Here is a 72,089-nt window from a genome sequence, read left to right as displayed (position 1 = left end):
TATTAACAAATAAAGCCAAAATGTATTAGTTAGTTTGCACTTTTGAGCCAATTAAGCCTTAACGTACATTCATTTATCACCCCGTTTAACACAAAATTTACAAGGAAAGAATACCTCTCAAAAATTACTTTGACCATTCCTCACACACCCTTTTGGTTTTGGCAGTGTTGTATTGTCTTTTCAGACTAATATATTGATTCAGAGAAGCAAATCTTCCAGTCTAATGAGTGGAATATTGAGAAAATGGTCTTTGAGAAATATTTGAACCCTAACCCTAACTAGCAAAACCCGAAGCTAGGGTTAGGGTTTTATTCCCATACAATGTAGACAGTTTTTGATGGCATGGCTGTGTTTTAGGGCTGAAAGGATTCTTAGGAATACAGTTCTTTCAATGTTTTCTAAACATTTTTTTCTGACCTATATGACTGTATACAATGCTTTGCGCCAAAAAGGAACGGTGTCTGAATTGCCCGACAAGCAACAGTTCGAAAGAACCTGATTTAACTTTCAAACTCTTGCCATGGGCTTTAAAATCACAGGCATATTAACAAATAAAGCCAAAATGTATTAGTTGTTTCGGACTTTTGGGCCAATTAAGCCTTAACGTACATGCATTTAGCACTCCGTTTAACACAAAATTTCCAAGGAAAGAATACCACTCAAAAATTACTTTGACCATTCTTCCCACACCCTTTTGGTTTTGGCAGTGTTGTATTGTCTTTTCAGACTAATATTTTGATTCAGAGAAGCAAATCTTCCAGTCTAATGAGTGGAATATTGAGAAAATGGTCTTTGAGAAATATTTGAACCCTAACCCTAACTAGCAAAACCCGAAGCTAGGGTTAGGGTTTTATTCCCATACAATGTAGACAGTTTTTGATGGCATGGCTGTGTTTTAGGGCTGAAAGGATTCTTAGGAATATAGTTCTTTCAATATTTTCTAAACATTTTTTTCTGACCTATATGGCTGTATACAGTGCTTTGCCCTAATAAGGAATGGTGTCTGAATTGCGCGACAAGCAACAGCTCAAAAGAACCTGATTTAACTTTCAAACTCTTGCCATGGGCTTTAAAATCACAGGCATATTAACAAATAAAGCCAAAATGTATTAGTTGTTTCGGACTTTTGGGCCAATTAAGCCTTAACGTACATTCATTTAGCACTCCGTTTAACACAAAATTTCCAAGGACAGAATACCACTCAAAAATTACATTGACCATTCTTCCCACACCCTTTTGGTTTTGGCAGTGTTGTATTGTCTTTTCAGACTAATATTTTGATTCAGAGAAGCAAATCTTCCAGTCTAATGAGTGGAATATTGAGAAAATGGTCTTTGAGAAATATTTGAACCCTAACCCTAACTAGCAAAACCCGAAGCTAGGGTTAGGGTTTTATTCCCATACAATGTAGACAGTTTTTGATGGCATGGCTGTGTTTTAGGGCTGAAAGGATTCTTAGGAATATAGTTCCTTCAATGTTTTCTAAACATTTTTTTCTGACCTATATGGCTGTATACAGTGCTTTGCCCTAATAAGGAATGGTGTCTGAATTGCCCGACAAGCAACAGTTCGAAAGAACCTGATTTAACATTCAAACTCTTGCCATGGGCTTTAAAATCACAGGCATATTAACAAATAAAGCCAAAATGTATTGGTTGTTTCGGACTTTTGGGCCAATTAAGCCTTAACGTACATTCATTTAGCACTCCGTTTAACACAAAATTTACAAGGAAACAAAACCTTTCAAAAATTAATATGACCACTCTTGACACACCCTTTTGGTTTTGGCAGTGTTGTATTGTCTTTTCAGATTAATATTTTGATTCAGAGAAGCAAATCTTCCAGTCTAATGAGTGGAATATTGAGAAAATGGTCTTTGAGAAATGTTTGAACCCTAACCCTAACTAGCAAAACCCGATGCTAGGGTTAGGGTTTTATTCCCATACAATGTAGACAGTTTTTGATGGCATGGCTGTGTTTTAGGGCTGAAAGGATTCTTAGGAATATAATTCTTTCAGTGTTTTCTAAACATTTTTTTCTGACCTATATGGCTGTATTCAGTGCTTTGCCCTAATAAGGAATGGTGTCTGAATTGCCCGACAAGCAACAGTTCGAAAGAACCTGATTTAACTTTCAAACTCTTGCCATGGGCTTTAAAATCACAGGCATATTAACAAATAAAGCCAAAATGTATTAGTTGTTTCGGACTTTTGGGCCAATTAAGCCTTAACGTACATTCATTTAGCACTCCGTTTAACACAAAATTTCCAAGGACAGAATACCACTCAAAAATTACATTGACCATTCTTCCCACACCCTTTTGGTTTTGGCAGTGTTGTATTGTCTTTTCAGACTAATATTTTGATTCAGAGAAGCAAATCTTCCAGTCTAATGAGTGGAATATTGAGAAAATGGTCTTTGAGAAATATTTGAACCCTAACCCTAACTAGCAAAACCCGAAGCTAGGGTTAGGGTTTTATTCCCATACAATGTAGACAGTTTTTGATGGTATGGCTGTGTTTTAGGGCTGAAAGGATTCTTAGGAATATAGTTCTTTCAATGTTTTCTAAACATTTTTTTCTGACCTATATGGCTGTATACAGTGCTTTGCCCTAATAAGGAATGGTGTCTGAATTGCCCGACAAGCAACAGTTCGAAAGAACCTGATTTAACTTTCAAACTCTTGCCATGGGCTTTAAAATCACAGGCATATTAACAAATAAAGCCAAAATGTATTAGTTGGTTTGCACTTTTGAGCCAATTAAGCCTTAACGTACATTCATTTATCACTCCGTTTAACACAAAATTTCCAAGGAAAGAATACCTCTCAAAAATTACTTTGACCATTCCTCACACACCCTTTTGGTTTTGGCAGTGTTGTATTGTCTTTTCAGACAAATATTTTGATTCAGAGAAGCAAATCTTCCAGTCTAATGAGTGGAATATTGAGAAAATGGTCTTTGAGAAATATTTGAACCCTAACCCTAACTAGGAAAACCCGAAGCTAGGGTTAGGGTTTTATTCCCATACAATGTAGACAGTTTTTGATGGCATAGCTGTGTTTTAGGGCTGAAAGGATTCTTAGAAATATAGTTCTTTCAATGTTTTCTAAACATTTTTTTCTGACCTATATGGCTGTATTCAGTGCTTTGCCCTAATAAGGAATGGTGTCTGATTTGCCCGACAAGCAACAGTTCGAAAGAACCTGATTTAACTTTCAAACTCTTGCCATGGGCTTTAAAATCACAGGCATATTAACAAATAAAGCCAAAATGTATTAGTTGTTTCGGACTTTTAGGCCAATTAAGCCTTAACGTACATTCATTTAGCACTCCGTTTAACACAAAATTTCCAAGGACAGAATACCTCTCAAAAATTACTTTGACCATTCCTCACACACCCTTTTGGTTTTGGCAGTGTTGTATTGTCTTTTCAGACAAATATATTGAATCAGAGAAGCAAATCTTCCTGTCTAATGAGTGGAATATTAAGAAAATGGTCTTTGAGAAATATTTGAACCCTAACTAGCAAAACCCGAAGCTAGGGTTAGGGTTTTTATCCCATACAATGTAGACAGTTTTTGATGGCATGGCTGTGTTTTAGGGCTGAAAGGATTCTTAGGAATACAGTTCTTTCAATGTTTTCTAAACATTTTTTTCTGACCTATATGACTGTATACAATGCTTTGTGCCAAAAAGGAACGGTGTCTGAATTGCCCGACAAGCAACAGTTCGAAAGAACCTGATTTAACTTTCAAACTCTTGCCATGGGCTTTAAAATCACAGGCATATTAACAAATAAAGCCAAAATGTATTAGTTGTTTCGGACTTTTGGGCCAATTAAGCCTTAACGTACATTCATTTAGCACTCCGTTTAACACAAAATTTCCAAGGACAGAATACCACTCAAAAATTACTTTGACCATTCTTCCCACACCCTTTTGGTTTTGGCAGTGTTGTATTGTCTTTTCAGACAAATATTTTGATTCAGAGAAGCAAATCTTCCAGTCTAATGAGTGGAATATTTAGAAAATGGTCTTTGAGAAATATTTGAACCCTAACCCTAACTAGCAAAACCCGAAGCTAGGGTTAGGGTTTTATTCCCATACAATGTAGACAGTTTTTGATGGCATGGCTGTGTTTTAGGGCTGAAAGGATTCTTAGGAATATAGTTCTTTCAATGTTTTCTAAACATTTTTTTTCTGACCTATATGGCTGTATTCAGTGCTTTACCCTAATAAGGAATGGTGTCTGAATTGCCCGACAAGCAACAGTTCGAAAGAACCTGATTTAACTTTCAAACTCTTGCCATGGGCTTTAAAATCACAGGCATATTAACAAATAAAGCCAAAATGTATTAGTTGGTTTGCACTTTTGAGCCAATTAATCCTTAACGTACATTCATTTATCACTCCGTTTAACACAAAATTTCCAAGGAAAGAATACCTCTCAAAAATTACTTTGACCATTCCTCACACACCCTTTTGGTTTTGGCAGTGTTGTATTGTCTTTTCAGACTAATATTTTGATTCAGAGAAGCAAATCTTCCAGTCTAATGAGTGGAATATTGAGAAAATGGTCTTTGAGAAATATTTGAACCCTAACCCTAACTAGCAAAACCCGAAGCTAGGGTTAGGGTTTTATTCCCATACAATGTAGACAGTTTTTGATGGCATGGCTGTATTTTAGGGCTGAAAGGATTCTTAGGAATACAGTTCTTTCAATGTTTTCTACACATTTTTTTCTGACCTATATGACTGTATACAATGCTTTGCGCCAAAAAGGAACGGTGTCTGAATTGCCCGACAAGCAACAGTTCGAAAGAACCTGATTTAACTTTCAAACTCTTGCCATGGGCTTTAAAATCACAGGCATATTAACAAATAAAGCCAAAATGTATTAGTTGTTTCGGAGTTTTGGGCCAATTAAGCCTTAACGTACATTCATTTAGCACTCCGTTTAACACAAAATTTCCAAGGACAGAATACCACTCAAAAATTACATTGACCATTCTTCCCACACCCTTTTGGTTTTGGCAGTGTTGTATTGTCTTTTCAGACTAATATTTTGATTCAGAGAAGCAAATCTTCCAGTCTAATGAGTGGAATATTGAGAAAATGGTCTTTGAGAAATATTTGAACCCTAACCCTAACTAGCAAAACCCGAAGCTAGGGTTAGGGTTTTATTCCCATACAATGTAGACAGTTTTTGATGGCATGGCTGTGTTTTAGGGCTGAAAGGATTCTTAGGAATACAGTTCTTTCAATGTTTTCTAAACATTTTTTTCTGACCTATATGACTGTATACAATGCTTTGCACCAAAAAGGAACGGTGTCTGAATTGCCCGACAAGCAACAGTTCGAAAGAACCTGATTTAACTTTCAAACTCTTGCCATGGGCTTTAAAATCACAGGCATATTAACAAATAAAGCCAAAATGTATTAGTTGGTTTGCACTTTTGAGCCAATTAAGCCTTAACGTACATTCATTTATCACTCCGTTTAACACAAAATTTCCAAGGAAAGAATACCTCTCAAAAATTACTTTGACCATTCCTCACACACCCTTGTGGTTTTGGCAGTGTTGTATTGTCTTTTCAGACTAATATTTTGATTCAGAGAAGCAAATCTTCCAGTCTAATGAGTGGAATATTGAGAAAATGGTCTTTGAGAAATATTTGAACCCTAACCCTAACTAGCAAAACCCGAAGCTAGGGTTAGGGTTTTATTCCCATACAATGTAGACAGTTTTTGATGGCATGGCTGTATTTTAGGGCTGAAAGGATTCTTAGGAATACAGTTCTTTCAATGTTTTCTACACATTTTTTTCTGACCTATATGACTGTATACAATGCTTTGCGCCAAAAAGGAACGGTGTCTGAATTGCCCGACAAGCAACAGTTCGAAAGAACCTGATTTAACTTTCAAACTCTTGCCATGGGCTTTAAAATCACAGGCATATTAACAAATAAAGCCAAAATGTATTAGTTGTTTCGGACTTTTGGGCCAATTAAGCCTTAACGTACATTCATTTAGCACTCCGTTTAACACAAAATTTCCAAGGACAGAATACCACTCAAAAATTACATTGACCATTCTTCCCACACCCTTTTGGTTTTGGCAGTGTTGTATTGTCTTTTCAGACTAATATTTTGATTCAGAGAAGCAAATCTTCCAGTCTAATGAGTGGAATATTGAGAAAATGGTCTTTGAGAAATATTTGAACCCTAACCCTAACTAGCAAAACCCGAAGCTAGGGTTAGGGTTTTATTCCCATACAATGTAGACATTTTTTGATGGCATGGCTGTGTTTTAGGGCTGAAAGGATTCTTAGGAATATAGTTCTTTCAATGTTTTCTAAACATTTTTTTCTGACCTATATGGCTGTATACAGTGCTTTGCCCTAATATGGAATGGTGTCTGAATTGCCCGACAAGCAACAGTTCGAAAGAACCTGATTTAACTTTCAAACTCTTCCATGGGCTTTAAAATCACAGGCATATTAACAAATAAAGCCAAAATGTATTAGTTGTTTCGGACTTTTGGGCCAATTAAGCCTTAACGTACATTCATTTAGCACTCCGTTTAACACATAATTTCCAAGGAAAGAATACTACTCAAAAATTACTTTGACCATTCTTCCCACACCCTTTTGGTTTTGGCAGTGTTGTATTGTCTTTTCAGACTAATATTTTGATTCAGAGAAGCAAATCTTCCAGTCTAATGAGTGGAATATTGAGAAAATGGTCTTTGAGAAATATTTGAACCCTAACTAGCAAAACCCGAAGCTAGGGTTAGGGTTTTATTCCCATACAATGTAGACAGTTTTTGATGGCATGGCTGTGTTTTAGGGCTGAAAGGATTCTTAGGAATACAGTTCTTTCAATGTTTTCTAAACATTTTTTTCTGACCTATATGACTGTATACAATGCTTTGCGCCAAAAAGGAACGGTGTCTGAATTGCCCGACAAGCAACAGGTCGAAAGAACCTGATTTAACTTTCAAACTCTTGCCATGGGCTTTAAAATCACAGGCATATTAACAAATAAAGCCAAAATGTATTAGTTGTTTCGGACTTTTGGGCCAATTAAGCCTTAACGTACATTCATTTAGCACTCCGTTTAACACAAAATTTCCAAGGACAGAATACCACTCAAAAATTACTTTGACCATTCTTCCCACACCCTTTTGGTTTTGGCAGTGTTGTATTGTCTTTTCAGACTAATATTTTGATTCAGAGAAGCAAATCTTCCAGTCTAATGAGTGGAATATTGAGAAAATGGTCTTTGAGAAATATTTGAACCCTAACCCTAATTACCAAAACCCGAAGCTAGGGTTAGGGTTTTATTCCCATACATTGTAGACAGTTTTTGATGGCATGGCTGTGTTTTAGGGCTGAAAGGATTCTTAGGAATATAGTTCTTTCAATGTTTTCTAAACATTTTTTTTCTGACCTATATGACTGTATTCAGTGCTTTGCCCTAATAAGGAATGGTGTCTGAATTGCCCGACAAGCAACTGTTCGAAAGAACCTGATTTCACATTCAAACTCTTGCCATGGGCTTTAAAATCACAGGCATATTATCAAATAAAGCCAAAATATATTAGTTGTTTCGGACTTTTGGGCCAATTAAGCCTTAACGTACATTCATTTAGCACTCCGTTTAACACAAAATTTCCAAGGACAGAATACCACTCAAAAATTAATTTGACCATTCTTCCCACACCCTTTTGGTTTTGGCAGTGTTGTATTGTCTTTTCAGACTAATATTTTGATTCAGAGAAGCAAATCTTCCAGTCTAATGAGTGGAATATTGAGAAAATGGTCTTTGAGAAATATTTGAACCCTAACCCTAACTAGCAAAACCCGAAGCTAGGGTTAGGGTTTTATTCCCATACAATGTAGACAGTTTTTGATGGCATAGCTGTGTTTTAGGGCTGAAAGGATTCTTAGGAATATAGTTCTTTCAATGTTTTCTAAACATTTTTTTCTGACCTATATGGCTGTATTCAGTGCTTTGCCCTAATAAGGAATGGTGTCTGAATTGCCCGACAAGCAACAGTTCGAAAGAACCTGATTTAACTTTCAAACTCTTGCCATGGGCTTTAAAATCACAGGCATATTAACAAATAAAGCCAAAATGTATTAGTTGGTTTGCACTTTTGAGCCAATTAAGCCTTAACGTACATTCATTTATCACTCCGTTTAACACAAAATTTCCAAGGAAAGAATACCTCTCAAAAATTACTTTGACCATTCGTCACACACCCTTTTGGTTTTGGCAGTGTTGTATTGTCTTTTCAGACAAATATTTTGATTCAGAGAAGCAAATCTTCCAGTCTAATGAGTGGAATATTGAGAAAATGGTCTTTGAGATATATTTGAACCCTAACTAGCAAAACCCGAAGCTAGGGTTAGGGTTTTATTCCCATACAATGTAGACAGTTTTTGATGGCATAGCTGTGTTTTAGGGCTGAAAGGATTCTTAGGAATATAGTTCTTTCAATGTTTTCTAAACATTTTTTTCTGACCTATATGACTGTATTCAGTGCTTTGCCCTAATAAGGAATGGTGTCTAAATTGCCCGACAAGCAACAGTTCGAAAGAACCTGATTTAACTTTCAAACTCTTGCCATGGGCTTTAAAATCACAGGCATATTAACAAATAAAGCCAAAATGTATTAGTTGTTTCGGACTTTTGGGCCAATTAAGCCTTAACGTACATTCATTTAGCACTCCGTTTAACACAAAATTTCCAAGGACAGAATACCACTCAAAAATTACATTGACCATTCTTCCCACACCCTTTTGGTTTTGGCAGTGTTGTATTGTCTTTTCAGACTAATATTTTGATTCAGAGAAGCAAATCTTCCAGTCTAATGAGTGGAATATTGAGAAAATGGTCTTTGAGAAATATTTGAACCCTAACCCTAACTAGCAAAACCCGAAGCTAGGGTTAGGGTTTTATTCCCATACAATGTAGACATTTTTTGATGGCATGGCTGTGTTTTAGGGCTGAAAGGATTCTTAGGAATATAGTTCTTTCAATGTTTTCTAAACATTTTTTTCTGACCTATATGGCTGTATACAGTGCTTTGCCCTAATATGGAATGGTGTCTGAATTGCCCGACAAGCAACAGTTCGAAAGAACCTGATTTAACTTTCAAACTCTTGCCATGGGCTTTAAAATCACAGGCATATTAACAAATAAAGCCAAAATGTATTAGTTGTTTCGGACTTTTGGGCCAATTAAGCCTTAACGTACATTCATTTAGCACTCCGTTTAACACAAAATTTCCAAGGACAGAATACCACTCAAAAATTACTTTGACCATTCTTCCCACACCCTTTTGGTTTTGGCAGTGTTGTATTGTCTTTTCAGACTAATATTTTGATTCAGAGAAGCAAATCTTCCAGTCTAATGAGTGGAATATTGAGAAAATGGTCTTTGAGAAATATTTGAACCCTAACCCTAATTACCAAAACCCGAAGCTAGGGTTAGGGTTTTATTCCCATACATTGTAGACAGTTTTTGATGGCATGGCTGTGTTTTAGGGCTGAAAGGATTCTTAGGAATATAGTTCTTTCAATGTTTTCTAAACATTTTTTTTCTGACCTATATGACTGTATTCAGTGCTTTGCCCTAATAAGGAATGGTGTCTGAATTGCCCGACAAGCAACAGTTCGAAAGAACCTGATTTCACTTTCAAACTCTTGCCATGGGCTTTAAAATCACAGGCATATTATCAAATAAATCCAAAATATATTAGTTGTTTCGGACTTTTGGGCCAATTAAGCCTTAACGTACATTCATTTAGCACTCCGTTTAACACAAAATTTCCAAGGACAGAATACCACTCAAAAATTACATTGACCATTCGTCACACACCCTTTTGGTTTTGGCAGTGTTGTATTGTCTTTTCAGACAAATATTTTGATTCAGAGAAGCAAATCTTCCAGTCTAATGAGTGGAATATTGAGAAAATGGTCTTTGAGATATATTTGAACCCTAACTAGCAAAACCCGAAGCTAGGGTTAGGGTTTTATTCCCATACAATGTAGACAGTTTTTGATGGCATAGCTGTGTTTTAGGGCTGAAAGGATTCTTAGGAATATAGTTCTTTCAATGTTTTCTAAACATTTTTTTCTGACCTATATGGCTGTATTCAGTGCTTTGCCCTAATAAGGAATGGTGTCTGAATTGCCCGACAAGCAACAGTTCGAAAGAACCTGATTTAACTTTCAAACTCTTGCCATGGGCTTTAAAATCACAGGCATATTAACAAATAAAGCCAAAATGTATTAGTTGGTTTGCACTTTTGAGCCAATTAAGCCTTAACGTACATTCATTTATCACTCCGTTTAACACAAAATTTCCAAGGAAAGAATACCTCTCAAAAATTACTTTGACCATTCGTCACACACCCTTTTGGTTCTGGCAGTGTTGTATTGTCTTTTCAGACAAATATTTTGATTCAGAGAAGCAAATCTTCCAGTCTAATGAGTGGAATATTGAGAAAATGGTCTTTGAGATATATTTGAACCCTAACTAGCAAAACCCGAAGCTAGGGTTAGGGTTTTATTCCCATACAATGTAGACAGTTTTTGATGGCATAGCTGTGTTTTAGGGCTGAAAGGATTCTTAGGAATATAGTTCTTTCAATGTTTTCTAAACATTTTTTTCTGACCTATATGACTGTATTCAGTGCTTTGCCCTAATAAGGAATGGTGTCTAAATTGCCCGACAAGCAACAGTTCGAAAGAACCTGATTTAACTTTCAAACTCTTGCCATGGGCTTTAAAATCACAGGCATATTAACAAATAAAGCCAAAATGTATTAGTTGTTTCGGACTTTTGGGCCAATTAAGCCTTAACGTACATTCATTTAGCACTCCGTTTAACACAAAATTTCCAAGGACAGAATACCACTCAAAAATTACATTGACCATTCTTCCCACACCCTTTTGGTTTTGGCAGTGTTGTATTGTCTTTTCAGACTAATATTTTGATTCAGAGAAGCAAATCTTCCAGTCTAATGAGTGGAATATTGAGAAAATGATCTTTGAGAAATATTTGAACCCTAACCCTAACTAGCAAAACCCGAAGCTAGGGTTAGGGTTTTATTCCCATACAATGTAGACAGTTTTTGATGGCATGGCTGTGTTTTAGGGCTGAAAGGATTCTTAGGAATATAGTTCTTTCAATGTTTTCTAAACATTTTTTTCTGACCTATATGGCTGTATACAGTGCTTTGCCCTAATATGGAATGGTGTCTGAATTGCCCGACAAGCAACAGTTCGAAAGAACCTGATTTAACTTTCAAACTCTTGCCATGGGCTTTAAAATCACAGGCATATTAACAAATAAAGCCAAAATGTATTAGTTGTTTCGGACTTTTGGGCCAATTAAGCCTTAACGTACATTCATTTAGCACTCCGTTTAACACATAATTTCCAAGGACAGAATACCACTCAAAAATTACTTTGACCATTCTTCCCACACCCTTTTGGTTTTGGCAGTGTTGTATTGTCTTTTCAGACTAATATTTTGATCCAGAGAAGGAAATCTTCCAGTCTAATGAGTGGAATATTGAGAAAATGGTCTTTGAAAAATATTTGAACCCTAACCCTAACTAGCAAAACCCGAAGCTAGGGTTAGGGTTTTATTCCCATACAATGTAGACAGTTTTTGATGGCATGGCTGTGTTTTAGGGCTGAAAGGATTCTTAGGAATATAGTTCTTTCAATGTTTTCTAAACATTTTTTTCTGACCTATATGACTGTATACAATGCTTTGCGCCAAAAAGGAACGGTGTCTGAATTGCCCGACAAGCAACAGTTCGAAAGAACCTGATTTAAATTTCAAACTCTTGCCATGGGCTTTAAAATCACAGGCATATTAACAAATAAAGCCAAAATGTATTAGTTGGTTTGCACTTTTGAGCCAATTAAGCCTTAACGTACATTCATTTATCACTCCGTTTAACACAAAATTTCCAAGGAAAGAATACCTCTCAAAAATTACTTTGACCATTCCTCACACACCCTTTTGGTTTTGGCAGTGTTGTATTGTCTTTTCAGACAAATATTTTGATTCAGAGAAGCAAATCGTCCAGTCTAATGAGTGGAATATTGAGAAAATGGTCTTTGAGAAATATTTGAACCCTAACCCTAACTAGCAAAACCCGAAGCTAGGGTTAGGGTTTTATTCCCATACAATGTAGACAGTTTTTGATGGCATAGCTGTGTTTTATGGCTGAAAGGATTCTTAGGAATATAGTTCTTTCAATGTTTTCTAAACATTTTTTTCTGACCTATATGGCTGTATTCAGTGCTTTGCCCTAATATGGAATGGTGTCTGAACTGCCCGACAAGCAACAGTTCGAAAGAACCTGATTTAACTTTCAAACTCTTGCCATGGGCTTTAAAATCACAGGCATATTAACAAATAAAGCCAAAATGTATTAGTTGTTTCGGACTTTTAGGCCAATTAAGCCTTAACGTACATTCATTTAGCACTCCGTTTAACACAAAATTTCCAAGGAAAGAATACTTCTCAAAAATTACTTTGACCATTCCTCACACACCCTTTTGGTTTTGGCAGTGTTGTATTGTCTTTTCAGACAAATATTTTGATTCAGAGAAGCAAATCTTCCAGTCTAATGAGTGGAATATTGAGAAAATGGTCTTTGAGAAATATTTGAACCCTAACCCTAACTAGCAAAACCCAAAGCTAGGGTTAGGGTTTTATTCCCATACAATGTAGACAGTTTTTGATGGCATAGCTGTGTTTTAGGGCTGAAAGGATTCTTAGGAATATAGTTCTTTCAATGTTTTCTAAACATTTTTTTCTGACCTATATGGCTGTATTCAGTGATTTGCCCTAATAAGGAATGGTGTCTGAATTGCCCGACAAGCAACAGTTCGAAAGAACCTGATTTAACTTTCAAACTCTTGCCATGGGCTTTAAAATCACAGGCATATTAACAAATAAAGCCAAAATGTATTAATTTTTCGGACTTTTAGGCCAATTAAGCCTTAACGTACATTCATTTAGCACTCCGTTTAACACAAAATTTCCAAGGACAGAATACCACTCAAAAATTACTTGGACCATTCTTCCCACACCCTTTTGGTTTTGGCAGTGTTGTATTGTCTTTTCAGACTAATATTTTGATTCAGAGAAGCAAATCTTCCAGTCTAATGAGTGGAATATTAAGAAAATGGTCTTTGAGAAATATTTGAACCCTAACCCTAACTAGCAAAACCCGAAGCTAGGGTTAGGGTTTTATTCCCATACAATGTAGACAGTTTTTGATGGCATGGCTGTGTTTTAGGGCTGAAAGGATTATTAGGAATATAGTTCTTTCAATGTTTTCTAAACATTTTTTTCTGACCTATATGGCTGTATACAGTGCTTTGCCCTAATAAGGAATGGTGTCTGAATTGCCCGACAAGCAACAGTTCGAAAGAACCTGATTTAACTTTCAAACTCTTGCCATGGGCTTTAAAATCACAGGCATATTAACAAATAAAGCCGAAATGTATTGGTTGTTTCGGACATTTGGGCCAATTAAGCCTTAACGTACATTCATTTAGCACTCCGTTTAACACAAAATTTACAAGGAAACAAAACCTTTCAAAAATTAATATGACCACTCTTGACACACCCTTTTGGTTTTGGCAGTGTTGTATTGTCTTTTCAGATTAATATTTTGATTCAGAGAAGCAAATCTTCCAGTCTAATGAGTGGAATATTGAGAAAATGGTCTTTGAGAAATGTTTGAACCCTAACCCTAACTAGCAAAACCCGATGCTAGGGTTAGGGTTTTATTCCCATACAATGTAGACAGTTTTTGATGGCATGGCTGTGTTTTAGGGCTGAAAGGATTCTTAGGAATACAGTTCTTTCAATGTTTTCTAAACATTTTTTTCTGACCTATATGACTGTGTACAATGCTTTGCGCCAAAAAGGAACGGTGTCTGAATTGCCCGACAAGCAACAGTTCGAAAGAACCTGATTTAACTTTCAAACTCTTGCCATGGGCTTTAAAATCACAGGCATATTAACAGATAAAGCCAAAATGTATTAGTTGTTTCGGACTTTTGGGCCAATTAAGCCTTAACGTACATTCATTTAGCACTCCGTTTAACACAAAATTTCCAAGGACAGAATACCACTCAAAAATTACTTGGACCAGTCCTCACACACCCTTTTGGTTTTGGCAGTGTTGTATTGTCTTTTCAGACTAATATTTTGATTCAGAGAAGCAAATCTTCCAGTCTAATGAGTGGAATATTGAGAAAATGGTCTTTGAGAAATATTTGAACCCTAACCCTAATTACCAAAACCCGAAGCTAGGGTTAGGGTTTTATTCCCATACAATGTAGACAGTTTTTGATGGCATGGCTGTGTTTTAGGGCTGAAAGGATTCTTAGGAATATAGTTCTTTCAATGTTTTCTAAACATTTTTTTCTGACCTATATGGCTGTATACAGTGCTTTGCCCTAATAAGGAATGGTGTCTGAATTGCCCGACAAGCAACAGTTCGAAAGAACCTGAGTTAACTTTCAAACTCTTGCCATGGGCTTTAAAATCACAGGCATATTAACAAATAAAGCCAAAATGTATTAGTTGTTTCGGACTTTTGGGCCAATTAAGCCTTAACGTACATTCATTTAGCACTCCGTTTAACACAAAATTTCCAAGGAAAGAATACCACTCAAAAATTACTTGGACCAGTCCTCACACACCCTTTCGGTTTTGGCAGTGTTGTATTGTCTTTTCAGACTAATATTTTGATTCAGAGAAGCAAATCTTCCAGTCTAATGAGTGGAATATTGAGAAAATGGTCTTTGAGAAATATTTGAACGCTAACCCTAATTACCAAAACCCGAAGCTAGGGTTAGGGTTTTATTCCCATACAATGTAGACAGTTTTTGATGGCATGGCTGTGTTTTAGGGCTGAAAGGATTCTTAGGAATATAGTTCTTTCAATGTTTTCTAAACATTTTTTTCTGACCTATATGGCTGTATACAGTGCTTTGCCCTAATAAGGAATGGTGTCTGAATTGCCCGACAAGCTACAGTTCGAAAGAACCTGATTTAACTTTCAAACTCTTGCCATGGGCTTTAAAATCACAGGCATATTAACAAATAAAGCCAAAATGTATTAGTTGGTTTGCACTTTTGAGCCAATTAAGCCTGAACGTACATTCATTTAGCACTCCGTTTAACACAAAATTTCCAAGGACAGAATACCACTCAAAAATTACTTTGACCATTCTTCCCACACCCTTTTGGTTTTGGCAGTGTTGTATTGTCTTTTCAGACTAATATTTTGATTCAGAGAAGCAAATCTTCCAGTCTAATGAGTGGAATATTGAGAAAATGGTCTTTGAGAAATATTTGAACCCTAATTCTAACTAGCAAAACCAGAAGCAAGGGTTAGGGTTTTATTCCCAAACAATGTAGAAAGTTTTTGATGGCATGGCTGTGTTTTAGGGCTGAAAGGATTCTTAGGAATATAGTTCTTTCAATGTTTTCTAAACATTTTTTTCTGACCTATATGGCTGTATACAGTGCTTTGCACCAAAAAGGAACAGTGTCTGAATTGCCCGACAAGCAACAGTTCGAAAGAACCTGATTTAACTTTCAAACTCTTGCCATGGGCTTTAAAATCACAGGCATATTAACAAATAAAGCCAAAATGTATTAGTTGGTTTGCACTTTTGAGCCAATTAAGCCTTAATGTACATTCATTTATCACTCCGTTTAACACAAAATTTCCAAGGAAAGAATACCTCTCAAAAATTACTTTGACCATTCCTCACACACCCTTTTAGTTTTGGCAGTGTTGTATTGTCTTTTCAGACTAATATTTTGATTCAGAGAAGCAAATCTTCCAGTCTAATGAGTGGAATATTGAGAAAATGGTCTTTGAGAAATATTTGAACCCTAACCCTAACTAGCAAAACCCGAAGCTAGGGTTAGGGTTTTATTCCCATACAATGTAGACAGTTTTTGATGGCATGGCTGTGTTTTAGGGCTCAAAGGATTCTTAGGAATACAGTTCTTTCAATGTTTTCTAAACATTTTTTTCTGACCTATATGGCTGTATTCAGTGCTTTGCCCTAATAAGGAATAGTGTCTGAATTGCCTGACAAGCAACAGTTCGAAAGAACCTGATTTAACTTTCAAACTCTTGCCATGGGCTTTAAAATCACAGGCATATTAACAAATAAAGCCAAAATGTATTAGTTGTTTCGGACTTTTAGGCCAATTAAGCCTTAACGTACATTCATTTAGCACTCCGTTTAACACAAAATTTCCAAGGACAGAATACCACTCAAAAATTACATTGACCATTCTTCCCACACACTTTTGGTTTTGGCAGTGTTGTATTGTCTTTTCAGACTAATATTTTGATTCAGAGAAGCAAATCTTCCAGTCTAATGAGTTGAATATTGAGAAAATGGTCTTTGAGAAATATTTGAACCCTAACCCTAACTAGTAAAACCCGAAGCTAGGGTTAGGGTTTTATTCCCATACAATGTAGACAGTTTTTGATGGCATGGCTGTGTTTTAGGGCTGAAAGGATTCTTAGGAATATAGTTCTTTCAATGTTTTCTAAACATTTTTTTCTGACCTATATGGCTGTATACAGTGCTTTGCCCTAATAAGGAATGGTGTCTGAATTGCCCGACAAGCAACAGTTTGAAAGAACCTGATTTAACTTTCAAACTCTTGCCATGGGCTTTAAAATCACAGGCATATTAACAAATAAAGCCAAAATGTATTAGTTGGTTTGCACTTTTGAGCCAATTAAGCCTTAACGTACATTCATTTAGCATTCCGTTTAACACAAAATTTCCAAGGAAAGAATACCTCTCAAAAATTACTTTGACCATTCCTCACACACCCTTTTGGTTTTGGCAGTGTTGTATTGTCTTTTCAGACAAATATATTGAATCAGAGAAGCAAATCTTCCAGTCTAATGAGTGGAATATTGAGAAAATGGTCTTTGAGAAATATTTGAACCCTAACCCTAACTAGCAAAACCCGAAGCTAGGGTTAGGGTTTTATTCCCATACAATGTAGACAGTTTTTGATGGCATGGCTGTGTTTTAGGGCTGAAAGGATTCTTAGGAATACAGTTCTTTCAATGTTCTCTAAACATTTTTTTCTGACCTATATGACTGTATACAATGCTTTGCGCCAAAAAGGAACGGTGTCTGAATTGCCCGACAAGCAACAGTTCGAAAGAACCTGATTTAACTTTCAAACTCTTGCCATGGGCCTTAAAATCACAGGCATATTAACAAATAAAGCCAAAATGTATTAGTTGTTTCGGACTTTTGGGCCAATTAAACCTTAACGTACATTCATTTAGCACTCCGTTTAACACAAAATTTCCAAGGACAGAATACCACTCAAAAATTACTTTGACCATTCTTCCCACACCCTTTTGGTTTTGGCAGTGTTGTATTGTCTTTTCAGACTAATATTTTGATTCAGAGAAGCAAATCTTCCAGTCTAATGAGTGGAATATTTAGAAAATGGTCTTTGAGAAATATTTGAACCCTAACCCTAACTAGCAAAACCCGAAGCTAGGGTTAGGGTTTTATTCCCATACAATGTAGACAGTTTTTGATGGCATGGCTGTGTTTTAGGGCTGAAAGGATTCTTAGGAATATAGTTCTTTCAATGTTTTCTAAACATTTTTTTCTGACCTATATGGCTGCATACAGTGCTTTGCCCTAATAAGGAATGGTGTCTGAATTGCCCGACAAGCAACAGTTCGAAAGAACCTGATTTAACTTTCAAACTCTTGCCATGGGCTTTAAAATCACAGGCATATTAACAAATAAAGCCAAAATGTATTAGTTGTTTCGGACTTTTAGGCCAATTAAGCCTTAACGTACATTCATTTAGCACTCCGTTTAACACAAAATTTCCAAGGACAGAATACCACTCAAAAATTACATTGACCATTCTTCCCACACCCTTTTGGTTTTGGCAGTGTTGTATTGTCTTTTCAGACTAATATTTTGATTCAGAGAAGCAAATCTTCCAGTCTAATGAGTTGAATATTGAGAAAATGGTCTTTGAGAAATATTTGAACCCTAACCCTAACTAGTAAAACCCGAAGCTAGGGTTAGGGTTTTATTCCCATACAATGTAGACAGTTTTTGATGGCATGGCTGTGTTTTAGGGCTGAAAGGATTCTTAGGAATATAGTTCTTTCAATGTTTTCTAAACATTTTTTTCTGACCTATATGACTGTATACAATGCTTTGCGCCAAAAAGGAACGGTGTCTGAATTGCCCGACAAGCAACAGTTCGAAAGAACCTGATTTAACTTTCAAACTCTTGCCATGGGCCTTAAAATCACAGGCATATTAACAAATAAAGCCAAAATGTATTAGTTGTTTCGGACTTTTGGGCCAATTAAGCCTTAACGTACATTCATTTAGCACTCCGTTTAACACAAAATTTCCAAGGACAGAATACCACTCAAAAATTACTTTGACCATTCTTCCCACACCCTTTTGGTTTTGGCAGTGTTGTATTGTCTTTTCAGACTAATATTTTGATTCAGAGAAGCAAATCTTCCAGTCTAATGAGTGGAATATTTAGAAAATGGTCTTTGAGAAATATTTGAACCCTAACCCTAACTAGCAAAACCCGAAGCTAGGGTTAGGGTTTTATTCCCATACAATGTAGACAGTTTTTGATGGCATGGCTGTGTTTTAGGGCTGAAAGGATTCTTAGGAATATAGTTCTTTCAATGTTTTCTAAACATTTTTTTCTGACCTATATGGCTGCATACAGTGCTTTGCCCTAATAAGGAATGGTGTCTGAATTGCCCGACAAGCAACAGTTCGAAAGAACCAGATTTAACTTTCAAACTCTTGCCATGGGCTTTAAAATCACAGGCATATTAACAAATAAAGCCAAAATGTATTAGTTGGTTTGCACTTTTGAGCCAATTAAGCCTTAACGTACATTCATTTAGCACTCCGTTTAACACAAAATTTACAAGGAAAGAAAACCTTTCAAAAATTACTTTGACCATTCCTCACACACCCTTTTGGTTTTGGCAGTGTTGTATTGTCTTTTCAGTCTAATATTTTGATTCAGAGAAGCAAATCTTCCAGTCTAATGAGTGGAATATTGAGAAAATGGTCTTTGAGAAATATTTGAACCCTAACCCTAACTAACAAAACCCGAAGCAAGGGTTAGGGTTTTATTCCCAAACAATGTAGAAAGTTTTTAATGGCATGGCTGTGTTTTAGGGCTGAAAGGATTCTTAGGAATACAGTTCTTTCAATGTTTTCTAAACATTTTTTTCTGACCTATATGGCTGTATTCAGTGCTTTGCCCTAATAAGGAATGGTGTCTGAATTGCCTGACAAGCAACAGTTCGAAAGAACCTGATTTAACTTTCAAACTCTTGCCATGGGCTTTAAAATCACAGGCATATTAACAAATAAAGCCAAAATGTATTAGTTGGTTTGCACTTTTGAGCCAATTAAGCCTTAACGTACATTCATTTAGCACTCCGTTTAACACAAAATTTCCAAGGACAGAATACCACTCAAAAATTACTTTGACCATTCTTCCCACACCCTTTTGGTTTTGGCATTGTTGTATTGTCTTTTCAGACTAATATTTTGATTCAGAGAAGCAAATCATCCAGTCTAATGAGTGGAATATTGAGAAAATGGTCTTTGAGAAATATTTGAACCCTTACCCTAACTAGCAAAACCCGAAGCTAGGGTTAGGGTTTTATTCCCATACAATGTAGACAGTTTTTGATGGCATGGCTGTGTTTTAGGGCTGAAAGGATTCTTAGGAATATAGTTCTTTCAATGTTTTCTAAACATTTTTTTCTGACCTATATGGCTGTATACAGTGCTTTGCCCTAATAAGGAATGGTGTCTGAATTCCCCGACAAGCAACAGTTCGAAAGAACCTGATTTAACTTTCAAACTCTTGCCATGGGCTTTAAAATCACAGGCATATTAACAAATAAAGCCAAAATGTATTAGTTGGTTTGCACTTTTGAGCCAATTAAGCCTTAACGTACATTCATTTAGCACTCCGTTTAACACAAAATTTACAAGGAAAGAAAACCTTTCAAAAATTACTTTGACCATTCCTCACACACCCTTTTGGTTTTGGCAGTGTTGTATTGTCTTTTCAGTCTAATATTTTGATTCAGAGAAGCAAATCTTCCAGTCTAATGAGTGGAATATTGAGAAAATGGTCTTTGAGAAATATTTGAACCCTAACCCTAACTAGCAAAACCCGAAGCAAGGGTTAGGGTTTTATTCCCAAACAACGTAGAAAGTTTTTGATGGCATGGCTGTGTTTTAGGGCTGAAAGGATTCTTAGGAATATAGTTCTTTCAATGTTTTCTAAACATTTTTTTCTGACCTATATGGCTGTATACAGTGCTTTGCCCTAATAAGGAATGGTGTCTGAATTGCCCGACAAGCAACAGTTCAAAAGAACCTGATTTAACTTTCAAACTCTTGCCATGGGCTTTAAAATCACAGGCATATTAACAAATAAAGCCAAAATGTATTAGTTGGTTTGCACTTTTGAGCCAATTAAGCCTTAACGTACATTCATTTATCACTCCGTTTAACACAAAATTTCCAAGGAAAGAATACCTCTCAAAAATTACTTTGACCATTCCTCACACACCCTTTTGGTTTTGGCAGTGTTGTATTGTCTTTTCAGACAAATATTTTGATTCAGAGAAGCAAATCTTCCAGTCTAATGAGTGGAATATTGAGAAAATGGTCTTTGAGAAATATTTGAACCCTAACCCTAACTAGCAAAACCCGAAGCTAGGGTTAGGGTTTTATTCCCATACAATGTAGACAGTTTTTGATGGCATGGCTGTGTTTTAGGGCTCAAAGGATTCTTAGGAATACAGTTCTTTCAATGTTTTCTAAACATTTTTTTCTGACCTATATGGCTGTATTCAGTGCTTTGCCCTAATAAGGAATAGTGTCTGAATTGCCTGACAAGCAACAGTTCGAAAGAACCTGATTTAACTTTCAAACTCTTGCCATGGGCTTTAAAATCACAGGCATATTAACAAATAAAGCCAAAATGTATTAGTTGTTTCGGACTTTTAGGCCAATTAAGCCTTAACGTACATTCATTTAGCACTCCGTTTAACACAAAATTTCCAAGGACAGAATACCACTCAAAAATTACATTGACCATTCTTCCCACACCCTTTTGGTTTTGGCAGTGTTGTATTGTCTTTTCAGACTAATATTTTGATTCAGAGAAGCAAATCTTCCAGTCTAATGAGTTGAATATTGAGAAAATGGTCTTTGAGAAATATTTGAACCCTAACCCTAACTAGTAAAACCCGAAGCTAGGGTTAGGGTTTTATTCCCATACAATGTAGACAGTTTTTGATGGCATGGCTGTGTTTTAGGGCTGAAAGGATTCTTAGGAATATCGTTCTTCCAATGTTTTCTAAACATTTTTTTCTGACCTATATGGCTGTATACAGTGCTTTGCCCTAATAAGGAATGGTGTCTGAATTGCCCGACAAGCAACAGTTTGAAAGAACCTGATTTAACTTTCAAACTCTTGCCATGGGCTTTAAAATCACAGGCATATTAACAAATAAAGCCAAAATGTATTAGTTGGTTTGCACTTTTGAGCCAATTAAGCCTTAACGTACATTCATTTAGCATTCCGTTTAACACAAAATTTCCAAGGAAAGAATACCTCTCAAAAATTACTTTGACCATTCCTCACACACCCTTTTGGTTTTGGCAGTGTTGTATTGTCTTTTCAGACAAATATATTGAATCAGAGAAGCAAATCTTCCAGTCTAATGAGTGGAATATTGAGAAAATGGTCTTTGAGAAATATTTGAACCCTAACCCTAACTAGCAAAACCCGAAGCTAGGGTTAGGGTTTTATTCCCATACAATGTAGACAGTTTTTGATGGCATGGCTGTGTTTTAGGGCTGAAAGGATTCTTAGGAATACAGTTCTTTCAATGTTCTCTAAACATTTTTTTCTGACCTATATGACTGTATACAATGCTTTGCGCCAAAAAGGAACGGTGTCTGAATTGCCCGACAAGCAACAGTTCGAAAGAACCTGATTTAACTTTCAAACTCTTGCCATGGGCCTTAAAATCACAGGCATATTAACAAATAAAGCCAAAATGTATTAGTTGTTTCGGACTTTTGGGCCAATTAAGCCTTAACGTACATTCATTTAGCACTCCGTTTAACACAAAATTTCCAAGGACAGAATACCACTCAAAAATTACTTTGACCATTCTTCCCACACCCTTTTGGTTTTGGCAGTGTTGTATTGTCTTTTCAGACTAATATTTTGATTCAGAGAAGCAAATCTTCCAGTCTAATGAGTGGAATATTAAGAAAATGGTCTTTGAGAAATATTTGAACCCTAACCCTAACTAGCAAAACCCGAAGCTAGGGTTAGGGTTTTATTCCCATACAATGTAGACAGTTTTTGATGGCATGGCTGTGTTTTAGGGCTGAAAGGATTCTTAGGAATATAGTTCTTTCAATGTTTTCTAAACATTTTTTTCTGACCTATATGGCTGCATACAGTGCTTTGCCCTAATAAGGAATGGTGTCTGAATTGCCCGACAAGCAACAGTTCGAAAGAACCAGATTTAACTTTCAAACTCTTGCCATGGGCTTTAAAATCACAGGCATATTAACAAATAAAGCCAAAATGTATTAGTTGGTTTGCACTTTTGAGCCAATTAAGCCTTAACGTACATTCATTTAGCACTCCGTTTAACACAAAATTTACAAGGAAAGAAAACCTTTCAAAAATTACTTTGACCATTCCTCACACACCCTTTTGGTTTTGGCAGTGTTGTATTGTCTTTTCAGTCTAATATTTTGATTCAGAGAAGCAAATCTTCCAGTCTAATGAGTGGAATATTGAGAAAATGGTCTTTGAGAAATATTTGAACCCTAACCCTAACTAGCAAAACCCGAAGCAAGGGTTAGGGTTTTATTCCCAAACAATGTAGAAAGTTTTTAATGGCATGGCTGTGTTTTAGGGCTGAAAGGATTCTTAGGAATACAGTTCTTTCAATGTTTTCTAAACATTTTTTTCTGACCTATATGGCTGTATTCAGTGCTTTGCCCTAATAAGGAATGGTGTCTGAATTGCCTGACAAGCAACAGTTCGAAAGAACCTGATTTAACTTTCAAACTCTTGCCATGGGCTTTAAAATCACAGGCATATTATCAAATAAAGCCAAAATGTATTAGTTGGTTTGCACTTTTGAGCCAATTAAGCCTTAACGTACATTCATTTAGCACTCCGTTTAACACAAAATTTCCAAGGACAGAATACCACTCAAAAATTACTTTGACCATTCTTCCCACACCCTTTTGGTTTTGGCAGTGTTGTATTGTCTTTTCAGACTAATATTTTGATTCAGAGAAGCAAATCATCCAGTCTAATGAGTGGAATATTGAGAAAATGGTCTTTGAGAAATATTTGAACCCTTACCCTAACTAGCAAAACCCGAAGCTAGGGTTAGGGTTTTATTCCCATACAATGTAGACAGTTTTTGATGGCATGGCTGTGTTTTAGGGCTGAAAGGATTCTTAGGAATACAGTTCTTTCAATGTTTTCTAAACATTTTTTTCTGACCTATATGGCTGTATACAGTGCTTTGCCCTAATAAGGAATGGTGTCTGAATTCCCCGACAAGCAACAGTTCGAAAGAACCTGATTTAACTTTCAAACTCTTGCCATGGGCCTTAAAATCACAGGCATATTAACAAATAAAGCCAAAATGTATTAGTTGTTTCGGACTTTTGGGCCAATTAAGCCTTAACGTACATTCATTTAGCACTCCGTTTAACACAAAATTTCCAAGGACAGAATACCACTCAAAAATTACTTTGACCATTCTTCCCACACCCTTTTGGTTTTGGCAGTGTTGTATTGTCTTTTCAGACTAATATTTTGATTCAGAGAAGCAAATCTTCCAGTCTAATGAGTGGAATATTTAGAAAATGGTCTTTGAGAAATATTTGAACCCTATCCCTAACTAGCAAAACCCGAAGCTAGGGTTAGGGTTTTATTCCCATACAATGTAGACAGTTTTTGATGGCATGGCTGTGTTTTAGGGCTGAAAGGATTCTTAGGAATATAGTTCTTTCAATGTTTTCTAAACATTTTTTTCTGACCTATATGGCTGTATACAGTGCTTTGCCCTAATAAGGAATGGTGTCTGAATTGCCCGACAAGCAACAGTTCAAAAGAACCTGATTTAACTTTCAAACTCTTGCCATGGGCTTTAAAATCACAGGCATATTAACAAATAAAGCCAAAATGTATTAGTTGGTTTGCACTTTTGAGCCAATTAAGCCTTAACGTACATTCATTTATCACTCCGTTTAACACAAAATTTCCAAGGAAAGAATACCTCTCAAAAATTACTTTGACCATTCCTCACACACCCTTTTGGTTTTGGCAGTGTTGTATTGTCTTTTCAGACAAATATTTTGATTCAGAGAAGCAAATCTTCCAGTCTAATGAGTGGAATATTGAGAAAATGGTCTTTGAGAAATATTTGAACCCTAACCCTAACTAGCAAAACCCGAAGCTAGGGTTAGGGTTTTATTCCCATACAATGTAGACAGTTTTTGATGGCATGGCTGTGTTTTAGGGCTCAAAGGATTCTTAGGAATACAGTTCTTTCAATGTTTTCTAAACATTTTTTTCTGACCTATATGGCTGTATTCAGTGCTTTGCCCTAATAAGGAATAGTGTCTGAATTGCCTGACAAGCAACAGTTCGAAAGAACCTGATTTAACTTTCAAACTCTTGCCATGGGCTTTAAAATCACAGGCATATTAACAAATAAAGCCAAAATGTATTAGTTGTTTCGGACTTTTAGGCCAATTAAGCCTTAACGTACATTCATTTAGCACTCCGTTTAACACAAAATTTCCAAGGACAGAATACCACTCAAAAATTACATTGACCATTCTTCCCACACCCTTTTGGTTTTGGCAGTGTTGTATTGTCTTTTCAGACTAATATTTTGATTCAGAGAAGCAAATCTTCCAGTCTAATGAGTTGAATATTGAGAAAATGGTCTTTGAGAAATATTTGAACCCTAACCCTAACTAGTAATACCCGAAGCTAGGGTTAGGGTTTTATTCCCATACAATGTAGACAGTTTTTGATGGCATGGCTGTGTTTTAGGGCTGAAAGGATTCTTAGGAATATAGTTCTTTCAATGTTTTCTAAACATTTTTTTCTGACCTATATGGCTGTATACAGTGCTTTGCCCTAATAAGGAATGGTGTCTGAATTGCCCGACAAGCAACAGTTTGAAAGAACCTGATTTAACTTTCAAACTCTTGCCATGGGCTTTAAAATCACAGGCATATTAACAAATAAAGCCAAAATGTATTAGTTGGTTTGCACTTTTGAGCCAATTAAGCCTTAACGTACATTCATTTAGCATTCCGTTTAACACAAAATTTCCAAGGAAAGAATACCTCTCAAAAATTACTTTGACCATTCCTCACACACCCTTTTGGTTTTGGCAGTGTTGTATTGTCTTTTCAGACAAATATTTTGATTCAGAGAAGCAAATCTTCCAGTCTAATGAGTGGAATATTGAGAAAATGGTCTTTGAGAAATATTTGAACCCTAACCCTAACTAGCAAAACCCGAAGCTAGGGTTAGGGTTTTATTCCCATACAATGTAGACAGTTTTTGATGGCATGGCTGTGTTTTAGGGCTCAAAGGATTCTTAGGAATACAGTTCTTTCAATGTTTTCTAAACATTTTTTTCTGACCTATATGGCTGTATTCAGTGCTTTGCCCTAATAAGGAATAGTGTCTGAATTGCCTGACAAGCAACAGTTCGAAAGAACCTGATTTAACTTTCAAACTCTTGCCATGGGCTTTAAAATCACAGGCATATTAACAAATAAAGCCAAAATGTATTAGTTGTTTCGGACTTTTAGGCCAATTAAGCCTTAACGTACATTCATTTAGCACTCCGTTTAACACAAAATTTCCAAGGACAGAATACCACTCAAAAATTACATTGACCATTCTTCCCACACCCTTTTGGTTTTGGCAGTGTTGTATTGTCTTTTCAGACTAATATTTTGATTCAGAGAAGCAAATCTTCCAGTCTAATGAGTTGAATATTGAGAAAATGGTCTTTGAGAAATATTTGAACCCTAACCCTAACTAGTAAAACCCGAAGCTAGGGTTAGGGTTTTATTCCCATACAATGTAGACAGTTTTTGATGGCATGGCTGTGTTTTAGGGCTGAAAGGATTCTTAGGAATATCGTTCTTTCAATGTTTTCTAAACATTTTTTTCTGACCTATATGGCTGTATACAGTGCTTTGCCCTAATAAGGAATGGTGTCTGAATTGCCCGACATGCAACAGTTTGAAAGAACCTGATTTAACTTTCAAACTCTTGCCATGGGCTTTAAAATCACAGGCATATTAACAAATAAAGCCAAAATGTATTAGTTGGTTTGCACTTTTGAGCCAATTAAGCCTTAACGTACATTCATTTAGCATTCCGTTTAACAAAAAATTTCCAAGGAAAGAATACCTCTCAAAAATTACTTTGACCATTCCTCACACACCCTTTTGGTTTTGGCAGTGTTGTATTGTCTTTTCAGACAAATATATTGAATCAGAGAAGCAAATCTTCCAGTCTAATGAGTGGAATATTGAGAAAATGGTCTTTGAGAAATATTTGAACCCTAACCCTAACTAGCAAAACCCGAAGCTAGGGTTAGGGTTTTATTCCCATACAATGTAGACAGTTTTTGATGGCATGGCTGTGTTTTAGGGCTGAAAGGATTCTTAGGAATACAGTTCTTTCAATGTTCTCTAAACATTTTTTTCTGACCTATATGACTGTATACAATGCTTTGCGCCAAAAAGGAACGGTGTCTGAATTGCCCGACAAGCAACAGTTCGAAAGAACCTGATTTAACTTTCAAACTCTTGCCATGGGCCTTAAAATCACAGGCATATTAACAAATAAAGCCAAAATGTATTAGTTGTTTCGGACTTTTGGGCCAATTAAGCCTTAACGTACATTCATTTAGCACTCCGTTTAACACAAAATTTCCAAGGACAGAATACCACTCAAAAATTACTTTGACCATTCTTCCCACACCCTTTTGGTTTTGGCAGTGTTGTATTGTCTTTTCAGACTAATATTTTGATTCAGAGAAGCAAATCTTCCAGTCTAATGAGTGGAATATTAAGAAAATGGTCTTTGAGAAATATTTGAACCCTAACCCTAACTAGCAAAACCCGAAGCTAGGGTTAGGGTTTTATTCCCATACAATGTAGACAGTTTTTGATGGCATGGCTGTGTTTTAGGGCTGAAAGGATTCTTAGGAATATAGTTCTTTCAATGTTTTCTAAACATTTTTTTCTGACCTATATGGCTGCATACAGTGCTTTGCCCTAATAAGGAATGGTGTCTGAATTGCCCGACAAGCAACAGTTCGAAAGAACCAGATTTAACTTTCAAACTCTTGCCATGGGCTTTAAAATCACAGGCATATTAACAAATAAAGCCAAAATGTATTAGTTGGTTTGCACTTTTGAGCCAATTAAGCCTTAACGTACATTCATTTAGCACTCCGTTTAACACAAAATTTACAAGGAAAGAAAACCTTTCAAAAATTACTTTGACCATTCCTCACACACCCTTTTGGTTTTGGCAGTGTTGTATTGTCTTTTCAGTCTAATATTTTGATTCAGAGAAGCAAATCTTCCAGTCTAATGAGTGGAATATTGAGAAAATGGTCTTTGAGAAATATTTGAACCCTAACCCTAACTAGCAAAACCCGAAGCAAGGGTTAGGGTTTTATTCCCAAACAATGTAGAAAGTTTTTAATGGCATGGCTGTGTTTTAGGACTGAAAGGATTCTTAGGAATACAGTTCTTTCAATGTTTTCTAAACATTTTTTTCTGACCTATATGGCTGTATTCAGTGCTTTGCCCTAATAAGGAATGGTGTCTGAATTGCCTGACAAGCAACAGTTCGAAAGAACCTGATTTAACTTTCAAACTCTTGCCATGGGCTTTAAAATCACAGGCATATTAACAAATAAAGCCAAAATGTATTAGTTGGTTTGCACTTTTGAGCCAATTAAGCCTTAACGTACATTCATTTAGCACTCCGTTTAACACAAAATTTCCAAGGACAGAATACCACTCAAAAATTACTTTGACCATTCTTCCCACACCCTTTTGGTTTTGGCAGTGTTGTATTGTCTTTTCAGACTAATATTTTGATTCAGAGAAGCAAATCATCCAGTCTAATGAGTGGAATATTGAGAAAATGGTCTTTGAGAAATATTTGAACCCTTACCCTAACTAGCAAAACCCGAAGCTAGGGTTAGGGTTTTATTCCCATACAATGTAGACAGTTTTTGATGGCATGGCTGTGTTTTAGGGCTGAAAGGATTCTTAGGAATACAGTTCTTTCAATGTTTTCTAAACATTTTTTTCTGACCTATATGGCTGTATACAGTGCTTTGCCCTAATAAGGAATGGTGTCTGAATTCCCCGACAAGCAACAGTTCGAAAGAACCTGATTTAACTTTCAAACTCTTGCCATGGGCCTTAAAATCACAGGCATATTAACAAATAAAGCCAAAATGTATTAGTTGTTTCGGACTTTTGGGCCAATTAAGCCTTAACGTACATTCATTTAGCACTCCGTTTAACACAAAATTTCCAAGGACAGAATACCACTCAAAAATTACTTTGACCATTCTTCCCACACCCTTTTGGTTTTGGCAGTGTTGTATTGTCTTTTCAGACTAATATTTTGATTCAGAGAAGCAAATCTTCCAGTCTAATGAGTGGAATATTTAGAAAATGGTCTTTGAGAAATATTTGAACCCTAACCCTAACTAGCAAAACCCGAAGCTAGGGTTAGGGTTTTATTCCCATACAATGTAGACAGTTTTTGATGGCATGGCTGTGTTTTAGGACTGAAAGGATTCTTAGGAATATAGTTCTTTCAATGTTTTCTAAACATTTTTTTCTGACCTATATGGCTGTATACAGTGCTTTGCCCTAATAAGGAATGGTGTCTGAATTCCCCGACAAGCAACAGTTCGAAAGAACCTGATTTAACTTTCAAACTCTTGCCATGGGCCTTAAAATCACAGGCATATTAACAAATAAAGCCAAAATGTATTAGTTGTTTCGGACTTTTGGGCCAATTAAGCCTTAACGTACATTCATTTAGCACTCCGTTTAACACAAAATTTCCAAGGACAGAATACCACTCAAAAATTACTTTGACCATTCTTCCCACACCCTTTTGGTTTTGGCAGTGTTGTATTGTCTTTTCAGACTAATATTTTGATTCAGAGAAGCAAATCTTCCAGTCTAATGAGTGGAATATTTAGAAAATGGTCTTTGAGAAATATTTGAACCCTAACCCTAACTAGCAAAACCCGAAGCTAGGGTTAGGGTTTTATTCCCATACAATGTAGACAGTTTTTGATGGCATGGCTGTGTTTTAGGGCTGAAAGGATTCTTAGGAATATAGTTCTTTCAATGTTTTCTAAACATTTTTTTCTGACCTATATGGCTGTATACAGTGCTTTGCCCTAATAAGGAATGGTGTCTGAATTGCCCGACAAGCAACAGTTCAAAAGAACCTGATTTAACTTTCAAACTCTTGCCATGGGCTTTAAAATCACAGGCATATTAACAAATAAAGCCAAAATGTATTAGTTGGTTTGCACTTTTGAGCCAATTAAGCCTTAACGTACATTCATTTATCACTCCGTTTAACACAAAATTTCCAAGGAAAGAATACCTCTCAAAAATTACTTTGACCATTCCTCACACACCCTTTTGGTTTTGGCAGTGTTGTATTGTCTTTTCAGACAAATATATTGAATCAGAGAAGCAAATCTTCCAGTCTAATGAGTGGAATATTGAGAAAATGGTCTTTGAGAAATATTTGAACCCTAACCCTAACTAGCAAAACCCGAAGCAAGGGTTAGGGTTTTATTCCCAAACAATGTAGAAAGTTTTTAATGGCATGGCTGTGTTTTAGGGCTGAAAGGATTCTTAGGAATACAGTTCTTTCAATGTTCTCTAAACATTTTTTTCTGACCTATATGACTGTATACAATGCTTTGCGCCAAAAAGGAACGGTGTCTGAATTGCCCGACAAGCAACAGTTCGAAAGAACCTGATTTAACTTTCAAACTCTTGCCATGGGCCTTAAAATCACAGGCATATTAACAAATAAAGCCAAAATGTATTAGTTGTTTCGGACTTTTGGGCCAATTAAGCCTTAACGTACATTCATTTAGCACTCCGTTTAACACAAAATTTCCAAGGACAGAATACCACTCAAAAATTACTTTGACCATTCTTCCCACACCCTTTTGGTTTTGGCAGTGTTGTATTGTCTTTTCAGACTAATATTTTGATTCAGAGAAGCAAATCTTCCAGTCTAATGAGTGGAATATTTAGAAAATGGTCTTTGAGAAATATTTGAACCCTAACCCTAACTAGCAAAACCCGAAGCTAGGGTTAGGGTTTTATTCCCATACAATGTAGACAGTTTTTGATGGCATGGCTGTGTTTTAGGGCTGAAAGGATTCTTAGGAATATAGTTCTTTCAATGTTTTCTAAACATTTTTTTCTGACCTATATGGCTGCATACAGTGCTTTGCCCTAATAAGGAATGGTGTCTGAATTGCCCGACAAGCAACAGTTCGAAAGAACCAGATTTAACTTTCAAACTCTTGCCATGGGCTTTAAAATCACAGGCATATTAACAAATAAAGCCAAAATGTATTAGTTGGTTTGCACTTTTGAGCCAATTAAGCCTTAACGTACATTCATTTAGCACTCCGTTTAACACAAAATTTACAAGGAAAGAAAACCTTTCAAAAATTACTTTGACCATTCCTCACACACCCTTTTGGTTTTGGCAGTGTTGTATTGTCTTTTCAGTCTAATATTTTGATTCAGAGAAGCAAATCTTCCAGTCTAATGAGTGGAATATTGAGAAAATGGTCTTTGAGAAATATTTGAACCCTAACCCTAACTAGCAAAACCCGAAGCAAGGGTTAGGGTTTTATTCCCAAACAATGTAGAAAGTTTTTAATGGCATGGCTGTGTTTTAGGGCTGAAAGGATTCTTAGGAATACAGTTCTTTCAATGTTTTCTAAACATTTTTTTCTGACCTATATGGCTCTATTCAGTGCTTTGCCCTAATAAGGAATGGTGTCTGAATTGCCTGACAAGCAACAGTTCGAAAGAACCTGATTTAACTTTCAAACTCTTGCCATGGGCTTTAAAATCACAGGCATATTAACAAATAAAGCCAAAATGTATTAGTTGGTTTGCACTTTTGAGCCAATTAAGCCTTAACGTACATTCATTTAGCACTCCGTTTAACACAAAATTTCCAAGGACAGAATACCACTCAAAAATTACTTTGACCATTCTTCCCACACCCTTTTGGTTTTGGCAGTGTTGTATTGTCTTTTCAGACTAATATTTTGATTCAGAGAAGCAAATCATCCAGTCTAATGAGTGGAATATTGAGAAAATGGTCTTTGAGAAATATTTGAACCCTTACCCTAACTAGCAAAACCCGAAGCTAGGGTTAGGGTTTTATTCCCATACAATGTAGACAGTTTTTGATGGCATGGCTGTGTTTTAGGGCTGAAAGGATTCTTAGGAATATAGTTCTTTCAATGTTTTCTAAACATTTTTTTCTGACCTATATGGCTGTATACAGTGCTTTGCCCTAATAAGGAATGGTGTCTGAATTCCCCGACAAGCAACAGTTCGAAAGAACCTGATTTAACTTTCAAACTCTTGCCATGGGCTTTAAAATCACAGGCATATTAACAAATAAAGCCAAAATGTATTAGTTGGTTTGCACTTTTGAGCCAATTAAGCCTTAACGTACATTCATTTATCACTCCGTTTAACACAAAATTTACAAGGAAAGAAAACCTCTCAAAAATTACTTTGACCATTCCTCACACACCCTTTTGGTTTTGGCAGTGTTGTATTGTCTTTTCAGACAAATATTTTGATTCAGAGAAGCAAATCTTCCAGTCTAATGAGTGGAATATTGAGAAAATGGTCTTTGAGAAATATTTGAACCCTAACCCTAACTAGCAAAACCCGAAGCTAGGGTTAGGGTTTTATTCCCATACAATGTAGACAGTTTTTGATGGCATGGCTGTGTTTTAGGGCTCAAAGGATTCTTAGGAATACAGTTCTTTCAATGTTTTCTAAACATTTTTTTCTGACCTATATGGCTGTATTCAGTGCTTTGCCCTAATAAGGAATAGTGTCTGAATTGCCTGACAAGCAACAGTTCGAAAGAACCTGATTTAACTTTCAAACTCTTGCCATGGGCTTTAAAATCACAGGCATATTAACAAATAAAGCCAAAATGTATTAGTTGTTTCAGACTTTTAGGCCAATTAAGCCTTAACGTACATTCATTTAGCACTCCGTTTAACACAAAATTTCCAAGGACAGAATACCACTCAAAAATTACATTGACCATTCTTCCCACACCCTTTTGGTTTTGTCAGTGTTGTATTGTCTTTTCAGACTAATATTTTGATTCAGAGAAGCAAATCATCCAGTCTAATGAGTGGAATATTGAGAAAATGGTCTTTGAGAAATATTTGAACCCTTACCCTAACTAGCAAAACCCGAAGCTAGGGTTAGGGTTTTATTCCCATACAATGTAGACAGTTTTTGATGGCATGGCTGTGTTTTAGGGCTGAAAGGATTCTTAGGAATATAGTTCTTTCAATGTTTTCTAAACATTTTTTTCTGACCTATATGGCTGTATACAGTGCTTTGCCCTAATAAGGAATGGTGTCTGAATTCCCCGACAAGCAACAGTTCGAAAGAACCTGATTTAACTTTCAAACTCTTGCCATGGGCTTTAAAATCACAGGAATATTAACAAATAAAGCCAAAATGTATTAGTTGGTTTGCACTTTTGAGCCAATTAAGCCTTAACGTACATTCATTTAGCACTCCGTTTAACACAAAATTTACAAGGAAAGAAAACCTTTCAAAAATTACTTTGACCATTCCTCACACACCCTTTTGGTTTTGGCAGTGTTGTATTGTCTTTTCAATCTAATATTTTGATTCAGAGAAGCAAATCTTCCAGTCTAATGAGTGGAATATTGAGAAAATGGTCTTTGAGAAATATTTGAACCCTAACCCTAACTAGCAAAACCCGAAGCAAGGGTTAGGCTTTTATTCCCAAACAACGTAGAAAGTTTTTGATGGCATGGCTGTGTTTTAGGGCTGAAAGGATTCTTAGGAATATAGTTCTTTCAATGTTTTCTAAACATTTTTTTCTGACCTATATGGCTGTATACAGTGCTTTGCCCTAATAAGGAATGGTGTCTGAATTGCCCGACAAGCAACAGTTCAAAAGAACCTGATTTAACTTTCAAACTCTTGCCATGGGCTTTAAAATCACAGGCATATTAACAAATAAAGCCAAAATGTATTAGTTGGTTTAGACTTTTGAGCCAATTAAGCCTTAACGTACATTCATTTAGCACTCCGTTTAACACAAAATTTCCAAGGAAAGAATACCACTCAAAAATTACTTTGACCATTCTTCCCACACCCTTTTGGTTTTGGCAGTGTTGTATTGTCTTTTCAGACTAATATTTTGATTCAGAGAAGCAAATCTTCCAGTCTAATGAGTGGAATATTGAGAAAATGGTCTTTGAGAAATATTTGAACCCTAACCCTAACTAGCAAAACCCGAAGCTAGGGTTAGGGTTTTATTCCCATACAATGTAGACAGTTTTTGATGGCATGGCTGTGTTTTAGGGCTGAAAGGATTCTTAGGAATATAGTTCTTTCAATGTTTTCTAAACATTTTTTTCTGACCTATATGGCTGTATACAGTGCTTTGCCCTAATAAGGAATGGTGTCTGAATTGCGCGACAAGCAACAGCTCAAAAGAACCTGATTTAACTTTCAAACTCTTGCCATGGTCTTTAAAATCACAGGCATATTAACAAATAAAGCCAAAATGTATTAGTTGGTTTGCACTTTTGAGCCAATTAAGCCTTAACGTACATTCATTTATCACTCCGTTTAACACAAAATTTCCAAGGAAAGAATACCTCTCAAAAATTACTTTGACCATTCCTCACACACCCTTTTGGTTTTGGAAGTGTTGTATTGTCTTTTCAGACAAATATTTTGATTCAGAGAAGCAAATCTTCCAGTCTAATGAGTGGAATATTGAGAAAATGGTCTTTGAGAAATATTTGAACCCTAACCCTAACTAGCAAAACCTGAAGCTAGGGTTAGGGTTTTATTCCCATACAATGTAGACAGTTTTTGATGGCATGGCTGTGTTTTAGGGCTCAAAGGATTCTTAGGAATACAGTTCTTTCAATGTTTTCTAAACATTTTTTTCTGACCTATATGGCTGTATTCAGTGCTTTGCCCTAATAAGGAATGGTCTCTGAATTGCCCTACAAGCAACAGTTCGAAAGAACCTGATTTAACTTTCAAACTCTTGCCATGGGCTTTAAAATCACAGGCATATTAACAAATAAAGCCAAAATGTATTCGTTGTTTCGGACTTTTAGGCCAATTAAGCCTTAACGTACATTCTTTTAGCACTCCGTTTAACACAAAATTTCCAAGGACAGAATACCACTCAAAAATTACTTTGACCATTCTTCCCACACCCTTTTGGTTTTGGCAGTGTTGTATTGTCTTTTCAGACTAATATTTTGATTCAGAGAAGCAAATCTTCCAGTCTAATGAGTTGAATATTGAGAAAATGGTCTTTGAGAAATATTTGAACCCTAACCCTAACTAGTAATACCCGAAGCTAGGGTTAGGGTTTTATTCCCATACAATGTAGACAGTTTTTGATGGCATGGCTGTGTTTTAGGGCTGAAAGGATTCTTAGGAATATAGTTCTTTCAATGTTTTCTAAACATTTTTTTCTGACCTATATGGCTGTATACAGTGCTTTGCCCTAATAAGGAATGGTGTCTGAATTGCCCGACAAGCAACAGTTTGAAAGAACCTGATTTAACTTTCAAACTCTTGCCATGGGCTTTAAAATCACAGGCATATTAACAAATAAAGCCAAAATGTATTAGTTGGTTTGCACTTTTGAGCCAATTAAGCCTTAACGTACATTCATTTAGCATTCCGTTTAACACAAAATTTCCAAGGAAAGAATACCTCTCAAAAATTACTTTGACCATTCCTCACACACCCTTTTGGTTTTGGCAGTGTTGTATTGTCTTTTCAGACAAATATTTTGATTCAGAGAAGCAAATCTTCCAGTCTAATGAGTGGAATATTGAGAAAATGGTCTTTGAGAACTATTTGAACCCTAACCCTAACTAGCAAAACCCGAAGCTAGGGTTAGGGTTTTATTCCCATACAATGTAGACAGTTTTTGATGGCATGGCTGTGTTTTAGGGCTCAAAGGATTCTTAGGAATACAGTTCTTTCAATGTTTTCTAAACATTTTTTTCTGACCTATATGGCTGTATTCAGTGCTTTGCCCTAATAAGGAATAGTGTCTGAATTGCCTGACAAGCAACAGTTCGAAAGAACCTGATTTAACTTTCAAACTCTTGCCATGGGCTTTAAAATCACAGGCATATTAACAAATAAAGCCAAAATGTATTAGTTGTTTCGGACTTTTAGGCCAATTAAGCCTTAACGTACATTCATTTAGCACTCCGTTTAACACAAAATTTCCAAGGACAGAATACCACTCAAAAATTACATTGACCATTCTTCCCACACCCTTTTGGTTTTGGCAGTGTTGTATTGTCTTTTCAGACTAATATTTTGATTCAGAGAAGCAAATCTTCCAGTCTAATGAGTTGAATATTGAGAAAATGGTCTTTGAGAAATATTTGAACCCTAACCCTAACTAGTAAAACCCGAAGCTAGGGTTAGGGTTTTATTCCCATACAATGTAGACAGTTTTTGATGGCATGGCTGTGTTTTAGGGCTGAAAGGATTCTTAGGAATATCGTTCTTTCAATGTTTTCTAAACATTTTTTTCTGACCTATATGGCTGTATACAGTGCTTTGCCCTAATAAGGAATGGTGTCTGAATTGCCCGACAAGCAACAGTTTGAAAGAACCTGATTTAACTTTCAAACTCTTGCCATGGGCTTTAAAATCACAGGCATATTAACAAATAAAGCCAAAATGTATTAGTTGGTTTGCACTTTTGAGCCAATTAAGCCTTAACGTACATTCATTTAGCATTCCGTTTAACACAAAATTTCCAAGGAAAGAATACCTCTCAAAAATTACTTTGACCATTCCTCACACACCCTTTTGGTTTTGGCAGTGTTGTATTGTCTTTTCAGACAAATATATTGAATCAGAGAAGCAAATCTTCCAGTCTAATGAGTGGAATATTGAGAAAATGGTCTTTGAGAAATATTTGAACCCTAACCCTAACTAGCAAAACCCGAAGCTAGGGTTAGGGTTTTATTCCCATACAATGTAGACAGTTTTTGATGGCATGGCTGTGTTTTAGGGCTGAAAGGATTCTTAGGAATACAGTTCTTTCAATGTTCTCTAAACATTTTTTTCTGACCTATATGACTGTATACAATGCTTTGCGCCAAAAAGGAACGGTGTCTGAATTGCCCGACAAGCAACAGTTCGAAAGAACCTGATTTAACTTTCAAACTCTTGCCATGGGCCTTAAAATCACAGGCATTTTAACAAATAAAGCCAAAATGTATTAGTTGTTTCGGACTTTTGGGCCAATTAAGCCTTAACGTACATTCATTTAGCACTCCGTTTAACACAAAATTTCCAAGGACAGAATACCACTCAAAAATTACTTTGACCATTCTTCCCACACCCTTTTGGTTTTGGCAGTGTTGTATTGTCTTTTCAGACTAATATTTTGATTCAGAGAAGCAAATCTTCCAGTCTAATGAGTGGAATATTAAGAAAATGGTCTTTGAGAAATATTTGAACCCTAACCCTAACTAGCAAAACCCGAAGCTAGGGTTAGGGTTTTATTCCCATACAATGTAGACAGTTCTTGATGGCATGGCTGTGTTTTAGGGCTGAAAGGATTCTTAGGAATATAGTTCTTTCAATGTTTTCTAAACATTTTTTTCTGACCTATATGGCTGCATACAGTGCTTTGCCCTAATAAGGAATGGTGTCTGAATTGCCCGACAAGCAACAGTTCGAAAGAACCAGATTTAACTTTCAAACTCTTGCCATGGGCTTTAAAATCACAGGCATATTAACAAATAAAGCCAAAATGTATTAGTTGGTTTGCACTTTTGAGCCAATTAAGCCTTAACGTACATTCATTTAGCACTCCGTTTAACACAAAATTTACAAGGAAAGAAAACCTTTCAAAAATTACTTTGACCATTCCTCACACACCCTTTTGGTTTTGGCAGTGTTGTATTGTCTTTTCAGTCTAATATTTTGATTCAGAGAAGCAAATCTTCCAGTCTAATGAGTGGAATATTGAGAAAATGGTCTTTGAGAAATATTTGAACCCTAACCCTAACTAGCAAAACCCGAAGCAAGGGTTAGGGTTTTATTCCCAAACAATGTAGAAAGTTTTTAATGGCATGGCTGTGTTTTAGGGCTGAAAGGATTCTTAGGAATACAGTTCTTTCAATGTTTTCTAAACATTTTTTTCTGACCTATATGGCTGTATTCAGTGCTTTGCCCTAATAAGGAATGGTGTCTGAATTGCCTGACAAGCAACAGTTCGAAAGAACCTGATTTAACTTTCAAACTCTTGCCATGGGCTTTAAAATCACAGGCATATTAACAAATAAAGCCAAAATGTATTAGTTGGTTTGCACTTTTGAGCCAATTAAGCCTTAACGTACATTCATTTAGCACTCCGTTTAACACAAAATTTCCAAGGACAGAATACCACTCAAAAATTACTTTGACCATTCTTCCCACACCCTTTTGGTTTTGGCAGTGTTGTATTGTCTTTTCAGACTAATATTTTGATTCAGAGAAGCAAATCATCCAGTCTAATGAGTGGAATATTGAGAAAATGGTCTTTGAGAAATATTTGAACCCTTACCCTAACTAGCAAAACCCGAAGCTAGGGTTAGGGTTTTATTCCCATACAATGTAGACAGTTTTTGATGGCATGGCTGTGTTTTAGGGCTGAAAGGATTCTTAGGAATACAGTTCTTTCAATGTTTTCTAAACATTTTTTTCTGACCTATATGGCTGTATACAGTGCTTTGCCCTAATAAGGAATGGTGTCTGAATTCCCCGACAAGCAACAGTTCGAAAGAACCTGATTTAACTTTCAAACTCTTGCCATGGGCCTTAAAATCACAGGCATATTAACAAATAAAGCCAAAATGTATTAGTTGTTTCGGACTTTTGGGCCAATTAAGCCTTAACGTACATTCATTTAGCACTCCGTTTAACACAAAATTTCCAAGGACAGAATACCACTCAAAAATTACTTTGACCATTCTTCCCACACCCTTTTGGTTTTGGCAGTGTTGTATTGTCTTTTCAGACTAATATTTTGATTCAGAGAAGCAAATCTTCCAGTCTAATGAGTGGAATATTTAGAAAAAGGTCTTTGAGAAATATTTGAACCCTAACCCTAACTAGCAAAACCCGAAGCTAGGGTTAGGGTTTTATTCCCATACAATGTAGACAGTTTTTGATGGCATGGCTGTGTTTTAGGGCTGAAAGGATTCTTAGGAATATAGTTCTTTTAATGTTTTCTAAACATTTTTTTCTGACCTATATGGCTGTATACAGTGCTTTGCCCTAATAAGGAATGGTGTCTGAATTGCCCGACAAGCAACAGTTCAAAAGAACCTGATTTAACTTTCAAACTCTTGCCATGGGCTTTAAAATCACAGGCATATTAACAAATAAAGCCAAAATGTATTAGTTGGTTTGCACTTTTGAGCCAATTAAGCCTTAACGTACATTCATTTATCACTCCGTTTAACACAAAATTTCCAAGGAAAGAATACCTCTCAAAAATTACTTTGACCATTCCTCACACACCCTTTTGGTTTTGGCAGTGTTGTATTGTCTTTTCAGACAAATATTTTGATTCAGAGAAGCAAATCTTCCAGTCTAATGAGTGGAATATTGAGAAAATGGTCTTTGAGAAATATTTGAACCCTAACCCTAACTAGCAAAACCCGAAGCTAGGGTTAGGGTTTTATTCCCATACAATGTAGACAGTTTTTGATGGCATGGCTGTGTTTTAGGGCTCAAAGGATTCTTAGGAATACAGTTCTTTCAATGTTTTCTAAACATTTTTTTCTGACCTATATGGCTGTATTCAGTGCTTTGCCCTAATAAGGAATAGTGTCTGAATTGCCTGACAAGCAACAGTTCGAAAGAACCTGATTTAACTTTCAAACTCTTGCCATGGGCTTTAAAATCACAGGCATATTAACAAATAAAGCCAAAATGTATTAGTTGTTTCAGACTTTTAGGCCAATTAAGCCTTAACGTACATTCATTTAGCACTCCGTTTAACACAAAATTTCCAAGGACAGAATACCACTCAAAAATTACATTGACCATTCTTCCCACACCCTTTTGGTTTTGGCAGTGTTGTATTGTCTTTTCAGACTAATATTTTGATTCAGAGAAGCAAATCTTCCAGTCTAATGAGTTGAATATTGAGAAAATGGTCTTTGAGAAATATTTGAACCCTAACCCTAACTAGTAATACCCGAAGCTAGGGTTAGGGTTTTATTCCCATACAATGTAGACAGTTTTTGATGGCATGGCTGTGTTTTAGGGCTGAAAGGATTCTTAGGAATATAGTTCTTTCAATTTTTTCTAAACATTTTTTTCTGACCTATATGGCTGTATACAGTGCTTTGCCCTAATAAGGAATGGTGTCTGAATTGCCCGACAAGCAACAGTTTGAAAGAACCTGATTTAACTTTCAAACTCTTGCCATGGGCTTTAAAATCACAGGCATATTAACAAATAAAGCCAAAATGTATTAGTTGGTTTGCACTTTTGAGCCAATTAAGCCTTAACGTACATTCATTTAGCATTCCGTTTAACACAAAATTTCCAAGGAAAGAATACCTCTCAAAAATTACTTTGACCATTCCTCACACACCCTTTTGGTTTTGGCAGTGTTGTATTGTCTTTTCAGACAAATATATTGAATCAGAGAAGCAAATCTTCCAGTCTAATGAGTGGAATATTGAGAAAATGGTCTTTGAGAAATATTTGAACCCTAACCCTAACTAGCAAAACCCGAAGCAAGGGTTAGGGTTTTATTCCCAAACAATGTAGAAAGTTTTTAATGGCATGGCTGTGTTTTAGGGCTGAAAGGATTCTTAGGAATACAGTTCTTTCAATGTTCTCTAAACATTTTTTTCTGACCTATATGACTGTATACAATGCTTTGCGCCAAAAAGGAACGGTGTCTGAATTGCCCGACAAGCAACAGTTCGAAAGAACCTGATTTAACTTTCAAACTCTTGCCATGGGCCTTAAAATCACAGGCATATTAACAAATAAAGCCAAAATGTATTAGTTGTTTCGGACTTTTGGGCCAATTAAGCCTTAACGTACATTCATTTAGCACTCCGTTTAACACAAAATTTCCAAGGACAGAATACCACTCAAAAATTACTTTGACCATTCTTCCCACACCCTTTTGGTTTTGGCAGTGTTGTATTGTCTTTTCAGACTAATATTTTGATTCAGAGAAGCAAATCTTCCAGTCTAATGAGTGGAATATTTAGAAAATGGTCTTTGAGAAATATTTGAACCCTAACCCTAACTAGCAAAACCCGAAGCTAGGGTTAGGGTTTTATTCCCATACAATGTAGACAGTTTTTGATGGCATGGCTGTGTTTTAGGGCTGAAAGGATTCTTAGGAATATAGTTCTTTCAATGTTTTCTAAACATTTTTTTCTGACCTATATGGCTGCATACAGTGCTTTGCCCTAATAAGGAATGGTGTCTGAATTGCCCGACAAGCAACAGTTCGAAAGAACCAGATTTAACTTTCAAACTCTTGCCATGGGCTTTAAAATCACAGGCATATTAACAAATAAAGCCAAAATGTATTAGTTGGTTTGCACTTTTGAGCCAATTAAGCCTTAACGTACATTCATTTAGCACTCCGTTTAACACAAAATTTACAAGGAAAGAAAACCTTTCAAAAATTACTTTGACCATTCCTCACACACCCTTTTGGTTTTGGCAGTGTTGTATTGTCTTTTCAGTCTAATATTTTGATTCAGAGAAGCAAATCTTCCAGTCTAATGAGTGGAATATTGAGAAAATGGTCTTTGAGAAATATTTGAACCCTAACCCTAACTAGCAAAACCCGAAGCAAGGGTTAGGGTTTTATTCCCAAACAATGTAGAAAGTTGTTAATGGCATGGCTGTGTTTTAGGGCTGAAAGGATTCTTAGGAATACAGTTCTTTCAATGTTTTCTAAACATTTTTTTCTGACCTATATGGCTCTATTCAGTGCTTTGCCCTAATAAGGAATGGTGTCTGAATTGCCTGACAAGCAACAGTTCGAAAGAACCTGATTTAACTTTCAAACTCTTGCCATGGGCTTTAAAATCACAGGCATATTAACAAATAAAGCCAAAATGTATTAGTTGGTTTGCACTTTTGAGCCAATTAAGCCTTAACGTACATTCATTTAGCACTCCGTTTAACACAAAATTTCCAAGGACAGAATACCACTCAAAAATTACTTTGACCATTCTTCCCACACCCTTTTGGTTTTGGCAGTGTTGTATTGTCTTTTCAGACTAATATTTTGATTCAGAGAAGCAAATCATCCAGTCTAATGAGTGGAATATTGAGAAAATGGTCTTTGAGAAATATTTGAACCCTTACCCTAACTAGCAAAACCCGAAGCTAGGGTTAGGGTTTTATTCCCATACAATGTAGACAGTTTTTGATGGCATGGCTGTGTTTTAGGGCTGAAAGGATTCTTAGGAATATAGTTCTTTCAATGTTTTCTAAACATTTTTTTCTGACCTATATGGCTGTATACAGTGCTTTGCCCTAATAAGGAATGGTGTCTGAATTCCCCGACAAGCAACAGTTCGAAAGAACCTGATTTAACTTTCAAACTCTTGCCATGGGCTTTAAAATCACAGGCATATTAACAAATAAAGCCAAAATGTATTAGTTGGTTTGCACTTTTGAGCCAATTAAGCCTTAACGTACATTCATTTAGCACTCCGTTTAACACAAAATTTACAAGGAAAGAAAACCTTTCAAAAATTACTTTGACCATTCCTCACACACCCTTTTGGTTTTGGCAGTGTTGTATTGTCTTTTCAGTCTAATATTTTGATTCAGAGAATCAAATCTTCCAGTCTAATGAGTGGAATATTGAGAAAATGGTCTTTGAGAAATATTTGAACCCTAACCCTAACTAGCAAAACCCGAAGCAAGGGTTAGGGTTTTATTCCCAAACAACGTAGAAAGTTTTTGATGGCATGGCTGTGTTTTAGGGCTGAAAGGATTCTTAGGAATATAGTTCTTTCAATGTTTTCTAAACATTTTTTTCTGACCTATATGGCTGTATACAGTGCTTTGCCCTAATAAGGAATGGTGTCTGAATTGCCCGACAAGCAACAGTTCAAAAGAACCTGATTTAACTTTCAAACTCTTGCCATGGGCTTTAAAATCACAGGCATATTAACAAATAAAGCCAAAATGTATTAGTTGTTTCGGACTTTTAGGCCAATTAAGCCTTAACGTACATTCATTTAGCACTCCGTTTAACACAAAATTTCCAAGGACAGAATACCACTCAAAAATTACATTGACCATTCTTCCCACACCCTTTTGGTTTTGGCAGTGTTGTATTGTCTTTTCAGACTAATATTTTGATTCAGAGAAGCAAATCATCCAGTCTAATGAGTGGAATATTGAGAAAATGGTCTTTGAGAAATATTTGAACCCTTACCCTAACTAGCAAAACCCGAAGCTAGGGTTAGGGTTTTATTCCCATACAATGTAGACAGTTTTTGATGGCATGGCTGTGTTTTAGGGCTGAAAGGATTCTTAGGAATATAGTTCTTTCAATGTTTTCTAAACATTTTTTTCTGACCTATATGGCTGTATACAGTGCTTTGCCCTAATAAGGAATGGTGTCTGAATTCCCCGACAAGCAACAGTTCGAAAGAACCAGATTTAACTTTCAAACTCTTGCCATGGGCTTTAAAATCACAGGCATATTAACAAATAAAGCCAAAATGTATTAGTTGGTTTGCACTTTTGAGCCAATTAAGCCTTAACGTACATTCATTTAGCACTCCGTTTAACACAAAATTTACAAGGAAAGAAAACCTTTCAAAAATTACTTTGACCATTCCTCACACACCCTTTTGGTTTTGGCAGTGTTGTATTGTCTTTTCAGACTAATATTTTGATTCAGAGAAGCAAATCTTCCAGTCTAATGAGTGGAATATTGAGAAAATGGTCTTTGAGAAATATTTGAACCCTAACCCTAACTAGCAAAACCCGAAGCTAGGGTTAGGGTTTTATTCCCATACAATGTAGACAGTTTTTGATGGCATGGCTGTGTTTTAGGGCTGAAAGGATTCTTAGGAATATTGTTCTTTCAATGTTTTCTAAACATTTTTTTCTGACCTATATGGCTGTATACAGTGCTTTGCCCTAATATGGAACTGTGTCTGAATTGCCCGACAAGCAACAGTTCGAAAGAACCTGATTTAACTTTCAAACTCTTGCCATGGGCTTTAAAATCACAGGCATATTAACAAATAAAGCCAAAATGTATTAGTTGGTTTGCACTTTTGAGCCAATTAAGCCTTAACGTACATTCATTTATCACTCCGTTTAACACAAAATTTCCAAGGAAAGAATACCTCTCAAAAATTACTTTGACCATTCCTCACACACCCTTTTGGTTTTGGCAGTGTTGTATTGTCTTTTCAGACAAATATATTGAATCAGAGAAGCAAATCTTCCAGTCTAATGAGTGGAATATTAAGAAAATGGTCTTTGAGAAATATTTGAACCCTAACTAGCAAAACCCGAAGCTAGGGTTAGGGTTTTTATCCCATACAATGTAGACAGTTTTTGATGGCATGGCTGTGTTTTAGGGCTGAAAGGATTCTTAGGAATACAGTTCTTTCAATGTTTTCTAAACATTTTTTTCTGACCTATATGACTGTATACAATGCTTTGCGCCAAAAAGGAACGGTGTCTGAATTGCCCGACAAGCAACAGTTCGAAAGAACCTGATTTAACTTTCAAACTCTTGCCATGGGCTTTAAAATCACAGGCATATTAACAAATAAAGCCAAAATGTATTAGTTGTTTCGGACTTTTGGGCCAATTAAGCCTTAACGTACATTCATTTAGCACTCCGTTTAACACAAAATTTCCAAGGACAGAATACCACTCAAAAATTACTTTGACCATTCTTCCCACACCCTTTTGGTTTTGGCAGTGTTGTATTGTCTTTTCAGACTAATATTTTGATTCAGAGAAGCAAATCTTCCAGTCTAATGAGTGGAATATTTAGAAAATGGTCTTTGAGAAATATTTGAACCCTAACCCTAACTAGCAAACCCGAAGCTAGGGTTAGGGTTTTATTCCCATAAAATGTAGACAGTTTTTGATGGCATGGCTGTGTTTTAGGGCTGAAAGGATTCTTAGGAATATAGTTCTTTCAATGTTTTCTAAACATTTTTTTTCTGACCTATATGGCTGTATTCAGTGCTTTACCCTAATAAGGAATGGTGTCTGAATTGCCCGACAAGCAACAGTTCGAAAGAACCTGATTTAACTTTCAAACTCTTGCCATGGGCTTTAAAATCACAGGCATATTAACAAATAAAGCCAAAATGTATTAGTTGTTTCGGACTTTTGGGCCAATTAAGCCTTAACGTACATTCATTTAGCACTCCGTTTAACACAAAATTTCCAAGGACAGAATACCACTCAAAAATTACATTGACCATTCTTCCCACACCCTTTTGGTTTTGGCAGTGTTGTATTGTCTTTTCAGACTAATATTTTGATTCAGAGAAGCAAATCTTCCAGTCTAATGAGTGGAATATTGAGAAAATGGTCTTTGAGAAATATTTGAACCCTAACCCTAACTAGCAAAACCCGAAGCTAGGGTTAGGGTTTTATTCCCATACAATGTAGACAGTTTTTGATGGCATGGCTGTGTTTTAGGGCTGAAAGGATTCTTAGGAATATAGTTCTTTCAATGTTTTCTAAACATTTTTTTCTGACCTATATGGCTGTATACAGTGCTTTGCCCTAATATGGAACTGTGTCTGAATTGCCCGACAAGCAACAGTTCGAAAGAACCTGATTTAACTTTCAAACTCTTGCCATGGGCTTTAAAATCACAGGCATATTAACAAATAAAGCCAAAATGTATTAGTTGGTTTGCACTTTTGAGCCAATTAAGCCTTAACGTACATTCATTTATCACTCCGTTTAACACAAAATTTCCAAGGAAAGAATACCTCTCAAAAATTACTTTGACCATTCCTCACACACCCTTTTGGTTTTGGCAGTGTTGTATTGTCTTTTCAGACAAATATATTGAATCAGAGAAGCAAATCTTCCAGTCTAATGAGTGGAATATTAAGAAAATGGTCTTTGAGAAATATTTGAACCCTAACTAGCAAAACCCGAAGCTAGGGTTAGGGTTTTTATCCCATACAATGTAGACAGTTTTTGATGGCATGGCTGTGTTTTAGGGCTGAAAGGATTCTTAGGAATACAGTTCTTTCAATGTTTTCTAAACATTTTTTTCTGACCTATATGACTGTATACAATGCTTTGCACCAAAAAGGAACGGTGTCTGAATTGCCAGACAAGCAACAGTTCGAAAGAACCTGATTTAACTTTCAAACTCTTGCCATGGGCTTTAAAATCACAGGCATATTAAAAAATAAAGCCAAAATGTATTAGTTGTTTCGGACTTCTGGGCCAATTAAGCCTTAACGTACATTCATTTAGCACTCCGTTTAACACAAAATTTCCAAGGACAGAATACCACTCAAAAATTACTTTGACCATTCTTCCCACACCCTTTTGGTTTTGGCAGTGTTGTATTGTCTTTTCAGACTAATATTTTGATTCAGAGAAGCAAATCATCCAGTCTAATGAGTGGAATATTGAGAAAATGGTCTTTGAGAAATATTTGAACCCTTACCCTAACTAGCAAAACCCGAAGCTAGGGTTAGGGTTTTATTCCCATACAATGTAGACAGTTTTTGATGGCATGGCTGTGTTTTAGGGCTGAAAGGATTCTTAGGAATATAGTTCTTTCAATGTTTTCTAAACATTTTTTTCTGACCTATATGGCTGTATACAGTGCTTTGCCCTAATAAGGAATGGTGTCTGAATTCCCCGACAAGCAACAGTTCGAAAGAACCTGATTTAACTTTCAAACTCTTGCCATGGGCTTTAAAATCACAGGCATATTAACAAATAAAGCCAAAATGTATTAGTTGGTTTGCACTTTTGAGCCAATTAAGCCTTAACGTACATTCATTTAGCACTCCGTTTAACACAAAATTTACAAGGAAAGAAAACCTTTCAAAAATTACTTTGACCATTCCTCACACACCCTTTTGGTTTTGGCAGTGTTGTATTGTCTTTTCAGTCTAATATTTTGATTCAGAGAAGCAAATCTTCCAGTCTAATGAGTGGAATATTGAGAAAATGGTCTTTGAGAAATATTTGAACCCTAACCCTAACTAGCAAAACCCGAAGCAAGGGTTAGGGTTTTATTCCCAAACAACGTAGAAAGTTTTTGATGGCATGGCTGTGTTTTAGGGCTGAAAGGATTCTTAGGAATATAGTTCTTTCAATGTTTTCTAAACATTTTTTTCTGACCTATATGGCTGTATACAGTGCTTTGCCCTAATAAGGAATGGTGTCTGAATTGCCCGACAAGCAACAGTTCAAAAGAACCTGATTTAACTTTCAAACTCTTGCCATGGGCTTTAAAATCACAGGCATATTAACAAATAAAGCCAAAATGTATTAGTTGGTTTGCACTTTTGAGCCAATTAAGCCTTAACGTACATTCATTTATCACTCCGTTTAACACAAAATTTCCAAGGAAAGAATACCTCTCAAAAATTACTTTGACCATTCCTCACACACCCTTTTGGTTTTGGCAGTGTTGTATTGTCTTTTCAGACAAATATTTTGATTCAGAGAAGCAAATCTTCCAGTCTAATGAGTGGAATATTGAGAAAATGGTCTTTGAGAAATATTTGAACCCTAACCCTAACTAGCAAAACCCGAAGCTAGGGTTAGGGTTTTATTCCCATACAATGTAGACAGTTTTTGATGGCATGGCTGTGTTTTAGGGCTCAAAGGATTCTTAGGAATACAGTTCTTTCAATGTTTTCTAAACATTTTTTTCTGACCTATATGGCTGTATTCAGTGCTTTGCCCTAATAAGGAATAGTGTCTGAATTGCCTGACAAGCAACAGTTCGAAAGAACCTGATTTAACTTTCAAACTCTTGCCATGGGCTTTAAAATCACAGGCATATTAACAAATAAAGCCAAAATGTATTAGTTGTTTCAGACTTTTAGGCCAATTAAGCCTTAACGTACATTCATTTAGCACTCCGTTTAACACAAAATTTCCAAGGACAGAATACCACTCAAAAATTACATTGACCATTCTTCCCACACCCTTTTGGTTTTGTCAGTGTTGTATTGTCTTTTCAGACTAATATTTTGATTCAGAGAAGCAAATCATCCAGTCTAATGAGTGGAATATTGAGAAAATGGTCTTTGAGAAATATTTGAACCCTTACCCTAACTAGCAAAACCCGAAGCTAGGGTTAGGGTTTTATTCCCATACAATGTAGACAGTTTTTGATGGCATGGCTGTGTTTTAGGGCTGAAAGGATTCTTAGGAATATAGTTCTTTCAATGTTTTCTAAACATTTTTTTCTGACCTATATGGCTGTATACAGTGCTTTGCCCTAATAAGGAATGGTGTCTGAATTCCCCGACAAGCAACAGTTCGAAAGAACCTGATTTAACTTTCAAACTCTTGCCATGGGCTTTAAAATCACAGGAATATTAACAAATAAAGCCAAAATGTATTAGTTGGTTTGCACTTTTGAGCCAATTAAGCCTTAACGTACATTCATTTAGCACTCCGTTTAACACAAAATTTACAAGGAAAGAAAACCTTTCAAAAATTACTTTGACCATTCCTCACACACCCTTTTGGTTTTGGCAGTGTTGTATTGTCTTTTCAGTCTAATATTTTGATTCAGAGAAGCAAATCTTCCAGTCTAATGAGTGGAATATTGAGAAAATGGTCTTTGAGAAATATTTGAACCCTAACCCTAACTAGCAAAACCCGAAGCAAGGGTTAGGCTTTTATTCCCAAACAACGTAGAAAGTTTTTGATGGCATGGCTGTGTTTTAGGGCTGAAAGGATTCTTAGGAATATAGTTCTTTCAATGTTTTCTAAACATTTTTTTCTGACCTATATGGCTGTATACAATGCTTTGCACCAAAAAGGAACGGTGTCTGAATTGCCCGACAAGCAACAGTTCGAAAGAACCTGATTTAACTTTCAAACTCTTGCCATGGGCTTTAAAATCACAGGCATATTAAAAAATAAAGCCAAAATGTATTAGTTGTTTCGGACTTCTGGGCCAATTAAGCCTTAACGTACATTCATTTAGCACTCCGTTTAACACAAAATTTCCAAGGAAAGAATACCACTCAAAAATTACTTTGACCATTCTTCCCACACCCTTTTGGTTTTGGCAGTGTTGTATTGTCTTTTCAGACTAATATTTTGATTCAGAGAAGCAAATCTTCCAGTCTAATGAGTGGAATATTGAGAAAATGGTCTTTGAGAAATATTTGAACCCTAACCCTAACTAGCAAAACCCGAAGCTAGGGTTAGAGTTTTATTCCCATACAATGTAGACAGTTTTTGATGGCATGGCTGTGTTTTAGGGCTGAAAGGATTCTTAGGAATATAGTTCTTTCAATGTTTTCTAAACATTTTTTTCTGACCTATATGGCTGTATACAGTGCTTTGCCCTAATAAGGAATGGTGTCTGAATTGCGCGACAAGCAACAGCTCAAAAGAACCTGATTTAACTTTCAAACTCTTGCCATGGGCTTTAAAATCACAGGCATATTAACAAATAAAGCCAAAATGTATTAGTTGGTTTGCACTTTTGAGCCAATTAAGCCTTAACGTACATTCATTTATCACTCCGTTTAACACAAAATTTCCAAGGAAAGAATACCTCTCAAAAATTACTTTGACCATTCCTCACACACTTTTTGGTTTTGGCAGTGTTGTATTGTCTTTTCAGACTAATATTTTGATTCAGAGAAGCAAATCTTCCAGTCTAATGAGTGGAATATTGAGAAAATGGTCTTTGAGAAATATTTGAACCCTAACCCTAACTAGCAAAACCCGAAGCTAGGGTTAGGGTTTTATTCCCATACAATGTAGACAGTTTTTGATGGCATGGCTGTGTTTTAGGGCTGAAAGGATTCTTAGGAATATTGTTCTTTCAATGTTTTCTAAACATTTTTTTCTGACCTATATGGCTGTATACAGTGCTTTGCCCTAATATGGAACTGTGTCTGAATTGCCCGACAAGCAACAGTTCGAAAGAACCTGATTTAACTTTCAAACTCTTGCCATGGGCTTTAAAATCACAGGCATATTAACAAATAAAGCCAAAATGTATTAGTTGGTTTGCACTTTTGAGCCAATTAAGCCTTAACGTACATTCATTTATCACTCCGTTTAACACAAAATTTCCAAGGAAAGAATACCTCTCAAAAATTACTTTGACCATTCCTCACACACCCTTTTGGTTTTGGCAGTGTTGTATTGTCTTTTCAGACAAATATATTGAATCAGAGAAGCAAATCTTCCAGTCTAATGAGTGGAATATTAAGAAAATGGTCTTTGAGAAATATTTGAACCCTAACTAGCAAAACCCGAAGCTAGGGTTAGGGTTTTTATCCCATACAATGTAGACAGTTTTTGATGGCATGGCTGTGTTTTAGGGCTGAAAGGATTCTTAGGAATACAGTTCTTTCAATGTTTTCTAAACATTTTTTTCTGACCTATATGACTGTATACAATGCTTTGCGCCAAAAAGGAACGGTGTCTGAATTGCCCGACAAGCAACAGTTCGAAAGAACCTGATTTAACTTTCAAACTCTTGCCATGGGCTTTAAAATCACAGGCATATTAACAAATAAAGCCAAAATGTATTAGTTGTTTCGGACTTTTGGGCCAATTAAGCCTTAACGTACATTCATTTAGCACTCCGTTTAACACAAAATTTCCAAGGACAGAATACCACTCAAAAATTACTTTGACCATTCTTCCCACACCCTTTTGGTTTTGGCAGTGTTGTATTGTCTTTTCAGACTAATATTTTGATTCAGAGAAGCAAATCTTCCAGTCTAATGAGTGGAATATTTAGAAAATGGTCTTTGAGAAATATTTGAACCCTAACCCTAACTAGCAAACCCGAAGCTAGGGTTAGGGTTTTATTCCCATACAATGTAGACAGTTTTTGATGGCATGGCTGTGTTTTAGGGCTGAAAGGATTCTTAGGAATATAGTTCTTTCAATGTTTTCTAAACATTTTTTTTCTGACCTATATGGCTGTATTCAGTGCTTTACCCTAATAAGGAATGGTGTCTGAATTGCCCGACAAGCAACAGTTCGAAAGAACCTGATTTAACTTTCAAACTCTTGCCATGGGCTTTAAAATCACAGGCATATTAACAAATAAAGCCAAAATGTATTAGTTGTTTCGGACTTTTGGGCCAATTAAGCCTTAACGTACATTCATTTAGCACTCCGTTTAACACAAAATTTCCAAGGACAGAATACCACTCAAAAATTACATTGACCATTCTTCCCACACCCTTTTGGTTTTGGCAGTGTTGTATTGTCTTTTCAGACTAATATTTTGATTCAGAGAAGCAAATCTTCCAGTCTAATGAGTGGAATATTGAGAAAATGGTCTTTGAGAAATATTTGAACCCTAACCCTAACTAGCAAAACCCGAAGCTAGGGTTAGGGTTTTATTCCCATACAATGTAGACAGTTTTTGATGGCATGGCTGTGTTTTAGGGCTGAAAGGATTCTTAGGAATATAGTTCTTTCAATGTTTTCTAAACATTTTTTTCTGACCTATATGGCTGTATACAGTGCTTTGCCCTAATATGGAACTGTGTCTGAATTGCCCGACAAGCAACAGTTCGAAAGAACCTGATTTAACTTTCAAACTCTTGCCATGGGCTTTAAAATCACAGGCATATTAACAAATAAAGCCAAAATGTATTAGTTGGTTTGCACTTTTGAGCCAATTAAGCCTTAACGTACATTCATTTATCACTCCGTTTAACACAAAATTTCCAAGGAAAGAATACCTCTCAAAAATTACTTTGACCATTCCTCACACACCCTTTTGGTTTTGGCAGTGTTGTATTGTCTTTTCAGACAAATATATTGAATCAGAGAAGCAAATCTTCCAGTCTAATGAGTGGAATATTAAGAAAATGGTCTTTGAGAAATATTTGAACCCTAACTAGCAAAACCCGAAGCTAGGGTTAGGGTTTTTATCCCATACAATGTAGACAGTTTTTGATGGCATGGCTGTGTTTTAGGGCTGAAAGGATTCTTAGGAATACAGTTCTTTCAATGTTTTCTAAACATTTTTTTCTGACCTATATGACTGTATACAATGCTTTGCACCAAAAAGGAACGGTGTCTGAATTGCCCGACAAGCAACAGTTCGAAAGAACCTGATTTAACTTTCAAACTCTTGCCATGGGCTTTAAAATCACAGGCATATTAAAAAATAAAGCCAAAATGTATTAGTTGTTTCGGACTTCTGGGCCAATTAAGCCTTAACGTACATTCATTTAGCACTCCGTTTAACACAAAATTTCCAAGGACAGAATACCACTCAAAAATTACTTTGACCATTCTTCCCACACCCTTTTGGTTTTGGCAGTGTTGTATTGTCTTTTCAGACTAATATTTTGATTCAGAGAAGCAAATCATCCAGTCTAATGAGTGGAATATTGAGAAAATGGTCTTTGAGAAATATTTGAACCCTTACCCTAACTAGCAAAACCCGAAGCTAGGGTTAGGGTTTTATTCCCATACAATGTAGACAGTTTTTGATGGCATGGCTGTGTTTTAGGGCTGAAAGGATTCTTAGGAATATAGTTCTTTCAATGTTTTCTAAACATTTTTTTCTGACCTATATGGCTGTATACAGTGCTTTGCCCTAATAAGGAATGGTGTCTGAATTCCCCGACAAGCAACAGTTCGAAAGAACCTGATTTAACTTTCAAACTCTTGCCATGGGCTTTAAAATCACAGGCATATTAACAAATAAAGCAAAAATGTATTAGTTGGTTTGCACTTTTGAGCCAATTAAGCCTTAACGTACATTCATTTAGCACTCCGTTTAACACAAAATTTACAAGGAAAGAAAACCTTTCAAAAATTACTTTGACCATTCCTCACACACCCTTTTGGTTTTGGCAGTGTTGTATTGTCTTTTCAGTCTAATATTTTGATTCAGAGAAGCAAATCTTCCAGTCTAATGAGTGGAATATTGAGAAAATGGTCTTTGAGAAATATTTGAACCCTAACCCTAACTAGCAAAACCCGAAGCAAGGGTTAGGGTTTTATTCCCAAACAACGTAGAAAGTTTTTGATGGCATGGCTGTGTTTTAGGGCTGAAAGGATTCTTAGGAATATAGTTCTTTCAATGTTTTCTAAACATTTTTTTCTGACCTATATGGCTGTATACAGTGCTTTGCCCTAATAAGGAATGGTGTCTGAATTGCCCGACAAGCAACAGTTCAAAAGAACCTGATTTAACTTTCAAACTCTTGCCATGGGCTTTAAAATCACAGGCATATTAACAAATAAAGCCAAAATGTATTAGTTGGTTTGCACTTTTGAGCCAATTAAGCCTTAACGTACATTCATTTATCACTCCGTTTAACACAAAATTTCCAAGGAAAGAATACCTCTCAAAAATTACTTTGACCATTCCTCACACACCCTTTTGGTTTTGGCAGTGTTGTATTGTCTTTTCAGACAAATATTTTGATTCAGAGAAGCAAATCTTCCAGTCTAATGAGTGGAATATTGAGAAAATGGTCTTTGAGAAATATTTGAACCCTAACCCTAACTAGCAAAACCCGAAGCTAGGGTTAGGGTTTTATTCCCATACAATGTAGACAGTTTTTGATGGCATGGCTGTGTTTTAGGGCTCAAAGGATTCTTAGGAATACAGTTCTTTCAATGTTTTCTAAACATTTTTTTCTGACCTATATGGCTGTATTCAGTGCTTTGCCCTAATAAGGAATAGTGTCTGAATTGCCTGACAAGCAACAGTTCGAAAGAACCTGATTTAACTTTCAAACTCTTGCCATGGGCTTTAAAATCACAGGCATATTAACAAATAAAGCCAAAATGTATTAGTTGTTTCAGACTTTTAGGCCAATTAAGCCTTAACGTACATTCATTTAGCACTCCGTTTAACACAAAATTTCCAAGGACAGAATACCACTCAAAAATTACATTGACCATTCTTCCCACACCCTTTTGGTTTTGTCAGTGTTGTATTGTCTTTTCAGACTAATATTTTGATTCAGAGAAGCAAATCATCCAGTCTAATGAGTGGAATATTGAGAAAATGGTCTTTGAGAAATATTTGAACCCTTACCCTAACTAGCAAAACCCGAAGCTAGGGTTAGGGTTTTATTCCCATACAATGTAGACAGTTTTTGATGGCATGGCTGTGTTTTAGGGCTGAAAGGATTCTTAGGAATATAGTTCTTTCAATGTTTTCTAAACATTTTTTTCTGACCTATATGGCTGTATACAGTGCTTTGCCCTAATAAGGAATGGTGTCTGAATTCCCCGACAAGCAACAGTTCGAAAGAACCTGATTTAACTTTCAAACTCTTGCCATGGGCTTTAAAATCACAGGAATATTAACAAATAAAGCCAAAATGTATTAGTTGGTTTGCACTTTTGAGCCAATTAAGCCTTAACGTACATTCATTTAGCACTCCGTTTAACACAAAATTTACAAGGAAAGAAAACCTTTCAAAAATTACTTTGACCATTCCTCACACACCCTTTTGGTTTTGGCAGTGTTGTATTGTCTTTTCAGTCTAATATTTTGATTCAGAGAAGCAAATCTTCCAGTCTAATGAGTGGAATATTGAGAAAATGGTCTTTGAGAAATATTTGAACCCTAACCCTAACTAGCAAAACCCGAAGCAAGGGTTAGGCTTTTATTCCCAAACAACGTAGAAAGTTTTTGATGGCATGGCTGTGTTTTAGGGCTGAAAGGATTCTTAGGAATATAGTTCTTTCAATGTTTTCTAAACATTTTTTTCTGACCTATATGGCTGTATACAGTGCTTTGCCCTAATAAGGAATGGTGTCTGAATTGCCCGACAAGCAACAGTTCAAAAGAACCTGATTTAACTTTCAAACTCTTGCCATGGGCTTTAAAATCACAGGCATATTAACAAATAAAGCCAAAATGTATTAGTTGGTTTAGACTTTTGAGCCAATTAAGCCTTAACGTACATTCATTTAGCACTCCGTTTAACACAAAATTTCCAAGGAAAGAATACCACTCAAAAATTACTTTGACCATTCTTCCCACACCCTTTTGGTTTTGGAAGTGTTGTATTGTCTTTTCAGACTAATATTTTGATTCAGAGAAGCAAATCTTCCAGTCTAATGAGTGGAATATTGAGAAAATGGTCTTTGAGAAATATTTGAACCCTAACCCTAACTAGCAAAACCCGAAGCTAGGGTTAGGGTTTTATTCCCATACAATGTAGACAGTTTTTGATGGCATGGCTGTGTTTTAGGGCTGAAAGGATTCTTAGGAATATAGTTCTTTCAATGTTTTCTAAACATTTTTTTCTGACCTATATGGCTGTATACAGTGCTTTGCCCTAATAAGGAATGGTGTCTGAATTGCGCGACAAGCAACAGCTCAAAAGAACCTGATTTAACTTTCAAACTCTTGCCATGGTCTTTAAAATCACAGGCATATTAACAAATAAAGCCAAAATGTATTAGTTGGTTTGCACTTTTGAGCCAATTAAGCCTTAACGTACATTCATTTATCACTCCGTTTAACACAAAATTTCCAAGGAAAGAATACCTCTCAAAAATTACTTTGACCATTCCTCACACACCCTTTTGGTTTTGGAAGTGTTGTATTGTCTTTTCAGACAAATATTTTGATTCAGAGAAGCAAATCATCCAGTCTAATAGTGGAATATTGAGAAAATGGTCTTTGAGAAATATTTGAACCCTTACCCTAACTAGCAAAACCCGAAGCTAGGGTTAGGGTTTTATTCCCATACAATGTAGACAGTTTTTGATGGCATGGCTGTGTTTTAGGGCTGAAAGGATTCTTAGGAATATAGTTCTTTCAATGTTTTCTAAACATTTTTTTCTGACCTATATGGCTGTATACAGTGCTTTGCCCTAATAAGGAATGGTGTCTGAATTCCCCGACAAGCAACAGTTCGAAAGAACCTGATTTAACTTTCAAACTCTTGCCATGGGCTTTAAAATCACAGGCATATTAACAAATAAAGCCAAAATGTATTAGTTGGTTTGCACTTTTGAGCCAATTAAGCCTTAACGTACATTCATTTAGCACTCCGTTTAACACAAAATTTACAAGGAAAGAAAACCTTTCAAAAATTACTTTGACCATTCCTCACACACCCTTTTGGTTTTGGCAGTGTTGTATTGTCTTTTTAGTCTAATATTTTGATTCAGAGAATCAAATCTTCCAGTCTAATGAGTGGAATATTGAGAAAATGGTCTTTGAGAAATATTTGAACCCTAACCCTAACTAGCAAAACCCGAAGCAAGGGTTAGGGTTTTATTCCCAAACAACGTAGAAAGTTTTTGATGGCATGGCTGTGTTTTAGGGCTGAAAGGATTCTTAGGAATATAGTTCTTTCAATGTTTTCTAAACATTTTTTTCTGACCTATATGGCTGTATACAGTGCTTTGCCCTAATAAGGAATGGTGTCTGAATTGCCCGACAAGCAACAGTTCAAAAGAACCTGATTTAACTTTCAAACTCTTGCCATGGGCTTTAAAATCACAGGCATATTAACAAATAAAGCCAAAATGTATTAGTTGTTTCGGACTTTTAGGCCAATTAAGCCTTAACGTACATTCATTTAGCACTCCGTTTAACACAAAATTTCCAAGGACAGAATACCACTCAAAAATTACATTGACCATTCTTCCCACACCCTTTTGGTTTTGGCAGTGTTGTATTGTCTTTTCAGACTAATATTTTGATTCAGAGAAGCAAATCATCCAGTCTAATGAGTGGAATATTGAGAAAATGGTCTTTGAGAAATATTTGAACCCTTACCCTAACTAGCAAAACCCGAAGCTAGGGTTAGGGTTTTATTCCCATACAATGTAGACAGTTTTTGATGGCATGGCTGTGTTTTAGGGCTGAAAGGATTCTTAGGAATATAGTTCTTTCAATGTTTTCTAAACATTTTTTTCTGACCTATATGGCTGTATACAGTGCTTTGCCCTAATAAGGAATGGTGTCTGAATTCCCCGACAAGCAACAGTTCGAAAGAACCAGATTTAACTTTCAAACTCTTGCCATGGGCTTTAAAATCACAGGCATATTAACAAATAAAGCCAAAATGTATTAGTTGGTTTGCACTTTTGAGCCAATTAAGCCTTAACGTACATTCATTTAGCACTCCGTTTAACACAAAATTTACAAGGAAAGAAAACCTTTCAAAAATTACTTTGACCATTCCTCACACACCCTTTTGGTTTTGGCAGTGTTGTATTGTCTTTTCAGACTAATATTTTGATTCAGAGAAGCAAATCTTCCAGTCTAATGAGTGGAATATTGAGAAAATGGTCTTTGAGAAATATTTGAACCCTAACCCTAACTAGCAAAACCCGAAGCTAGGGTTAGGGTTTTATTCCCATACAATGTAGACAGTTTTTGATGGCATGGCTGTGTTTTAGGGCTGAAAGGATTCTTAGGAATATTGTTCTTTCAATGTTTTCTAAACATTTTTTTCTGACCTATATGGCTGTATACAGTGCTTTGCCCTAATATGGAACTGTGTCTGAATTGCCCGACAAGCAACAGTTCGAAAGAACCTGATTTAACTTTCAAACTCTTGCCATGGGCTTTAAAATCACAGGCATATTAACAAATAAAGCCAAAATGTATTAGTTGGTTTGCACTTTTGAGCCAATTAAGCCTTAACGTACATTCATTTATCACTCCGTTTAACACAAAATTTCCAAGGAAAGAATACCTCTCAAAAATTACTTTGACCATTCCTCACACACCCTTTTGGTTTTGGCAGTGTTGTATTGTCTTTTCAGACAAATATATTGAATCAGAGAAGCAAATCTTCCAGTCTAATGAGTGGAATATTAAGAAAATGGTCTTTGAGAAATATTTGAACCCTAACTAGCAAAACCCGAAGCTAGGGTTAGGGTTTTTATCCCATACAATGTAGACAGTTTTTGATGGCATGGCTGTGTTTTAGGGCTGAAAGGATTCTTAGGAATACAGTTCTTTCAATGTTTTCTAAACATTTTTTTCTGACCTATATGACTGTATACAATGCTTTGCGCCAAAAAGGAACGGTGTCTGAATTGCCCGACAAGCAACAGTTCGAAAGAACCTGATTTAACTTTCAAACTCTTGCCATGGGCTTTAAAATCACAGGCATATTAACAAATAAAGCCAAAATGTATTAGTTGTTTCGGACTTTTGGGCCAATTAAGCCTTAACGTACATTCATTTAGCACTCCGTTTAACACAAAATTTCCAAGGACAGAATACCACTCAAAAATTACTTTGACCATTCTTCCCACACCCTTTTGGTTTTGGCAGTGTTGTATTGTCTTTTCAGACTAATATTTTGATTCAGAGAAGCAAATCTTCCAGTCTAATGAGTGGAATATTTAGAAAATGGTCTTTGAGAAATATTTGAACCCTAACCCTAACTAGCAAACCCGAAGCTAGGGTTAGGGTTTTATTCCCATACAATGTAGACAGTTTTTGATGGCATGGCTGTGTTTTAGGGCTGAAAGGATTCTTAGGAATATAGTTCTTTCAATGTTTTCTAAACATTTTTTTTCTGACCTATATGGCTGTATTCAGTGCTTTACCCTAATAAGGAATGGTGTCTGAATTGCCCGACAAGCAACAGTTCGAAAGAACCTGATTTAACTTTCAAACTCTTGCCATGGGCTTTAAAATCACAGGCATATTAACAAATAAAGCCAAAATGTTTTAGTTGTTTCGGACTTTTGGGCCAATTAAGCCTTAACGTACATTCATTTAGCACTCCGTTTAACACAAAATTTCCAAGGACAGAATACCACTCAAAAATTACATTGACCATTCTTCCCACACCCTTTTGGTTTTGGCAGTGTTGTATTGTCTTTTCAGACTAATATTTTGATTCAGAGAAGCAAATCTTCCAGTCTAATGAGTGGAATATTGAGAAAATGGTCTTTGAGAAATATTTGAACCCTAACCCTAACTAGCAAAACCCGAAGCTAGGGTTAGGGTTTTATTCCCATACAATGTAGACAGTTTTTGATGGCATGGCTGTGTTTTAGGGCTGAAAGGATTCTTAGGAATATAGTTCTTTCAATGTTTTCTAAACATTTTTTTCTGACCTATATGGCTGTATACAGTGCTTTGCCCTAATATGGAACTGTGTCTGAATTGCCCGACAAGCAACAGTTCGAAAGAACCTGATTTAACTTTCAAACTCTTGCCATGGGCTTTAAAATCACAGGCATATTAACAAATAAAGCCAAAATGTATTAGTTGGTTTGCACTTTTGAGCCAATTAAGCCTTAACGTACATTCATTTATCACTCCGTTTAACACAAAATTTCCAAGGAAAGAATACCTCTCAAAAATTACTTTGACCATTCCTCACACACCCTTTTGGTTTTGGCAGTGTTGTATTGTCTTTTCAGACAAATATATTGAATCAGAGAAGCAAATCTTCCAGTCTAATGAGTGGAATATTAAGAAAATGGTCTTTGAGAAATATTTGAACCCTAACTAGCAAAACCCGAAGCTAGGGTTAGGGTTTTTATCCCATACAATGTAGACAGTTTTTGATGGCATGGCTGTGTTTTAGGGCTGAAAGGATTCTTAGGAATACAGTTCTTTCAATGTTTTCTAAACATTTTTTTCTGACCTATATGACTGTATACAATGCTTTGCACCAAAAAGGAACGGTGTCTGAATTGCCCGACAAGCAACAGTTCGAAAGAACCTGATTTAACTTTCAAACTCTTGCCATGGGCTTTAAAATCACAGGCATATTAAAAAATAAAGCCAAAATGTATTAGTTGTTTCGGACTTCTGGGCCAATTAAGCCTTAACGTACATTCATTTAGCACTCCGTTTAACACAAAATTTCCAAGGAAAGAATACCACTCAAAAATTACTTTGACCATTCTTCCCACACCCTTTTGGTTTTGGCAGTGTTGTATTGTCTTTTCAGACTAATATTTTGATTCAGAGAAGCAAATCTTCCAGTCTAATGAGTGGAATATTGAGAAAATGGTCTTTGAGAAATATTTGAACCCTAACCCTAACTAGCAAAACCCGAAGCTAGGGTTAGAGTTTTATTCCCATACAATGTAGACAGTTTTTGATGGCATGGCTGTGTTTTAGGGCTGAAAGGATTCTTAGGAATATAGTTCTTTCAATGTTTTCTAAACATTTTTTTCTGACCTATATGGCTGTATACAGTGCTTTGCCCTAATAAGGAATGGTGTCTGAATTGCGCGACAAGCAACAGCTCAAAAGAACCTGATTTAACTTTCAAACTCTTGCCATGGGCTTTAAAATCACAGGCATATTAACAAATAAAGCCAAAATGTATTAGTTGGTTTGCACTTTTGAGCCAATTAAGCCTTAACGTACATTCATTTATCACTCCGTTTAACACAAAATTTCCAAGGAAAGAATACCTCTCAAAAATTACTTTGACCATTCCTCACACACTTTTTGGTTTTGGCAGTGTTGTATTGTCTTTTCAGACTAATATTTTGATTCAGAGAAGCAAATCTTCCAGTCTAATGAGTGGAATATTGAGAAAATGGTCTTTGAGAAATATTTGAACCCTAACCCTAACTAGCAAAACCCGAAGCTAGGGTTAGGGTTTTATTCCCATACAATGTAGACAGTTTTTGATGGCATGGCTGTGTTTTAGGGCTGAAAGGATTCTTAGGAATATAGTTCTTTCAATGTTTTCTAAACATTTTTTTTCTGACCTATATGGCTGTATTCAGTGCTTTACCCTAATAAGGAATGGTGTCTGAATTGCCCGACAAGCAACAGTTCGAAAGAACCTGATTTAACTTTCAAACTCTTGCCATGGGCTTTAAAATCACAGGCATATTAACAAATAAAGCCAAAATGTATTAGTTGGTTTGCACTTTTGAGCCAATTAAGCCTTAACGTACATTCATTTATCACTCCGTTTAACACAAAATTTCCAAGGAAAGAATACCTCTCAAAAATTACTTTGACCATTCCTCACACACCCTTTTGGTTTTGGCAGTGTTGTATTGTCTTTTCAGACTAATATTTTGATTCAGAGAAGCAAATCTTCCAGTCTAATGAGTGGAATATTGAGAAAATGGTCTTTGAGAAATATTTGAACCCTAACCCTAACTAGCAAAACCCGAAGCTAGGGTTAGGGTTTTATTCCCATACAATGTAGACAGTTTTTGATGGCATGGCTGTGTTTTAGGGCTGAAAGAATTCTTAGGAATACAGTTCGTTCAATGTTTTCTAAACATTTTTTTCTGACCTATATGACTGTATACAATGCTTTGCGCCAAAAAGGAACGGTGTCTGAATTGCCCGACAAGCAACAGTTCGAAAGAACCTGATTTAACTTTCAAACTCTTGCCATGGGCTTTAAAATCACAGGCATATTAACAAATAAAGCCAAAATGTATTAGTTGTTTCGGACTTTTGGGCCAATTAAGCCTTAACGTACATTCATTTAGCACTCCGTTTAACACAAAATTTCCAAGGACAGAATACCACTCAAAAATTACATTGACCATTCTTCCCACACCCTTTTGGTTTTGGCAGTGTTGTATTGTCTTTTCAGACTAATATTTTGATTCAGAGAAGCAAATCTTCCAGTCTAATGAGTGGAATATTGAGAAAATGGTCTTTGAGAAATATTTGAACCCTAACCCTAACTAGCAAAACCCGAAGCTAGGGTTAGGGTTTTATTCCCATACAATGTAGACATTTTTTGATGGCATGGCTGTGTTTTAGGGCTGAAAGGATTCTTAGGAATATAGTTCTTTCAATGTTTTCTAAACATTTTTTTCTGACCTATATGGCTGTATACAGTGCTTTGCCCTAATATGGAATGGTGTCTGAATTGCCCGACAAGCAACAGTTCGAAAGAACCTGATTTAACTTTCAAACTCTTGCCATGGGCTTTAAAATCACAGGCATATTAACAAATAAAGCCAAAATGTATTAGTTGTTTCGGACTTTTGGGCCAATTAAGCCTTAACGTACATTCATTTAGCACTCCGTTTAACACATAATTTCCAAGGAAAGAATACCACTCAAAAATTACTTTGACCATTCTTCCCACACCCTTTTGGATTTGGCAGTGTTGTATTGTCTTTTCAGACTAATATTTTGATTCAGAGAAGGAAATCTTCCAGTCTAATGAGTGGAATATTGAGAAAATGGTCTTTGAGAAATATTTGAACCCTAACCCTAACTAGCAAAACCCGAAGCTTGGGTTAGGGTTTTATTCCCATACAATATAGACAGTTTTTGATGGCATGGCTATGTTTTAGGGCTGAAAGGATTCTTAGGAATATAGTTCTTTCAATGTTTTCTAAACATTTTTTTCTGACCTATATGGCTGTATACAGTGCTTTGCCCTAATAAGGAATGGTGTCTGAATTGCACGACAAGCAACAGTTCGAAAGAACCTGATTTAACTTTCAAACTCTTGCCATGGGCTTTAAAATCACAGGCATATTAACAAATAAAGCCAAAATGTATTAGTTGGTTTGCACTTTTGAGCCAATTAAGCCTTAACGTACATTCATTTATCACTCCGTTTAACACAAAATTTCCAAGGAAAGAATACCTCTCAAAAATTACTTTGACCATTCCTCACACACCCTTTTGGTTTTGGCAGTGTTGTATTGTCTTTTCAGACAAATATATTGAATCAGAGAAGCAAATCTTCCAGTCTAATGAGTGGAATATTAAGAAAATGGTCTTTGAGAAATATTTGAACCCTAACTAGCAAAACCCGAAGCTAGGGTTAGGGTTTTTATCCCATACAATGTAGACAGTTTTTGATGGCATGGCTGTGTTTTAGGGCTGAAAGGATTCTTAGGAATACAGTTCTTTCAATGTTTTCTAAACATTTTTTTCTGACCTATATGACTGTATACAATGCTTTGCGCCAAAAAGGAACGGTGTCTGAATTGCCCGACAAGCAACAGTTCGAAAGAACCTGATTTAACTTTCAAACTCTTGCCATGGGCTTTAAAATCACAGGCATATTAACAAATAAAGCCAAAATGTATTAGTTGTTTCGGACTTTTGGGCCAATTAAGCCTTAACGTACATTCATTTAGCACTCCGTTTAACACAAAATTTCCAAGGACAGAATACCACTCAAAAATTACTTTGACCATTCTTCCCACACCCTTTTGGTTTTGGCAGTGTTGTATTGTCTTTTCAGACTAATATTTTGATTCAGAGAAGCAAATCTTCCAGTCTAATGAGTGGAATATTTAGAAAATGGTCTTTGAGAAATATTTGAACCCTAACCCTAACTAGCAAACCCGAAGCTAGGGTTAGGGTTTTATTCCCATACAATGTAGACAGTTTTTGATGGCATGGCTGTGTTTTAGGGCTGAAAGGATTCTTAGGAATATAGTTCTTTCAATGTTTTCTAAACATTTTTTTTCTGACCTATATGGCTGTATTCAGTGCTTTACCCTAATAAGGAATGGTGTCTGAATTGCCCGACAAGCAACAGTTCGAAAGAACCTGATTTAACTTTCAAACTCTTGCCATGGGCTTTAAAATCACAGGCATATTAACAAATAAAGCCAAAATGTATTAGTTGTTTCGGACTTTTGGGCCAATTAAGCCTTAACGTACATTCATTTAGCACTCCGTTTAACACAAAATTTCCAAGGACAGAATACCACTCAAAAATTACATTGACCATTCTTCCCACACCCTTTTGGTTTTGGCAGTGTTGTATTGTCTTTTCAGACTAATATTTTGATTCAGAGAAGCAAATCTTCCAGTCTAATGAGTGGAATATTGAGAAAATGGTCTTTGAGAAATATTTGAACCCTAACCCTAACTAGCAAAACCCGAAGCTAGGGTTAGGGTTTTATTCCCATACAATGTAGACAGTTTTTGATGGCATGGCTGTGTTTTAGGGCTGAAAGGATTCTTAGGAATATAGTTCTTTCAATGTTTTCTAAACATTTTTTTCTGACCTATATGGCTGTATACAGTGCTTTGCCCTAATATGGAACTGTGTCTGAATTGCCCGACAAGCAACAGTTCGAAAGAACCTGATTTAACTTTCAAACTCTTGCCATGGGCTTTAAAATCACAGGCATATTAACAAATAAAGCCAAAATGTATTAGTTGGTTTGCACTTTTGAGCCAATTAAGCCTTAACGTACATTCATTTATCACTCCGTTTAACACAAAATTTACAAGGAAAGAAAACCTTTCAAAAATTACTTTGACCATTCCTCACACACCCTTTTGGTTTTGGCAGTGTTGTATTGTCTTTTCAGACAAATATATTGAATCAGAGAAGCAAATCTTCCAGTCTAATGAGTGGAATATTAAGAAAATGGTCTTTGAGAAATATTTGAACCCTAACTAGCAAAACCCGAAGCTAGGGTTAGGGTTTTTATCCCATACAATGTAGACAGTTTTTGATGGAATGGCTGTGTTTTAGGGCTGAAAGGATTCTTAGGAATACAGTTCTTTCAATGTTTTCTAAACATTTTTTTCTGACCTATATGACTGTATACAATGCTTTGCACCAAAAAGGAACGGTGTCTGAATTGCCCGACAAGCAACAGTTCGAAAGAACCTGATTTAACTTTCAAACTCTTGCCATGGGCTTTAAAATCACAGGCATATTAAAAAATAAAGCCAAAATGTATTAGTTGTTTCGGACTTCTGGGCCAATTAAGCCTTAACGTACATTCATTTAGCACTCCGTTTAACACAAAATTTCCAAGGAAAGAATACCACTCAAAAATTACTTTGACCATTCTTCCCACACCCTTTTGGTTTTGGCAGTGTTGTATTGTCTTTTCAGACTAATATTTTGATTCAGAGAAGCAAATCTTCCAGTCTAATGAGTGGAATATTGAGAAAATGGTCTTTGAGAAATATTTGAACCCTAACCCTAACTAGCAAAACCCGAAGCTAGGGTTAGAGTTTTATTCCCATACAATGTAGACAGTTTTTGATGGCATGGCTGTGTTTTAGGGCTGAAAGGATTCTTAGGAATATAGTTCTTTCAATGTTTTCTAAACATTTTTTTCTGACCTATATGGCTGTATACAGTGCTTTGCCCTAATAAGGAATGGTGTCTGAATTGCGCGACAAGCAACAGCTCAAAATAACCTGATTTAACTTTCAAACTCTTGCCATGGGCTTTAAAATCACAGGCATATTAACAAATAAAGCCAAAATGTATTAGTTGGTTTGCACTTTTGAGCCAATTAAGCCTTAACGTACATTCATTTATCACTCCGTTTAACACAAAATTTCCAAGGAAAGAATACCTCTCAAAAATTACTTTGACCATTCCTCACACACCCTTTTGGTTTTGGCAGTGTTGTATTGTCTTTTCAGACTAATATTTTGATTCAGAGAAGCAAATCTTCCAGTCTAATGAGTGGAATATTGAGAAAATGGTCTTTGAGAAATATTTGAACCCTAACCCTAACTAGCAAAACCCGAAGCTAGGGTTAGGGTTTTATTCCCATACAATGTAGACAGTTTTTGATGGCATGGCTGTGTTTTAGGGCTGAAAGAATTCTTAGGAATACAGTTCGTTCAATGTTTTCTAAACATTTTTTTCTGACCTATATGACTGTATACAATGCTTTGCGCCAAAAAGGAACGGTGTCTGAATTGCCCGACAAGCAACAGTTCGAAAGAACCTGATTTAACTTTCAAACTCTTGCCATGGGCTTTAAAATCACAGGCATATTAACAAATAAAGCCAAAATGTATTAGTTGTTTCGGACTTTTGGGCCAATTAAGCCTTAACGTACATTCATTTAGCACTCCGTTTAACACAAAATTTCCAAGGACAGAATACCACTCAAAAATTACATTGACCATTCTTCCCACACCCTTTTGGTTTTGGCAGTGTTGTATTGTCTTTTCAGACTAATATTTTGATTCAGAGAAGCAAATCTTCCAGTCTAATGAGTGGAATATTGAGAAAATGGTCTTTGAGAAATATTTGAACCCTAACCCTAACTAGCAAAACCCGAAGCTAGGGTTAGGGTTTTATTCCCATACAATGTAGACATTTTTTGATGGCATGGCTGTGTTTTAGGGCTGAAAGGATTCTTAGGAATATAGTTCTTTCAATGTTTTCTAAACATTTTTTTCTGACCTATATGGCTGTATACAGTGCTTTGCCCTAATATGGAATGGTGTCTGAATTGCCCGACAAGCAACAGTTCGAAAGAACCTGATTTAACTTTCAAACTCTTGCCATGGGCTTTAAAATCACAGGCATATTAACAAATAAAGCCAAAATGTATTAGTTGTTTCGGACTTTTGGGCCAATTAAGCCTTAACGTACATTCATTTAGCACTCCGTTTAACACATAATTTCCAAGGAAAGAATACCACTCAAAAATTACTCTGACCATTCTTCCCACACCCTTTTGGATTTGGCAGTGTTGTATTGTCTTTTCAGACTAATATTTTGATTCAGAGAAGGAAATCTTCCAGTCTAATGAGTGGAATATTGAGAAAATGGTCTTTGAGAAATATTTGAACCCTAACCCTAACTAGCAAAACCCGAAGCTTGGGTTAGGGTTTTATTCCCATACAATATAGACAGTTTTTGATGGCATGGCTATGTTTTAGGGCTGAAAGGATTCTTAGGAATATAGTTCTTTCAATGTTTTCTAAACATTTTTTTTTTAACTTTTATGGCTGTATACAGTGCTTTGCCCTAATAAGGAATGGTGTCTGAATTGCGCGACAAGCAACAGCTCAAAAGAACCTGATTTAACTTTCAAACTCTTGCCATGGGCTTTAAAATCACAGGCATATTAACAAATAAAGCCAAAATGTATTAGTTGTTTCGGACTTTTGGGCCAATTAAGCCTTAACGTACATTCATTTAGCACTCCGTTTAACACATCATTTCCAAGGAAAGAATACCACTCAAAAATTACTTTGACCATTCTTCCCACACCCTTTTGGATTTGGCAGTGTTGTATTGTCTTTTCAGACTAATATTTTGATTCAGAGAAGGAAATCTTCCAGTCTAATGAGTGGAATATTGAGAAAATGGTCTTTGAGAAATATTTGAACCCTAACCCTAACTAGCAAAACCCGAAGCTTGGGTTAGGGTTTTTATCCCATACAATGTAGACAGTTTTTGATGGCATGGCTGTGTTTTAGGGCTGAAAGGATTCTTAGGAATACAGTTCTTTCAATGTTTTCTAAACATTTTTTTCTGACCTATATGACTGTATACAATGCTTTGCGGTAAAAAGGAACGGTGTCTGAATTGCCCGACAAGCAACAGTTCGAAAGAACCTGATTTAACTTTCAAACTCTTGCCATGGGCCTTAAAATCACAGGCATATTAACAAATAAAGCCAAAATGTATTAGTTGTTTCGGACTTTTGGGCCAATTAAGCCTTAACGTACATTCATTTAGCACTCCGTTTAACACAAAATTTCCAAGGACAGAATACCACTCAAAAATTACTTTGACCATTCTTCCCACACCCTTTTGGTTTTGGCAGTGTTGTATTGTCTTTTCAGACTAATATTTTGATTCAGAGAAGCAAATCTTCCAGTCTAATGAGTGGAATATTGAGAAAATGGTCTTTGAGAAATATTTGAACCCTAACCCTAACTAGCAAAACCCGAAGCTAGGATTAGGGTTTTATTCCCATACAATGTAGACAGTTTTTGATGGCATGGCTGTGTTTTAGGGCTGAAAGGATTCTTAGGAATATAGTTCTTTCAATGTTTTCTAAACATTTTTTTCTGACCTATATGGCTGTATACAGTGCTTTGCCCTAATAAGGAATGGTGTCTGAATTGCCCGACAAGCAACAGTTCGAAAGAACCTTATTTAACTTTCAAACTCTTGCCATGGGCTTTAAAATCACAGGCATATTAACAAATAAAGCCAAAATGTATTAGTTGGTTTGCACTTTTGAGCCAATTAAGCCTTAACGTACATTCATTTATCACACCGTTTAACACAAAATTTCCAAGGAAAGAATACCTCTCAAAAATTACTTTGACCATTCCTCACACACTTTTTGGTTTTGGCAGTGTTGTATGGTCTTTTCAGACTAATATTTTGATTCAGAGAAGCAAATCTTCCAGTCTAATGAGTGGAATATTGAGAAAATGGTCTTTGAGAAATATTTGAACCCTAACCCTAACTAGCAAAACCCGAAGCTAGGGTTAGGGTTTTATTCCCATACAATGTAGACAGTTTTTGATGGCATGGTTGTGTTTTAGGGCTGAAAGGATTCTTAGGAATATAGTTCTTTCAATGTTTTCTAAACATTTTTTTCTGACCTATATGGCTGTATACAGTGCTTTGCCCTAATATGGAATGGTGTCTGAATTGCCCGACAAGCAACAGTTCGAAAGAACCTGATTTAACTTTCAAACTCTTGCCATGGGCTTTAAAATCACAGGCATATTAACAAATAAAGCCAAAATGTATTAGTTGGTTTGCACTTTTGAGCCAATTAAGCCTTAACGTACATTCATTTAGCACTCCGTTTAACACAAAATTTCCAAGGAAAGAATACCTCTCAAAAATTACTTTGACCATTCCTCACACACCCTTTTGGTCTTGGCAGTGTTGTATTGTCTTTTCAGACAAATATATTGAATCAGAGAAGCAAATCTTCCAGTCTCATGAGTGGAATATTGAGAAAATGGTCTTTGAGAAATATTTGAACCCTAAGCCTAACTAGCAAAACCCGAAGCTTGGGTTAGGGTTTTTATCCCATACAATGTAGACAGTTTTTGATGGCGTGGCTGTGTTTTAGGGCTGAAAGGATTCTTAGGAATACAGTTCTTTCAATGTTTTCTAAACATTTTTTTCTGACCTATATGACTGTATACAATGCTTTGCGCCAAAAAGGAACGATGTCTGAATTGCCTGACAAGCAACAGTTCGAAAGAACCTGATTTAACTTTCAAACTCTTGCCATGGGCCTTAAAATCACAGGCATATTAACAAATAAAGCCAAAATGTATTAGTTGTTTCGGACTTTTGGGCCAATTAAGCCTTAACGTACATTCATTTAGCACTCCGTTTAACACAAAATTTCCAAGGACAGAATACCACTCAAAAATTACTTTGACCATTCTTCCCACACCCTTTTGGTTTTGGCAGTGTTGTATTGTCTTTTCAGACTAATATTTTGATTCAGAGAAGCAAATCTTCCAGTCTAATGAGTGGAATATTTAGAAAATGGTCTTTGAGAAATATTTGAACCCTAACCCTAACTAGCAAAACCCGAAGCTAGGGTTAGGGTTTTATTCCCATACAATGTAGACAGTTTTTGATGGCATGGCTGTGTTTTAGGGCTGAAAGGATTCTTAGGAATATAGTTCTTTCAATGTTTTCTAAACATTTTTTTCTGACCTATATGGCTGTATACAGTGCTTTGCCCTAATAAGGAATGGTGTCTGAATTGCCCGACAAGCAACAGTTCGAAAGAACCTGATTTAACTTTCAAACTCTTGCCATGGGCTTTAAAATCACAGGCATATTAACAAATAAAGCCAAAATGTATTAGTTGGTTTGCACTTTTGAGCCAATTAAGCCTTAACGTACATTCATTTATCACTCCGTTTAACACAAAATTTCCAAGGAAAGAATACCTCTCAAAAATTACTTTGACCATTCCTCACACACCCTTTTGGTTTTGGCAGTGTTGTATTGTCTTTTCAGACAAATATATTGAATCAGAGAAGCAAATCTTCCAGTCTAATGAGTGGAATATTAAGAAAATGGTCTTTGAGAAATATTTGAACCCTAACTAGCAAAACCCGAAGCTAGGGTTAGGGTTTTTATCCCATACAATGTAGACAGTTTTTGATGGCATGGCTGTGTTTTAGGGCTGAAAGGATTCTTAGGAATACAGTTCTTTCAATGTTTTCTAAACATTTTTTTCTGACCTATATGACTGTATACAATGCTTTGCGCCAAAAAGGAACGGTGTCTGAATTGCCCGACAAGCAACAGTTCGAAAGAACCTGATTTAACTTTCAAACTCTTGCCATGGGCTTTAAAATCACAGGCATATTAACAAATAAAGCCAAAATGTATTAGTTGTTTCGGACTTTTGGGCCAATTAAGCCTTAACGTACATTCATTTAGCACTCCGTTTAACACAAAATTTCCAAGGACAGAATACCACTCAAAAATTACTTTGACCATTCTTCCCACACCCTTTTGGTTTTGGCAGTGTTGTATTGTCTTTTCAGACTAATATTTTGATTCAGAGAAGCAAATCTTCCAGTCTAATGAGTGGAATATTTAGAAAATGGTCTTTGAGAAATATTTGAACCCTAACCCTAACTACAGATGCAGCCATTCAAAATGCGTGCGTTATTTTGCGGCATACCCCGGTGGGCGTGGCGCGGCATCTCGCAGTGTCACGCAGTGTGACGTGTTAATCGCGCGTCATTTGACGCTCTGCCGGAAACTATCCGGCGTCACCTTGTAAAACCGCCAGGGGGAGCTTAACCTCTCATGTACAGCATTTGAGCCTTTAATTTTGAACAGTGTATTACAGCATGTTAATCTTCAGTCATTAAAATGTTGGTATATTTTATGAAAGCAAGATTGCTCAGTTGGACAAAAGTACACAACCTACCTTTATCAGAAATATTTATGCATCAAAGCCTTTACCGGAGATATTACTAATAGTATTAATAATGGATGACTTTGGACAAGCTGTATACTCAAAGTATAATTTCTTTAGCACATTTGTACAAGCACTTGGAATCTGTCCAAGCCATACTTTGTCAGGCATTTTGTTTTACTTCAACGGGCATAAAAACTTCCTTGCTTTTAACAGGGCGTTTCATAATTTCTAACTACGAAAATGATTTAAAATGCGACACCTATCATTCAACTAGAGCTTAAAATATCACAAGGAAAAATACACACCGGTATTCCATTTCTCCCTAAACATTGTAAGCTTCGAAGTCTTTAACTAACGTGATACCGGAGTCAACAAGCATACTTTTAGAATTTGATTAAAAGGGAATATAATATGGAATCGCGTATCTCAAGAATTTAATAACGGTATGATTATATCCATGTACTGCGGCAGGGCTGTGTAGGGCTGTTTCGCCTGCCTGCTCATGCGAGCTGACTGTAGCCGACTGGTCTAGGTGCGTGCCTGCCAACGGGCAGGGTGTGTGCTCGAATCCAGCTGGTGCTGAACCTTCCAGTTTTATTTATTTATTTTTTAATCGCGTAACATATTACCGTATGCAAACTGTACTGTATACAGTATGTATATGTATATTTAATGTCTTAATTGTGCCCGTTTAATTGAATTTTAAAAAATTATTTAACACGAACATTAAGCTGTTTACATCTTCCGCCTGAGAACAGTCACCCGTTGCTACCCAACGCAGAATGGTGATTGGCTGACACCATCTGACACCCCTCTGATTGGAGAAAAAAGACGTGCTAGTTTGCTATACATACTGTAACAGGAAGAGGATTTCTTTCTATTCAAAACGTGTACTTTAAAAGTTTAAGAAGTAAAAACCTTACAGCGTACACAGATTTCTAAACTGATCAGGATCGTTATCTTTGTCTTATGCATAACAATATTCACCGCTCTGTGCAGCAAATTAATAATAAACTTTATTTTATATAGCGTTTTAAACGAATAAGTAATTAGATTGCTCATAAACCTAATCACTTGCTTTTTCTTTTTATTTAGGCTCAGATTTCAACTATAGATCGTATTATTAATACCCTTGGTGATACCCCTTGGTGTTTCTCTCGCTCTCTCTCGGGTCACCTGATCATTAGCTCGAAAGATTTGAGTGCTTTGTGTATATTCTAATGGTAGTGGGGGCAGGGTGTGTGGGAACAGGTTTGGTTGAAATTGCATTGGAGATCTATGTTCTTCACACCTGAAACATTTTCTCTGAAAGCATTTTCTTCGCTGTTTAACCGATCTTGTTACAGCATGTTACAGTTTACTATTATTAACCATATTAATTTTAAGTGCTTAATGTAAAATCTTGTAAAAATATATTTTCATTGTTCAAATATACATTAAGTCTGACTATCATATAATAAGTTAAATACAAAACTAAAGAAAAAATAGGGTTAAATATAATTCAAAATATTTTGCTAACAATGTTAACTGTTTATGAATAATAAAATGTATTAGCTAAGGCGTAGGATGGCACAGTTGTTAGTATGTTTTTTGTTTTGTTTCTTTTTCATAAATACAACAGTAGTACCTGATGTCTCAGTGGCTTTCAAAATTAAATTATGCATGCAAACCTGTGAACTAGAAAGATAA

This window comes from Atractosteus spatula, chromosome 6, assembly GCF_055471065.1.
Source record: "Atractosteus spatula isolate fAtrSpa1 chromosome 6, fAtrSpa1.hap1, whole genome shotgun sequence".
NCBI classification, from domain to species: Eukaryota; Metazoa; Chordata; class Actinopteri; order Semionotiformes; family Lepisosteidae; genus Atractosteus; species Atractosteus spatula.
Note: the sequence above shows the minus strand (reverse complement) of the source record.